At 39.7% G+C, this 72,089-nt stretch overlaps 1 protein-coding gene across 1 annotated transcript; it reads left to right on the top strand.

Moving 5' to 3' along the window:
• The first annotated feature begins 12,896 nt into the window (after positions 1 to 12,896).
• LOC139661972 (uncharacterized protein C14orf132-like) lies at positions 12,897 to 59,212 on the top strand. Its single transcript, XM_071540562.1, has 3 exons — positions 12,897 to 12,933; positions 13,850 to 13,953; positions 58,982 to 59,212. The coding sequence occupies exons 1-3, from the start codon at positions 12,897 to 12,899 to the stop codon at positions 59,210 to 59,212; spliced, it is 372 nt and encodes a 123-aa protein (XP_071396663.1).
• The last annotated feature ends 12,877 nt before the right edge of the window (positions 59,213 to 72,089 follow it).

The raw sequence follows: 72,089 nt of genomic DNA, 5'->3' as shown, positions 1-72,089 counted from the left end.
TTGGGGAATAGAAAAGGGAGGAGGATTATACACATTCATACCTGCTCAGTGGCCAACAGGTTGTTGAAGGGTTTAGTACAGAGCTACAAGATATAGATCTACATCTCTGTTCATTTGTAAGAAATTAAGAAATTATTTTTACATTTGGAAATACATGCACTCTGTTTATCACCTATTTTGGTCTTGGACAGGACTTGATTTGCTCTGGTGTCGGTCCTGACTTGATCTCGACCCCCTGTGGACCTGGACCAAACTCGGCTCGGCCTGGTTTTGGAATTGACTTGGACTCGACTAAGGTGGCCTTGATTACAGTCCTGATGTCAATACCACACTCAGCTTCACTTATTCAAGAGCTCACAGCTGGTTTCCTGAGAAACGGATATGCTGCTCTGCCGCCCCCATCCTCCCCCACCTCCCCCCCCACCCCCTGCCCCATGTCTGTGCTCAACACAAACCCTTTTATCCTTGACGTCACATAAACCAAGGTAACCCACTCCATTCGTCTCCGCTCTGACGCGGTTGCCCTTTTTTGGATGCGTGCGTCAATGAATGGAGTAGAGTGTTTAAAAAAATCACCACATGGCCACGCTGCTGAGATCAGACCGTCACTGTTAAAAAACCAGAAACGTGGAGAGAAGCATGTTAAATTCTGCTTTATGGCATTTTTAAGCTGAGCGTGATCTTTTGGGGGAAGAGTCCAGACAGTGACGTGCCCGAGCAAATTGAGCTGAAGCCTTCCTGATTAGATTAACTTGTCTTTGAGTATCTACAGGGCTGATTTCAGACTGTTGGAAGAAGCAGTCTATTAAGTACTGCTATACTGTACTGTAAATACTTTTCCTTTACTACTTTTACTTCATAAAGGGCAGAGGAGACACTTTGTTCATGTAGGCCGAACCCTGTCATGTTTTTGTAGACCTACCAGTGATTCGGTTGAGAGTTTCCTTCTTCTGACGACATCAGCTGCACTTTTCTCTTCCTGCAAGAGCCATGCATCAGGACCAAGCTGAGGAGGATTCCCCTAATTCTTCCTTTTGGGCCGCCTCAAAACCAGAGGTATTTCATCTCATCTCACATAATGATCAAATAACAACAACACAAGGTTTTATGTTTTTCATTCAAAGATATTAGCAAAACTGAAGGAACTGATCCGCTGAAGGAATTGTGATGCATTTTGGCTGCTCAGTAACTCCAATAGTAGACCAATAGTGCTGCATGGGAAAGAGCAACAACTTCATTAAGTTTGCTGCAGAAATTTGAATTGTACCTTTATCTATTGTCAAAAGTTCTCAAATCTCTTTGAAAGTTGCTATAATGCATTTATATAAGTCTTAAATTGAGTCTTAAATTGATTTAGGATTGTTTAGTTTTTTTGTTCTTTTAAGTCATGGGTGAATAAAAGATGTATAGATAGGCTTTTTAAGGTAAGAAATTACTTTACTTACTGTTGGATATGATAACTTACATTTGTGAGATTTAATGGATAAAATTAATGGGCTTAAATGTATGAACTTAATTTTAAAATATAATATGAAGTAATGAGTGAGCAGAGATTGAATTTTTTCAGTTAGTAGCAAGAACCCTATTGGCTTCCTCCTTTCTTACCTCTTGCCTTTTTCACTGGGCTTCAGTCTAACGTTACTTAGCCAAAAAAAAAAAAATAATAATAACCCCCCATCTCCCTTCTTTCTGTGTCAAGGGTCAGGACAAAGTCGGGTCGTCCAAAAGTCCCTTTGTCCCCACCATCAATGCCATCACATCGAGCCAGGAGCTGCAGTGGATGGTCCAGCCGACGATCCTGACATCCAAGTCAGGCGCCTGCCTTCCCTGCCTTCCCTGCCATCCCTATGATGTCCTGGACATGAGCAGCCGGAGAACCATGAGCCACACCGGCCTCGGGGTCATACGGACGGTGGGCAGCACACACGGACACAGCAGACATCACCCAGTAAGGCAGAAAGGAACACACTTCTAATAAGACAACAGACGTCTGAGTTGTTGTACACATTCAACTCGATTCAGTTAAGCAAAACACCCAGCAAACCACTATGAACCGCTAACCCCTTAAAATAATTACATTTACATTCATACATAGATTAATGGAGGAGATCCCATTGAGTTCCCCTTAAACATCCCCTTCACTTTTTACTTTATAATATAATGAAAAATTCAGGGAGACATGAACTTTCCCTTAATAATTCTGTAAACCATGAACAAAAGGCAGAAAAAAAAAAACTCTAAATAGTGCCTACTAGTGCCATCAAGACATGAATAGATCCTTTAAAAACCCATGATAGTAACCCTTACTTTTTTAAAAGCTATGTTATTTTTAATGGATAATTAATGTTTATGTAATGGAGAAACTGAGGACATTTCAGGGATACAATTAAGGGTTTGATTTTCCCGTTGAGATACAAAGACCTCTTTTTCAAGGGAAGCCTGGCCAAGATAGCAGCATAAAAAGAGATAAAAGTTGCAACAACATTAAAACAGACAAACATTAAGACACAAAACATGCAATAAAATAAATAAAAACAATTACAACGTTCATAAAAAACTTGCAACTATGAAAGGAAACTGCTTCTAAGTCTCTCAAGTGAGCTACAGGGTCAGAAATCTTTCTTGGCAACTTTCTGAGGCAACTTGTACTTGCTAATTAAAGTTGCTGACAAAGTTGTGTATCAAATACTGCGTTGTGTTCCTCATCCTACTGTTTTGATCATCTCCAGCTGAACCAAGACGAGGAGAAGAGGAGGCTGAGGAGAGAGAGGAACAAGCTGGCTGCTGCTAAATGTCGCAACCGAAGGAGAGAGCTGACTGACCATCTGCAAGGAGTGTGTGCTTTTTATGTATTATGTACTATGTGCAGCAAATAGACTTATTTTGAGGATTACTCATGATTAAGATTACTTCATCTCCCAGTTTAAAAGGATAAATTGGAATATGTCTTTCTACATATCAGTTTTAGATTAATCTTGGGCCTAGATACACACACACACAATCACACACTTGCTCAAGGGCACTTGGGCAGCGTGGGTGAGCTCAGTAGATGTAATGCCAGTCACCCTTCAGTCACAAGCTCACAGCTGGAATATATTCTGCTGTCAGTGCCAAAGATCTAATCAGTTACTATAGTCAGCCTCTCTACCTCCAGGCCAACCCGCCACCCCCGTCAAAATGCATTATTCTCACTGTGCTTTTTATTAAATAAATCCAGGGAGGGTTTGTCTAGCGCACATGCTCCTTTTCAGCAACGCTCTGCCTCACTTTCATACAGTTACACACACAATCACACCTGGGAGCCACTGGCTGCCGGTGGCGATCGCTCAGAGGTTAGAGAAGTGGGCTTATGGTCGAAAGGTCATCGCTGCAAATCCCTTGACCTGCTGGGAGAATGTGGGTGGAGGAAGGGAAGGAGTCAGGCTCTCTCCTCCCTCAACAACTAGCATCGATGTGCCCTTGAGCAAGGCACGTGATCCCCACCTGCTCCAGTGCGGCTACTCAGAGGCCAACAGTGGAAGACCGTGGTTGCACTGGGCAGCTCCCAGGTGTGAATATGGCTAACTGTGTGAATATGAAGCAGGGTGTTGCTGAAAAAGAGTAAGCATGCTTTCCCAGGATGAAGAAAGGTTAAAAAACAAGCTGCTGGTGACATTATTAATCTATAATATCTATAATAGGTCAAGTGAATTAAATTAAAGGGGTATTAAGGTTGCCTGTAATTGACCCAAACAATAAAATTGCATTTTCAAAATAGAGGTGAGTAGGCTTGCTAATTAGAGCAGAGAGACATCTAGTAAAGATATAATACACCACAATGCAAAATACTGTAATAATAATACTGCTTTGACTTTTTTGGCCTTAGAGCTAGGCTTTTAAGTTTAGTCTTCATTGTCGAAATGTGTTGCTACACTGGTCGCTCGCTCGTAGCACCATCCACCATCATTGAGCAATTAAAAATTCCAGTTGGTGGGGAGTTTTGTTCCAAAACAGAGTATGGGTCAGAAATCACGAATCTCAGCAGCTGCCGAACTAATCGTTGAGTCTCTGGTATTGATGAACAACCCTATCAACCTGCCACAGATATATTATGGTAATTTTGTGCTATGGGGTGGTAAAAACATTACTTATTCCCCCTAAGTATCAATTTATTTGCTTCTGCACTCTTTTCATATGTTCCCTCTGTCCTTAGGAGACCGAGGAGCTGGAGAGGGAGCAGGCCAGCCTACAGACCCGGGTCAAGCAGCTCCAGGAGGAGAGACAGAGGCTGGAGCTGCTGTTAGAGTCCCATGCCTCTGTGTGCACACTGGCCTGTGGTGCTGACCAGCCCTGGCCTGCAGCGGCCCCTCACCTCCTCACAGCGCACCCCACAGAGGCGTCCCAGCACCATCACTGATCACATACGGTGAAGCCGGAGCCCATTCTCCCTAACAACCTGAACTGTCCACCTTGGAATGGATCTGCCACGAAACCGAGCCATACTGCAGCGGAGAGGAACGTTCCAGTGCATCTTGGGTAGGCTATAGCCCATCCCGTGTCCCGGCCCAGCCTGGGGTTAAAGGACAGAGCCTCAGCCAGAGGCTCTCCAACCCTCCTTCAACCAGCAGAGGCAGAGCCATGAATCTGGAGGAAGGACCCCTACCATCGCCGAAGTCCCTCACCTTGCTCACGTTTTAGAGCTAACAGACACCAAGCTAATTGGACTTAGAGTTACAGTACATGACCTAAGCCAATTGGTGCCTGCTTTTACCCAAAGCGCCTTGCAGTACCATGAGTGCAAACGATCCTGCCTGTGTTAGTACCACGCTTGTTTTTCATCACATTATTTCTTCTTCTGCAGAGTAGAAGCTGGTTCCAACAACAGTATACTCGGTGCAAAAATGCTTTTATGAAAGATCTTGCTGTGATAAATAAAGTGAACATACTGTTACACTGCAGTGGTACGATAATGTTTTGACTACAGTGGAATGCTTCAGGCTTTTCTTTGTGCAGAGTAGAACAGTATAGGCAACAAACCTCACATCGTTTCAGTGTTTGAACCTGCCCCAAAGTGCACCAAAGGGTTTAAGTTCATACAAACGTTGATGTAAGCAGAGCTACTAACTTTTATTGGCTTTTAATCTAAGTTGAAATCCCTTGGGCTGTCTGGTGGATCAGTCCACAGATGTGTAGATCACATGCAGCTGCTTGATCCAGAGCCATGGCTCATGCTGTGCTGACATGAGTATGATGATTGCAACACTAGATGGTGCTGCAATACATCGGCTTACCCACAGAAATTGACTAGGGAATATTAGAAAATATCATAATTTCTATGAATGTAATTCAACACTCGCAGCTGTTTTTTTTTGTTTTTGTTTTGTTTGTTTTTTGATTGTGTTAAAGACCTGTATAGTATTATACTATTTATTTCTTATGGTTAATTTATCTGATTTAGACTTAATTCCCCAGATAAATGCCTTATGAGATTATGAGGAATGTAAATATTTCTGGAAAAACAGATTGCAATAGCAAAAACAGATTGCAATAGCAATATCTTGACGAGCACAAATCTGGTCACCTAATTTGTGTAAAGTAACACTCATACTGTTAAATAAATGTTCTCCCTCTAGGTCATGAACGTGATGAGACATGAGCTTGAGCCAATGTGCTAACACTTTATTTGAACTGTCCAATGTTGAAACTCAACTATCAGGTAAAAGAAAGTAGTTGTTCAGTAACTTGCATCTCTACAGACTATGTAACCCTAACTTTGACCTTGGCCTAAACCTAAACCTACGATTAACACAAACCCACACACTGAATATCTATAGACTACTTTTCACACTCTTGTGAAGATCACCTGGCCAACTGATAGTAAGTATCAGTGTGACCGGCTATATATCAGTGTGTCAAGGCAGTATAGGAAGATGATTTTCACCAAGATTTGTGACAACTGTCTGGAAACAGCATTCTTCTTGTTTTTGTCTTTGGTTTTCATTACCAAACCCTTGAAACCCAAGAATTCCTGAATAAAGTGGAAAAAATAGTTTTTATGTTTTTGCTCTGTGTGATGCTATTTGTTTTACAATGACTTGGGCTAGTTAGCCCAATGATTCCTTACTCTAAACTTTTGTCTATCATATATGCATCATGCAATGAAACTTCAGAGTTACTGATGATTCTTATGTGTGCATTATTTTTACATATATATTTTTAAAACAACTTCAAAATCCAAAATTGCATGTCTTCAATATTTAGCCTTCTTTCAGCAGACGTACTGCTCTAGTTCAGAGGCTCTCACCCACGTGTCATCGAGGCCCAAGAGTATGCAAGTTTTCATTTCAACCAATCACAACACCTGCTGATTTCACTGATTAGCACCTTCAAACAGAGAGGGAGGAACTCATTAGTGAAATCAGCAGGTGTAATGATTGGTTGAAATGAGAACTTGCACTCAAGTCTCAATCGCATGTGGTTGAGAACCACAGAACTAGAGCAATATACAGTATCTTCCAAAGGAGAATTACATATTGAAGACATGCAATTTTAGATCTCAAACTTCTAACATATATGTATATAGAAAACACATACATGACCATCATCACTGACACCTTCAAGCAGAGTGGGAGGAACAAATTAGTGAAATGAGCTGGTGCAATGTTTGGTTGGAATGAAAACCTGCAGACTCTTGGGCTTCGATGGGAAATGGTTGAGAACCGATGCTCTACTTACTATCTTCTTTTGTGAATTTGTGAAAACCAGTGAAATACTTTGGAAACACTTTTCAGCACTTTGCAGATCCCTGGAGCTGGTTGCTAGGTAACGGCATGTTTTTGTATTATTCCTGTCAGAGTCGGGCGTGTTATGCCTCTGCACAAAGATTCAGCACACACTGTAGAATCAGGTCAGTCAGCACAGGCAGTAGAAAGTGGTCTAATTGTAGCAGGCGAAAAGCAATGACTGAAGGTCCGTGGAGCCCATCGACTCCTCTGTGGAAACACAAAACATTGTTTTCTACCCCAAAGCTCCTCATTATAGCTAAAAAAGGGCAGTTTGGGTTTGATTTTTGAAGTGAAAATGCACAAATCATAGGAGAGAATTCTTGGGCTTCATTATTCCACTGAGCAACTGAGGAAAACTAGATGTATCATAAGGATGCTGAAAACAAAAAGCAAACTATTCATCTTCTCCACTCACATTCAGCTCATCTCAGTCTTTGGTTTGTGACAACAACTATAGAGCAAGGCCGCCCAACCTCTGTGGTACACTCTTAATTAATGAAGACTCATTTTCAACACACATTTTTCTACACTTTTCAATAACAACATGCTGTGCCAATGCTGTTTATTTTAACATATTTTGTGTTGAGAATGAAATCATGTCATGTTTGCCTGATAAAGGTCCGAAACATCACAATAAAGTGTAGACAGTGTGCAGGATTATATTTCTCTCTCAGTATCTACCTTTTTAGTTTTTGTCCTGTTTTTTAGGTGTGCAAAATATTTTTTTTCTTTAACATATGTTGTGTTGAAAAGTAACACAAATGTGTGTTGTCCCAAACTAACGGGGTGAGATGAGGCTCACATTCACAGCTCACAGACTCAGGAGCCCCTTAAAGCTGTTCTGTGTAGATTTAAGATTCTGAAAAGTAAAAAAAAAACATTTAGGATATAATTTTATTACTGATGAATACTGAAAGATTCTGTAAAAGGAATATCTGATCCTTTGAACACAGTTTAAAGCAATAAAGTAACAGTTTGACTGCCTTTCCGGCTCATATAGAATGAAAAGAAGAAGCATCTAAGCACAGTGTGTGATTTGCCTCAGAGGGTTATTTTTTTGCATATGTAGTAAGTTTCTAAATAAGTTAAAAAGCATTTGCAAATGATTATTAAATTACTCAATACTGGCCAAAAATACATAGTACAGTTTCAAAGAACCTGACTTCCCAGCTCTCCTTGCTTCCCCATAATTTCTCTCTCATCCTCCTCCTCACTCTTCATCCTCTCACCTCCTCTCGCCTGCCTTGAACTCTCCTCTTTAATCTCCTCTTTCACATCCGCCCCTCCTCTCCTCTTCTGTCCTTTTGCCTTTTGTAACGCAACATCCCATCTTCTTTGGTAGCCTCACCTCGATCTTCATCTCTCCTCTCTCATTTTTTTTTTTTTTTTTATGCTGCACTGACCTTGAGCTTGCACTTTATCTCTCCTCTTTTCCTCTTCATCCCTCCTCATATTTCCTCATCTAATATCAGAATCCTTGGGTTTGAAAAACTGTGAAGTTAAAGCAGAATCCTTCACAGGGTCAACACCGCTCTCCTCAAGGTATTGCACAAGGTTTTTTCTGTTAACTTTTACTATCATTGTGAAGTTTTACAGAGCTAAGAGACTGAATTTCTATCATATGGTGCCCCCTGTTGAAACACTGTCACTTTACTACTTGCTTTGTCTACACAGAAAATTGGATCAAGATGGGGTTTTTTTCTCTCTGAAATTTCTACATTTTAACTTTTGATAAGAAAACTGACATGAAGTGACTGCTAAAGATATTTTGCTTGCATTTTGACGCTGTAAATGTTTATTTTTACATGTGTAATATGTGTGAACACTGGAGTGAACCAGTACATTTTGATTTATTATAAGTTAAGAAAATTCTAAAATGCTGACTTTCCACTGGCAGGTCAAATACTTTAAGAATGTATGTAAATGTACCCAAAATGTATACACTCCAATAAATTATTGATTGTATCATTAAAGCTGCACTAAGCGTTTTATGTAAAAATACACCTGTCTTCAGTCAAAAAACAAAGTGGGGCTGCAACAGAGAAGAGCGTCCCATCCCCTCTAATTGAGACCCGATAGATTTGTTCTATTATGGTCACTGGTGGGAAAACTTCTCATCATACAGAAATTGACAAATCAAATCTTAAGATTCAAATACAAAACTTTCTCCTAAACAGCTATATAAACAGCAGCGAGCAGGCGCTCTGTCCAGAGAAAGCTGCACTCACCAATAATGACTGAACTTGCTGACAAAACATTTTTCCCACCATCTCCACTCCTACTAGCTGTTAAGAGGAAGACATTTTGGGTCTGAGGAGCACCCACTTTACTGATGTGACGTTAGATGATTTCTGGGTAATGAAGTCCTTTTAAAACTTTTAAAAAATCCAAACAGTTTTCTCCTGCTGCCACTTGGGGCCGCCAAAGTGCAGCTACAGTGCAGCTTTAAAGAGCGAATCAGCACTAAATCACATTTTTTTTGAGCTGTAAATAAGTTCATGTGCTTCTACATAGTGAATAGCATTGATCCTGTACTTAAATTCAACATATTTTGTAGTAAGTCCTGTATCTGCTTCTAGAGGCATGAAAATTGTTGTTGCACTGTTTTGTATGGGCTGAAACTTTCAACCGTGTTGCACTTCTGGCCAAACCTCAATCAGTGATGTCAAGGCAGGGATTTCACCTTTGGCAGCATCAAATACTTTGCGATCAGAGAAGTAGACAGTAGAGAGGGGTGATACATTACCACACACACACACACACACACACACACACACAAACACACACACACACACACACACACACACACACACACACACACACTCTTATTCTCTCTACCTTCCCACCCCACTGTTTCACATCTTTCAAAATTGTGTATTAGGCGAAGACTGGCTGACAACAGTGTGTTCACACACTCTTTAAACAATCAACCATTTACAGTACAGTACAGTACAGGTACAGTACAGTACAGTTTTTACAAAAGTTAAGCAACTCCTGCTCTCTGTTAAGATTATTTTTTGGGGGGTCTCTGTGAAACAGAAGCTCTTTCTATAGAGGTGAGAGACGAGTCCTGCAGAGAGCCACAATGGATGCACTTCCTCTTGATTAGGTACCAAGCAGACCGTCCAATTGAACTAAAACCCTCACAGTCCACACAGCCGAGCTGACGACTCCTCACATGCCTGTTATGGATCTTGACAACAAAACGTGTTGCTGTGCTCTGTGCTGAGGCAGAGCTGGTTAGACAGGACACCTGGGGCTGCTGGTGCAATTCCTGCTACCAACAGTACTCAATACTGTGACACAAAGCGACATCCAACTGCTTGCAGTAAGTCGATCTGTCCTCTTGAAAATAAGCCATGCATATACAGTACATAGTACATATAGACAGGATGCTGACCTCCCTGAGGGTGGGTAAGCAAAAAGATAATTTTCCTACGGGAATCAATAAAGTATCACATGCCTACCTTTACCTGCTATAACTGCACTACCAGTCAAAAGTTTGGACACACCTGATTAAATGTACTATGTTTTTCATTATCTTAAAGCCTTTTTGATCTAAAGGCTTCTGCTTAAATGCTTGAAATGTGTTTCATAGACAAATGTAAATAGTGAAGTTGATGTCTATGTATGAATTTATTTCCAAAGCCTTTGCCTTTTCATCGAGGCAAAGGGCGGCTACTTTAAAGAATCTAAAATATAAGATGGTTTTAACACTTTTTTGGTCACTGCATAATTCCATTTGTGTTATTTCATAGTTTTGATGTCTTTACTGTTATTCTAAAATGTGGAAAATAGTAAAAATAAGGAAAAATATGTGTGTCCAAACTTTTGACTGGTAGTGTATTTATCCATATTTAAGTAAGCAACTGTGACTGCTATTAACATCCGTAAGTAGCAACTGTTTGTAATGGGTAATGGTAGTAACCACTGTAAATTAATCCATATACCATATGTAACTAGTTCATATTCTTTCCAAATATTTGCCACCCATACATGTTGAAAGTATCAACAGCATGTCTTTATATAACCCCACAATTGTGTATATTCTATTTTATTGTGTTATTTTGTTTTAGTGTTTACTATTTCTACGGTTTCTAGTGCTTATTTTATATCATTTGCGGTGCTTATGTTCCAGTTGTCTCTTTATCCTGCTGAATCCTATTACTATCATATTTTTTCTATCATCACTTCCCCACGGGATCAATAAAGCTTCATCTTATCTTATCCTATTTATCTTATCTTATACACATACATGTACTGTACATATATTCATGTACTGCATCACAATCCTCCCCTCTGGTTCTTTTCATGGCAGGATGCTGCTGAACTCTCCCTCTGTTTCTTCGACTGAGGCTGAAGACACCAGCCTGGTTCCTCTTCCACCCAGGGCAGTTTGGATCTGTCACAGCTGCAGCATAGTCTCTTGACACAGTTTCAGGCCCAAGGTGTCTACAGTGGTGTGAATTGTGTTTTTCTGTATTTTTCTCCTCTGCTTTTTCACTCCCCCTTTGATGTATTTGAGTTATTTTGTGATGCAATGGATAAAAAAAAATATATCCTTTATGTCTGCTTTTCATAAATGATTATTCTCGTTACACAGTGAACCATAGTGTTGTGCAGTTTCTGCCATGAAAAAATAACCAGTGTATACAGTATGACAGTGAGAAACATTCATGAGATCTGTTCCTGCAAGAAAACAGGCCCTCTCTTTCTTCCCTGCATCAATATTGAGCGGATCCTGAGACAGAGCAATCACATTAGAACAAAGGCTTCTTCCTCATTATTGATAAATTTGCTCCGCTCTTCCTCAAGAGTGCTTTCTTGTTGTTGGACTAAAAATGAAACGCGTTTCCCACGGTACGCCAGCATGGGAATCCCCTGGTGGTTTCAGAGTATCTCACAGTGGCAAGAACACAACCGTCAAACGGAAAAAACAGGGGGAAGCCGACATGTCAAACATGACAGCGTTGCTCCGGGCCAGCCTGAATTCCTTTTTAATATTAGAAAACCTGAATGTAGAAAAAGTGTCCCGACTTACGCAACAAAAACGTGTGCTAAGCACTTGAGGTTTGTCACAGTAGTCTCTCTGCAAGATGGAGGAATTTATCCACATAGGGCATTTCACAGCATGATGCTTTTTAATGAGGAAGAGGAAATATGTCGCCAAGCTGTGTACTGCACAGTCCCAGCAAAACAACATCTGCCATGATTACCCCCACATTGTACGTCAAACTACAAATATGCCATTTACATTGCACAAAACATAGCAAAACGTTGTTCAAAGCAACGCCTATGAGCAATTCAAGGCGGAGGAGAGACGTGTTTGTGTTTGTGTATCAGCACATATAGTCTGGTTGATGATGACAGAAAACCTGTGTCTGTGTCTTTTTATGTGGTAATCAGACAGCTGCAACCATACTGTGTGCCATGCTGTGGCTGTGCATATACTTTAAATAATGAATGTTAAATATGTGTATGTAGAGTGATATGTATAGTCCACTGTCTATCAGCTATCATGCACTTTGACTCCTGTATGTAAGATCTTGTTATCCATGTACCATGTGTGTACTGCATGTACTGTGAAAGTCTTTAAAGCTGCACTAGCATGATGTCAGAAAAACTGCACAGAACACGCTTATATTTATGAACCTGGCCAGTCTGTGATGAGAGGCAAAAATGTAACGTTGGTGAGACCAGCTTTCTCTGGACGGAGAGCTCGCTCGCTGCTGTTTAGGCACTTTTGTTTTGCTCTTAAATTTCTATTCATCACTTTGTGTGGAGTGGAGAAGTGTTCAATTAAACACCAGAATTTAATTTGGGTAAATACGATAAATCGACAGGGTCTCAATTAGGGGGGATGGGACGCTTCTCTTTGATTTAGGCTGCATTTTTACATAAAAGTCTTCCATAGTGCAGCTTTAATTTGTTAATATGTTTTGGTGCCAGTGTCACCGAGACAAATTGATGGTATGTTTTACTAAACTTGGCGATTAGAGTGATTCTGATTGGCAGTTATTCAGCCTGAGAGTAGTCTATGAAGAAGTGAAACTTGAATGTAAGTTCACCTACCAGCTAATCTGTGACATCAGAACATGACATGTTATCTGATGTTATCAGCAGCTGAAAAGGATGTCAAAGTGCCACATCATTTGCAACCTAAAGTGTGGTGAGCCTTAAAAGCCATAGTAGGCCTATCTCTCTGTTGTCTGTTTGAATAATTGTAATGCAGGCAAAGATAAAGGGATTCAATCTTATTCTCTGAGTGCACAAAATATCAGGGTCGCCTTACTAACACTGACCCACTTTGACACAGTCTGTGTCTCAGTTGTCTCGAGGCTTTTAAAAATCCTTCGTTAGATTGTTTACTCCCCTACGATGGTCATAAAACCGCCTCCAAATCAGTGTCATCTTGTGGGAAACAATCACACCAAACACAGAAAACTATGGATCTAATTTTTTAGCACATGAGATCAAATACCTGGGACAATTTGTAAGAAAGACCACAATGCAAAGGAGGTTTTAAAGGGTATTTAGATCCAGTTTAGTGTACCTGCTTATGGATGCTCATCTGTCCTCTTTCCTACAGGACTACCAGTAACCTTCAGGCCTTCAGATATCTTGGTGTTACTGTCCTTCACTTTCCACTCGTTAAATTCGAGCATAAAATAATTTTATATCCTTGTTGCCTTCCAACTAAAGGACAAACGGTAATGGTGGTGCTGTGTGCATACATCATCACCAAATGTGTGAATGTGTGTATCTGTGTAAATGTGTAGCAGGCAGATTGGAGTTTTAGTTATACAAATATTTCAGGCAGAAATAATCTCATTGGTCGAGTTAAACCTTTATTCAGTTAGACCGAGGCCCAGTGAAAAAGCCAATAGCTGTGTAGGTAAGCTAGGACTTAGGGGTTTCTTCTTTTTCATTTAAATCTTTGTTTATTCGGAACAAGAATCATCAAATGATTGTAAGAAAATTGTTGTCATTTTTATACTAAACTGGCCTATATCCTCAGGTATAAGCCTTAGCTGAATTATTATGTTTTCAACTTGAACTGTGGAGGGCACCAATACACCTTGCAGCATCCAGTCTGAATGAAAATTCACTAAAAAAGAAGAAGAGGCTGAAGAAGAAGAAGAAGAAGAAGAAGCAGAAGAAGGATGAGGAGGAGAGGGAGGACGAGGAGGTTGACCTTCCAAGTTCAAACATCCATACTGGCCTGTAGTCTAGATAATTAGCTAGCCTGCTGAATGCCATGGTCATGAATTAATGAAAAAATAAGTCATTGCGATTTTCTATTTTTTAGTTTACCAAGTTTACCAGTTAACCAAATAAAACTCCAATCTGCATTTTTTTTTCCGGCACGCACTTTTATGTAAAGTTCGATCTGTTTTTAATTGTATCTCTGTTTGTTTATGTGTTTTTCGTTGTACCTGTTTATCTCATATATTACCTTTTATTCCTATTTTCTATTATATGTATTTTTTTTTTTTTTTTTTTTATTCTATCATTCATTGTGGTAGTTTCACATCACTGCTTTTGGGTTTTATTGTATGTAAAGCACTTTCAAACATTGTTTTTAGAAAAGTGCTATACAAATAAAGCTATTATTATTATTATATAGCAAAGATTTGCTGAAAAAATAGAATGCACAGAGCAAACCTTCCCTGGATAAAGGAAAAATTTAAAAATTGTCGACAATATCAGAATGCTTTCTCTTCTCTTTCTTGTCGTACGGAGAATGCATCTCACCACAAACTGACTGCTGTGACTCAAGAGTGTAAGACAGAGTTTAGTTCCCTGGGTGACTCATGCAGAGCAGGTCGGGGGACTGTTGGGTAATTTAATAAAGAAATATGCTATCAACATGTAACAGGAGGACCATGGGGAGAGCTGGCACCACCTTGTCCACCTCTTTATTGATTAGCACATTAATTAGTCCTCAGGTTATTGATCGCAGACCAGCAGACTCCAGGAAATCTGAAGGGGAGTGAATGAACTGTGTCAAGAGTTTCTTGGAAAGACGATAAGGGCAAAAAAGACAAAGGGCAAAAGGGAATATAGTTGAACAGACAGATATGCATAAATACAGATGTACATACAACAGTACACACATACACACATGATAAAGACATATATACATTTATGGATGTAAATGCCTCACTATCTGCCACTTCTTATTCAGTGTGTTTAGCTCAAATGACCTTTACTGCAGTATAACAAACTGTTTGTAAAGGCAAACAAACACTATATGTCAGAGATGACACATACTGATCGCCTATGGTAAATACAGTATGTTGATATGCTCATCACATAGAGAAATGTTTGTTTCCCTAGCCTGTACGCTCTCTGCCCCTGCAGTTATTACCCCAGGCTGTTGCTGTAAATAAGAGTGTGTTCTTCATCAAGGGATTAAAAAAGCATATGATGTCAGCATAGGGATCTACAGCCTCTCATAGCTCAGTAACTGAAAAAAACAACTAGAAGAATTGCTATACCGATTTGAAAAAGACACATTTTTGATTTAGGTCAGTTAAAGCAATTCACCAAGTTTTAGTTTTAACTTCCCTGTTAAGAACATAGACACCAAAATCATCCAAGTGTCCCCGGTAGATCATTAGTGGCAGTGCTGCAGATAGGAGTTTGCTTATTGAAACATCTTCAGGTGACCAATCAAAAAAGAGAGGAGGCGGGCCAATTGGAAACGTCAAGCAGGACCGTGACGGGCAGAGCTGGCATTGTCAATGACAGAGGTTAGTTAGCTAACACAAATGCTTTTTATTTGTAGGTATTTCAGTCACAATTTATTAACTTTCCTGTTAAATAGAAAGAGACAGGTAAGTCTAAACATTCTGGCACTCAGTGTATTGACCTATGTGACGAACCCCGCCTACCTAATTCTCCAATCAAGTTCAAAACAAACACTGAGACAAGAACTTTTTGAACCAGGTTTCGCCTCAACAGCACACACACCACCCTCTGCAGGCAATCCACCCCACAGATTCATTTAGAGTGCCTCATCATCTCTCTGGATGAAGCTAGCTTTGTCTAAATACCCCTTCTGTCCCCTAGGAGACCTGCATCTGATAGTATCCATTATCTCCCATTGTTTTGGAATAGCTGATCCTGTCGAGATGAGCAGCCTAATTGTAACATTTGCATAAAACAGAATAAATGGAGAACCGAACCAGAAAGCCTCTCGGCACATTTGCATCCAAATTAGATCAGGCCCACGCAGACTAAAACAATTGTTTGTCCCCATTTTTCTCCCCCTCCTCCTCGTTGTCATCAAAGTCCCTCAGCTGTTTATTGTCGTGTAAAAGTTTGCCATTAAAAGCAATGCATGGCACCATACTGGGAAGTGTAATAAATCATATGCAGATTACTTAGAGACTGGCAGCAACCGCAGAGAGAGAAGAGAGACAGAGAGAGATTTCCCTTTAGGTGTGTTCAAGCCGTTTATGGGTGGTGACCTCTGCTTTTTATACATTACTGATCAGCAGTAAATCATTTATGTGGACAGCGAGGCTTTATTTACTGGGATTGGTGTTTCACCTTAGGAGAACGCTTCCAACCATTCCCTAGTCTCTCTCTGATACTAAATCAACTTCGGGCCTCGTCTCCGCCGCCTCTTTGAAACACCGTCGCCCTTCAAGTCTCAGGCAGTATGATGATTCATCGGGTCCTAGTCGGAGCGGTTTACCTGTTAAAACATCATAAATTAGTCTTAAATTTCCCATTCGTCCACGGAGAGTATATTTGTTCACTATGCTAAATTCTCCCCTAATAAAACCCTGATTGGTCGGTTGTAGTGTGCAGGCTGGGGCTTAATTGATTGGCTCCCCATTTTATTTGTTGTCGGGGCAACAGGAACATTCCCTTAAGAGAAAGTCAGTTGTTGTGAGTCTTGTTGTTCTCACTTTCAGATTTTTAGTGTAAATAGCCATTTCATGTTTAGGCTCATTGTATTTCAGATCAACCGTGGAGCCTAGATCCAGTCCATGCTGGATCCATGGCCGATCCAATTAAAGACTTCTGTTTCCTGTCATCTTCTTGGCAGGGCCGCATAGTGGATTGTCATGCTTGCTAGTGTTTAATATTACACACAGGCAATGCACATGTCCCAAATAGGTTACATAGAACAATTAGATGAGGAAACACACTTGTCTAGGAATATAGAAACTTGACTGGACGTGTTCTTAAAGATTACATGACACAGAAACCTCTCAGCTTTTATTTTTTTGTTTTTTCCCTGCACCTCTAACATGATAACTTTATAGTCATAGGAATAGTATCAGGGCACTTTGGCTCTGACCCCTTGCACTCTTTACCAGTGGTTGCTTGTAATTATTTAATTATTTAACCTTGATTTAACCAGGAAGTACACTTGAGATTCAGAATCTCTTTTGCGAGGGAGACCTGGCCGAGACAGTAAAAGAGCAGTTAAACATTATAAAAGACAATAAAACAAAACAAAACAGTTGAATACATTATAAACAGTGAGTTAAAACACATAACACATCTGACCTAGCAGAGAGACAGTCACAGAGACATGGAGCAGTGAGGAAACAACCTATAATGTTGGTGAACTAGGAATTACAGCTTTTTCATTGTCACTCTGTGACAACTAAATAAGTAAAATGTACATTTAATATGGATAGAACTGTTTCATGACCCAGATTGAGTATCACTGCTTGTATCTGTCTCTATAGTCACTATATACAGTGTGGGTTTGCATATCAGTGATAGTGCACAGTGGGAGTGTAGGCAGCTGCATGGCCCAGTTCCTTTTGATTTCCTTGTTTATCAGATTAATAAGCCTCACCAGCCTGGGGGACATAACTGCAATACCACGCACACTCAGGTCACCTCACAGAAATAGCTATAATGAAGCACCGTAGATGAATGTTACCTTCACTATACGGTCTTATTGCACTATACAGCTCTGATATTGCATGGGAGAAGGTCATTGATTATCTGGCCGTGTGACATTCATGCAGTGACGCTGATGTAAAGTGGATTTAATTGACCAGCCTGCCTTTGAGGTTTATGTTTGCGCCAAACCTCTTATGATGCACCACAGACCCATAGAGAAACAGCAGCCTGCTGCAGGCTAAGACTGAAATAGAAGAAAAAGTTTTACAGGAAACCGAGCGAGTGTATTTCCTCCTCAGCATATGATGAAACCGAGCACTAATGATATCAAATGGAAAATCGTAATGAGCACAGAGACAAGTAAAACCCTGATCAGATCATTATACGGCAGCAGCTCTGCCCTCTGGATCAGAGTCAGAGAAATTAGTATCACTTTATACGGCAAGTATAACAAATGCACAGGAATTTGTCGTGGTGACACTGATGTAGAGACGTATCGACAACTTACAGAGTTTCACATATGGATCTGAGGGGAAGAAATGGATGCAGGAATGGTTGTGTTACATCATTGATTTCCATCTCCAGACGGAGTATGAATGTTCTTGGCAAGCAATGCCGCAGTTGTTTTGGCCTCCGTTCCCCCGTCTCTATATTCAACTCTATTCCAAAGCAAATTATCTCAGATTAGTATTCATGTGCTGTCCATCGTATCCCTAAGCTTTATGAGAACCGAAAAAGGTAAAGAGATTTTGTTGCATGTCGAATTTTAGGACATTTTCTGTTGTATTGGAACCATAATGCTATGCTGCTTGAATGTTGATCAATGATCAATGTTGTACACATGTAGAATCAGAAGTAGAGACTGTCTCTGCACCAATGTCACAACAAAATCCAGTATATTTATTGTACTAGGTGATTTAAGTCATTCTGATTCTGATCATGTTCTGGAAAGCAGCAGTACAGCTACAGGCACAAAATAAAGGAAGCACCACATGAAAAAGGACTTTAACTTTGAAGTAACTAAATCACAATTACAAAGGCAGCTAAACAGGCAAATCATATTAACTTGAATGCCAATTAGCAGTATGTGTTGGCTTCAAAATAAGTCTGACAATCACCACTTTTTTAATGTGAGTTTTCAAAGCGACATGAGGCAACTAACAGAGCTCCACAGAAGCCAGAAAGTCTGTGCCTGAAAGTCACAAAAACTACAAAACTTTTGCAAAACTAAACCGCATCGACCAAGAGGAACAGTGACAGTCGAAGTTCACCAACAGGGATGCATGGACACTTAACAGGATAACTGTTAAAACCCACAAAACTATGGCCACAAAAATAACCACAGAATCGAATCAACACCTCTCACACTGCAGTCACAGCCTCTTGGCCATTTGGAAACAACTTGTATACAAGGCAGATGCATAACATGGTGTAAGGAGCACAAAACCTGGACGCCTGCGCAATGGAAACAGGTCATGTGGTCTTATGTGTGGACGAGTTTATGTTTAGAGAATATTAAAGATGCCTTCAAACCAAAGTGCCACCTGTGAAACATGGTGGTAGATCTGTAATGGTGTGGGCAGCCATCTACTGGGGATCATTAGGTCCAATGATTGCTCTGCATGGTTGTATAACAGCCAAGAAATATGAGGTCATTTTACAGCAGCAGGTGCACTCTGTCGTGCAAACGTACTCAAAGACGATAATGCCTCCTAAAGAAATTCAAGAGTGGTTTCATACACACCAGGATGGGAGGGTCAAATGCCTTCCATGGCCTCCCCAAGCACCAGATCTTATCAATTGAACCTTTTATGGAAAGTAGATTTCCACCCCCTTCTTCCCTCAAAGATCTGGAGGCTTTCCGTCTTGAAGGAAGGTCCAATATCCCACTACACAATACTGTAATTCAGGATTTGTATGACAGCATCCAAGGAGGATTGAAACTGTTATGAAGGCGAAAGTTGGCCCTATACTCCTTATTAGGTACTCAATTACGGAAGAGTATTAGGGCCATTGTACGTGACATTTTTTTTTCACCACAGCTGGGGGGGAGGGGGGTAATATTCTGAGAAAAAAAACTCAGAAATTTGGAGATTAAAGTCTGAAATTGGCAAGAAAAAAGATCTGAAATTTGCAAGAAAAAACTCTGAAATATTCTGAGATTAAAGTCAGAGATTTGCAAGACAAAAAAACTCTGACATTTGTGAGAAAAAACTCAGTTTCTGACTTTAATCTCAGAAATTCAGCGTTTTTTCTCGCAAATTTCTGATTGTTTTTTTTTTTCTCGCAAATGGCTACAGTGGCCCTAATACTCTTCTGTACTCGATAATCATATATATTGTTTGGTGTTTAATCTTAATTGATTTCTTCCCCAAAGTAAATGTGCATGAGGTCCCACTCCCATGCTTGTGTTTAGGTTCATTTGCCACTGACTGGGGTTCTATTTAAGCTAATGCCTCCGACTTGACATAATTTAAAACTACATTAACCCCCTGCCTCCGAAGCCTCACCAAAGAAGACATTAGCATCGATTTATCATGCGGTGTTACTAATAGCTGCTGTTGGATGGACTGTCTCCAAAAAGTCAACTTTGTAGGAAATGACTCCAATCCAATTTTCAAACAGTCAGTCATGTAAATTATACAGTGGGTTTTGAAAGCATTTTGTAAGTTTATGTTTTAAGATTGTATGAATGTGAAGCACATAAGGGACCATATAAAAGTTCACTTCAGGTAAAACAATCACATGAATTGTGGTTACAAAGTTTGGGCATCCTCAGAACTGTGGCATCTCTCTCTCTCTCTCTCTCGTCTCTCTGTCTCTCTCTCTCTCTCTCTCTCCCTCTCTCTCTCCCCACCATGCATTCATTACAGGGTGGCAGCGCCTGTCCATGGTGTTTAGTTGGAGTTATTTGATACGCCAAAGCCCATTACTTTGTTGACTTTAAAGAGAGGCTGAGAGCTAAAGTTGGCAAAAGAAAGCCGACTGCCCAGCCAATGTTTATATTGTTCACCACAGAGGATTGTCTGAGAGCAAATGGATGAGATGACGGATTCTTTCAAATAAAGTAGATAGAGATAATCATATTAAGTTATGTACTATAGCCTCGCCAAAGGAAAACAATGAATAAGTAAAGTGTCAGAATCAGAGTCACTTTATTCGCCAAGTATAATTTGTCTTGGCAACAGTGTTGGAGTAACATATCAACAACTGGCAGACATGGAGCAGGGACAACAGGACCTCACACTCAGTGAAGGGAACGGAGCATTACATACAATAGACTGCAGACTCTTCATGCCACTAAATACACTCAGAGTTCTATCACTATGTGCTATAGGGTGGCGTACAATTTATTGCAGCTGTTGGTGAAAGTTGGTGCATTTGCATGGGTTTTTTAAGACTGATACCTAATATTTTGTGCCAATAGTCAATGTCTTTGAATTTGGCCATTTTCCTTTTGGCCAAAATATTACAAATATTCATTGTTTATTCTTATCAAAAGCCTCTGAATCTGCATTGAGACCATCATGGGACACTAAAACTCTCCACTGAAACCCAGACTAATTATTTTAGGCAGGTTGACGCATTGCACCTGTTCAGTGGTAGGAGAAACTCCTGGATGCATTAGGGCTTTAAATGAAGAATTCATTTACAGAAACACATAGTTGAATAATTAATAAAGAAATTAAATTTGCAAAGAAAATCAAAACTCATTGCAGGTTTTGCAGACTGTTTTATGTAGCTGTGGTCAGGGAGGAAACTCCATCAGCAGTGAGCAGCATGACTGGCTTTAATGAAAGGCCAATATATCGGCAAACCAATATATTGAGCTACACTTCAAAAAACGTCCATAACAAGTAATTTAGTCTCATATTCAACCTTCAAATCTTATTTTTCTTAAACCAAGAGAAAAATCCTGCCAATGAGGTGAGATAACTCCACTTTCCAACTTTTCGTTTCCAATGCAGTTTCACTTGTTTCAGGAATTTTCTAGAAATGAGTGTCTTATCTTGAAACAAGTCAGAATAAGGCAGATCACTGCACTGCTATCAAGAAAATGAAACTTGATTCTAAATTATTGAAACAAGATGATTTACATTGGATTTACATTTGAAATTGTCGAACCTCAATGGCAGATTATTTTAAGAAAATTAGGATTTTAGGATTCCATAATAGACTAAATGAGATGGAGATTTTTTGAAGTGTAACACTAATTTGAATAGCAAAACATGAGAAAGTTGTATTGATGAGGATTGAAATGCATGAAATAAGTTCTGATGGATGGACAAAAATATGTCCAGTGCCTAAAGTGACAAATATTATGAATTTTGTTTTCATTTCACACACCACTGTTCTCTCATCATCATCAAGTGTGTGTGTCTGTGTGTGTGTGTGTGTGTGTGTGTGTGTGTGCAGTGTATCACACCCAGAGATACTACAGTACATCATCTAAAGGTTGGGTTGACCTACATAAAGGGAGGAGCTATCTGTCGTCAAGATGGACAGCGACAGTAGAGGGAGGAGGGGAGGACTTTTACACTGTTGCTCATCCTAGCATGCACACACACACACACACACACACACACACACAGAGCTGTGATCTGCTCATTCTTTCTTGTTTCATTTTCTCTTGTTTTCATCTGTATTCTATTTGTGTCTTTTGCTCTCTGTAGAACACTTTGTGACAAACCTATTTCTTAAAAGCCCTTAAATAAATACATTTGACAGCAAGGTGTGCAATCACTATTCCATAGCAATTTGGTGATGGTTTTGTCACTCTGTTGTTTCCCTTATTCTCCTCTTATAACCTTTATTTAAACAGGGAGGGCCATTGAGAGCAAGCTCTCTTTTACAAAGACGCCCTGATTACAGTACATATAAAAACAATAAAAGCACACGAAAGTTACAGCATATATCAACAACAAATCATATATAAGAACAATAAAAACAATAAAAGCACATGAATAAAAGCACATGAAAGTTACAGTACAACAGATTATACAACAAACAGGACAAAGACATCAACATAAGGGACAACATCGATTCAACGAAAACACATGCATTCACACTGCTCTATGTCAGTCAAAAGAGATTTAAATTGATTAAAAGGGATTATCTTGTCTAATTTTGCAAGTTCCTGCAGGTTGTTCCACTTGTGAGGAGCAAAAAAGTGTTAAACAAACCCAAACTATCTTATATTTTAGATTCTTTAAAGTAGCCACCCTTTGCCTTTATGGAAAGGCAAAGGCTTTGGAAATAAATTCATACATAGGCATCAACTTCACTATTTATATTTGTCTAAGAAACAAATTTCAAGCATTTAAGCATAAGCCCTTAGATCAAAATGGCTTTGAGATAATGGAAAAATTCATAATACAAATACATTCAATCAGGTGGGTCCAAACTTTTGACTGGTAGTGTCAGTACACAAAAACTTATCTGAAGTGGCACAGTGCAGTGTCTTGTAGCTGTTTGTGTACTATATGTATTATGTTGAATATCTCCTCTTTTTTGTAAGCCTGTTTTTCCTGGTCTACCTATAAATAAACTTCTTCTTCCTTCCCCTCTTCCTATTCTCTGATAACTTTCTCTGTTGGAGAATCCGGAGTTTCATTATTTGGGCGCAGATTTATCTGACGCCGTCTATTTCTGCTTATCATCACAATAAATGGTTATCATGACCAAAAAATGGAGCCAGCCTTTGATTTCCATCTACAGTGAGGATCGACGTTTCCTCTCTAACCAATTTCATCTCAAACTAGCTCCGACAAAGAAACCTATATCTCTCCACCCTCCCCCGCCTCCCCACAATGATTGTTATCTCGGTTTGAGTTATTGACTCAGGAGATGCACAATTGTGTCAAGGTCATTTCTGTAAACTAATCTGATGGGCTTCTTCCTGCAGCGGTGGAAACTGGAGTCACCATGCTGAAGGTCTGGCTCATTCACCCGGGGACACGCTGACCCTGACTCCTCTCCACTTCCAGTGACAGTGAACGCTCAGTATGTAATCAAATACAGACGACCTCTATGGGAATAAAGTCCTTTTGAAAAAAAACAAACAAATGAGTTTAGTTCCCAAAATGAGACCGTCATCATTTGAACAGAAGAAGATACATACTCAAATGATTGCTGACATTAAAACTCAATTTGTTCAGTTATTAGCTTGGATGAGGAGAGACAGGCTTCTTTGTTGGAGCTAGTTTGAGATGAAATTGGTGAAAGAAGAAATCGATCTTCACTGTAGATGGAAATCAAAGGCTGGCTCAATTTTTTGGTCATGATAACCATTTATTGTGATGATAAACAGAAATAGATGGAACCAAATAAATCTGTGAAAGATGGATAATGGTTTGAAAATGGGCAGTTGAGACTGGAAATATAGTAAACACAGAGTCATTTTAAAATGCTCAGTCAATGAATATAAAACATGGCCACTTAATTGGTATAATGACAATGAAAATTTGTCTGTATTCATTCCATATTATTCCATATTATGTGCGAGGTAATTGAAGGACACAGTTTCAAAATGCAGTATGTCTATTTTTTTTAATTTAATAACCAGAACACTTTTACATAAAATACCATTCAATATTTCAAAAATGCAGATGATAACATTCTTGCAAATGTTGATATTTTGAAGCTAAAGTCCTCATGGTAATAGATATTCTATAGCAACTAAGATATAAAGATTTCATCTTCTCAGTTGGATTGAAACCTCACCTCTAAATGAGGTGTTCAGTGTTCAGTGTTCAGTGTTCAGCCAGGCTCTGCAGCAGCCAGTCTGTGGTTAGGTGTTTTCTGCAGACAGGATCCACACAGCCATGAAGTCTGGGAATCTGCTTCTCTGGGAGCAGCTGAGTTCAGAGAGCGCAGGTCAGCCTCACACAAGACACCGACAGAGCAACCGGGGCAGAAAATCAAAACCCACAGAGTCCTTTACACACACACACACACACACACACACACACACACACAGACACAGACACACATATGCAGACACATATGCATATAAGTGCATGCATGCACACACATGCATGCATGCATAGAAACACACACACATAAACACATCCAGGCACATACGTATGTGTATGCATGCATCCACACACACACAAACAAACACAAAGGCATGTGCGCGCAGACACACACACACTCACACGCATGCACACACACACACACACACACACAGACAGGGGCTGCACAATAAAAAAAAACGTTTGTGTTTAGACTTGTGCCCTCCCAAGAGAAACACATATATTTTCCTCTGCTTAAAGCGGAGCAGCAGTAAAGGCTGAGTGTGTCTTTAACAGTGTGAAGCGCTGCAGGGAGGAGGCCATGGAAACAGGTTGTGCCTCAGCACAAGGACAACACACGAGGAAAGCTTAATTTACCATCAGGAGCCATGATCTCAAGCCCCATCATGAGTTATGAGTCAATCAAATGAGAAGCTTCTGTCCTTGAGAACCACGCCTACGGGTAATGTCATGTATATCTGCTGTATATGCTGGATATGTCCTGTTTGGATCAAATGTATGGGCTGATGACAGAAGCTTTTTAACATGATGTAGGTCTGGGACTCAGCCTTTTACCTGTAAGGATTAAAGAAAACCTAATGCCTCTCAGCCTAAACTGTAAATCAAAGTGCTTGCTTTCTTGGGTAATCCCTCCAAACTCTTGCTCCTCCTGTATGAAATGAGGGGGATTCAGCCCATTCACCCTGCTCCTCCCCTCCCCTGCTCCTCCCCTTAAATGTGAATGATACATTTGATATGAGAGTTCACATGTTGACTCAAGCCCATGGGCGTGGAAGTGGACATGAGGGGATGAGAAATGCCAAGTCCTCCCTAAACCCAAACTTGTGCGTTTCAGCAAGGCTCATCACACGGCTGCCTTCGCCCTCAGCCAGTGAGTCACACGCTGCTCTCCCCAGTGTGAGATTCTCCATCCTGAGCTGGCTGAGCGCTCACATCAAACTTTAAAGCTAAGTGCTAAGATGCCATAAAATAACTGAAGGGCCACATACCGGCGTGACCTGTGTACCAATCTGTTTTTCAAATAACTTTTAGTATTTATTTCAACTTGTTTTTGGCAATAACAGGAAAATATTCAAATGCTTTTCTGCAATTGACAACTAATGGTGCGATCACACTTACAGTTTGTTTTCTTTGGTCTGAACCACGCTGGAAATGTTTACTTTGTCGCATTTTTGTATTTGTTTCCTTTTTGGTTCACTCTTCACAATTACAAGCAAACCAGGACTTATAAACAAAAGTCACATGATTCACTAGCAGCTTGTTTATTGGACAGAGTTTTGTTGACCTGTCATCCTGCAGGTTAGAGATTTTGGCACCGGGAGGGAGTCAAAACAAATCGGATTCCAGTCCCTGTAACTTTAGTTAAGCATGATGGACTTGTTTGCTCTCTTTGCTGTAATTTACCTTCTCTGATGTTCAAACCAGTTAATAAGAAGCCATGACAAAACAGCTGAATATGAGCATCAGTCCAGACTGTGGGTTGTTATGCTAGGATTTCCAAGCATTTTAGGGTTGTTTCCTTTAGTTGGTTGGATTTCATTCTCACTCATAACAAACTTCTGGAAGAGGACCAAGACTCGCATTTTCAGGCGTTATTTTCAGGTTATTTCATGCCACCTTCGAATGGCATTGTTCTCACCTGCCCAAATGAACACACTAAAGTAGAGTTTGAATATACCACTCCAAACATGCTTGGTATGAACCATAGACTATAAAAAAAGATGGACGTAGTGAGTGTGATGTCACCCATTGGTTTCTGAAGGGCCGTTTTGAAGCCAAAAGTTTGGGTTTATGATCGCCGCCATGTTGAATTTTTTTGGAGCAAGCGCAGCCAGAGCGAAGCCGGGGGTCGTCTGCAGAGACGCAGCTCCGCCTGCTATTGGCCCATAATAGGCGACCTGTCAATCACTGGACAGGCGACCCTTCAATTACTAGAAAAACAACCCCCTTTTATATCTGTTATATCAAGGTAATGACTAAATTATTTTGAAAATCGCCATAAGGAGACACATTAGAAGAAGTGAAATTAGCTACTGAGACCATAACCTCTTCTCGAAAAAATGTATTGACTTTATATTTTGAGTGAGAAGTTGGGTTGTGGTCCCATTGACTTGCATGGAGTTGGGCTGGATTTGGAGTCTTTGTGGAGCCAGCATCTAGCGGATGTTAGAGGAATCGCCGCCTGCCGACACTTCCTTATTGGCTTCAAAATTCACCCGTGGTTTTGGCTGCTTGATATGAACGTATCCTTAGGTGACACGATCTGAATTGTCCTCATGTAAACCCCTCTGGTACTCCACGCAGGTTAGAACAAAATCAAATAGTTAACTGTAGATAGTATATGACCCAGGTCTGGTAGCTACACTGTCGGAGCTGTAACAGGCAACAGAGTTTTGTTTCTGTTTGAAAACCCAGTGGGGATATTTGTATCGCTCAACAGTTTTAATTGCGGCCCAAGCGACTGCCTTTTCAGATGCTGGAGCAACTTCTTTTGTAAACACTGAATAGGCAGTGCGACTGTGGGGAGAATGAGATTCAATTAAGTTTTACTTTCAACTTTAGAGTTGATATGGTTTCGATACAAAGTCTGTGACATTTGGTCGAAAAATCACTTGACCAAAAATAACCTTCTGTCTACTATTTTAAACATTTTGGGACATGGGACTTGTTCAACTGGTTGAGACCTCGACCTACAAAAAGTATGAAAAAAGATGCTGCAGCAGGAGTCGAAGAGAGTGTGTGTCGAAAAAACAACGAAAAGTCCTCCAGACCAAGTGAGGTGAACCATGTGATACAATATTCAGCTACAGCTTGGTTTTATTCTTAGTTAGTTTATGGTGATGGCCACAGTAAGCACAAACCAAGGATGACAAAATTAAACATAAAATTTATCAAAATCAAAAGATGGACAAATAATGTCATTAGAGATACAAAAACACTTATATCACTAACTACAGTTTAACAGTTAATTTCCAAAACGCCATATATCCATTTTGGCAATCAAGCAAGCAAACAAACAAATGTAAGTAAAGTGTAAGCAAATAAGCAATTATATACAATCCGGTCTTTAGAAGTGCAGGCCAAATAATGTTGTCAACCAGGGTCCTACAGTACTTACTACCTTTTAAAATATCAGAATTACTTTTAATTTTGTATTATTTATATTAAAAGAATAGGTGTTACATGTTTTTAAATGGTGAATATCTCATTTTAGAACAAATGTCTTCAACTTCAACAAGCAATGATTACCATTTTTAAGACTACCACAGTAATGAGGGACTCGCTCCCAGTAGCTTCCAGTGCTTCACTCTTTTTCCTGCATCTGGCATCTGTAGGAAAAAACTAGATTGTGAGTAGGCAGTGATACAGAGGGCAACTTTTTTGGGCAACTCTGATGGCTTCTGTAGGAAAAAACTAGATTGTGAGTAGGCAGTGATACAGAGGGCAACTTTTTTTGGGCAACTCTGATGGGCAGCACTGTGTCCAAGCAGATGTGGCATTGATGCTTTCATCACACAGGAATATTTTCTTGCCAGGAAAGATTTCAATAGGTTTTTAATCTTGTTTCTTACTTTGATGCTGGGATCAACCCCCTGAGTATTTGATGACTGTAATAGGAGCTGATCTGCAACTCTCCAACTGTTGCTTTGACTAACAATAAGCTGCCTTGTGGTTAGAGAGAGACCGTCCCGCACCTGCAAGGTCACAGGTTAGATCCCCACAGCAGCCAGTGTGACCCTCCACAGCCTCATGTCCTGTCAAAGTGTCACTGAGCCAGAGACTGAACCCCTGCTTGTGTACTGGAGCAGAGCACCAGCTACAGTAACAGCCTAAAATGTAAATGTGAAATGCTTGGGCTCCCTCCCACACAGCCTCCACAAGACCAGCACAGCTACTGCCAAACATTAGCTCTGTTTATACAAGGGACTGTTGCTAAGGTGCCAGTAGTGCAGAGAAGACAAGATACAGGCTACTGCAACCTGAATGCAACAGATGAGATTCAGAGGCCAATTCTTATTGCCTTTTACATTTTAGTTATTTAGCTAACATAAAGAGTATTGAGATGAGAGCCATGGCGTCATGACAATATTCCAGACTTTAAAGTAAGCATGTTCCTAAGCTTAAGTTCCTAGATTGCCAAAACAAGAAACCAATAGTAAGAAGTGAAAGGAAAACCACACCGACCAGATAATAGATGTAAATACTTGTTTTACAAATACGACTGTTTTTTACTGTTTTACCACTGCTTTACAATGCTCATTTATGATAAAGAAGCACTAAGTTAAGACACAGTCTAAGAGCCAGGTAGAAAAAGCACCTTTTTTTTTTTTAGATAGCAGTGATATTACACTGCTCAAAGAAACGCCAGGGAGGAAAGATCCATCAGACATAAATGACAGAAGTATCTGCAGGACAAAGTTAAATTGCATTTTCCTCCAAAGCACCAACAGTCTTGTCCGGATCACAGGTGGTGCCAGGAGCTTTGGAGCTCAAGCAACACAATTAGCCAAGTTACATAACTAATGTAACTTTAGACTGAAGCCCAGTGAAAAAGGTAAGAGGTAAGAGAGGAGGAGGCTAATATTATGAAGCCTGAAAGGTCTTCAATGAAAAAAATAAGTCATTGCCATTTATATTTTTTTTACTTCTATGTTGAGTTCCTGCTTTGCCGTTCAAGTTTGCCAGTTAGCTAGCTAAAAGGCAAGGCCAGTTTATTTACACAGCACATTTCGTACATAAAGGCAATTCAAAGTGCTTTACACAAGGTATATAAGACATTAGATAAGAAATACAGGATAAGATAACTAAAAAAACAAATAAAAAGAGATAAAGTGTATAAGAAGAGAGAATCAAAAAGAAGTAAAATGCATTAAAGAGAGGATAAAGTAAACAAAGAATAATAAAGCTGTGGTTCTTTGGCTCCGCTCATTGAGGTTTAACTCAACCAATGAAATTATTTCTGACTTCAGCTCTTCCTGCAAGAAATGACTGTATAACTAAAACTCCAATCTGCCATTTTTATATATTTTTTTTAATTTCCCCTTAAGGTTGTCTCTCTGTCAAAGCTCCCTCTCTGCCGGCAGGTTGTTTGCACTCAGCAGGGTGTTTTCTCAAAGCCCTGACGGCTCCTGAGCCTGGGAAGGAAGCTGGAGATGAAATATTGATGAGCTTAAGAGATTCTGTGTCACTGCAATTGTTGTGGCAAATTAATATCCTCACACAACAACAAATCCAGCGGGCAATTTGTGTCGGGGTCCTCCAGAGGATACATCATTGCAATTTATCATTAAACTATCATGGCAAACAGTGTAGTGAGATGTATAGAGATACAGTAGGCTACTTATAGATCCATATCATGTAGTTGATTTGGAGTGGTGAAGCATCGCTCAAAAACCAATGATGTAATACCTCTTTCTTCAATAGTAAACTTGAGAATGAGAATGCACTATTTCTCGGAGAGGATGTGTATAGTGTTGTGAGAAAAGCCGCTAAGGTTAAAGGCCTGGGGAACCCTGCTGTATTGCAGAATCACTGTTCAATACCTGGCTCTTTGTGGAAGGGTGAGCAGTGTTCAAATCCCCAAGAGGAGAATGAGGCTGGAGCGGCTCAAATCTAATTTATTGGGAGAACACAGGTAAGATCTGTCAAAATAAGATCTGTCAAAATTAGGGATGGGACAATAGTTCAAAATTAAATATATCGCGATACAAAAATGTGACAATACGTATCGTGGGGCAGAAAAACTGAATCACGATATTAGCTCCATTTTATTCTGCTGTAGTAATCAGTCTCGCATTTGTGATTACTCTGCTGTAGTGATGAAATGGCTTGACCATGACAATTTTACAAGCTCTCCATGGAAATTATATTATTTGCACTTTGTATTGACATTTTCTAAATTGTTGTTTACATTCTAGCAAGCCAATGCCATCGCTAGAAAGATTTGTGTCTCAGAAATAAATATAATTCTGCACAGTCAGACTTTGTTGGCACTGAACTTTTATTACATCGTATCATGTTTGTATCAAATCGTGAACCCCATATCGCGTATCGAATCGTATTGTGAGATAAGCATATTGACCCATCTTGGTCAAAATAATAAAAATAAAATCTGTAAAAAAAAAAAAAAAAAGGTATGAGATATTAGTCACTTTAAGCCTAAAAAGTCCATGAAACGAATTTCAAAAGGTTTTAAGAGTCTTATAAAAAGAAAATTAAGGCTTATAGGCTACTCCTCAGTCACCGAGCAACAAAACTGAACAGTCCCACTTGCACTTGAACGCAGCGTGAGTGGCTCTCCCCTCTCCCCAATTACAGTAACTGTAACTTATTTGTATAACAATGGACTTAAGAGTTAATAAAAGTTTGATTGTTATGAAAACCCTGCAGTATCCCCTATAGTGCAAGCTAATGTTGGACTGTATAAAAGCTCTGATTGGAAAATGGAAATATTTTTAGTGTAGAGGGAAGCGTGTGTGTGTGTGCGCGCGCGCGCGCGCGTGTGTGTATGTGTGTGTGTGTATAGACATCCATATGGACTTCACCATCCATACAGAAGCGGCAAAGTAAAGCCCTGGGAATCTGGAAATAGGCTGGGATACATTAAAGATTTACCAATTCATCAAACAATCATTAATCACACAGACTTCCATGCATTTAACACCGGAGCTGCAGCCTGCTCAGCGGCGTGATGAATTGCTGTGAGAGATAGCCTACACGCCTTCATTAAATATAGCAAGACATGATCCAAAAGCAAGTCTCGCTCGTCTCGCATTTCAATATACACGCGCCAGATATGGGTCATTAGAAGAAAATCCACTTAGGGTGTCATAACTGCAGCTGGTAAACAGATTCCTCACTCTAACATTCCTATAATATTCCTATAGTGACTTATAGTGTCCGTGTGTGCGTGTGGTGAGATTTTCGCCGTTTATGGTATGTTTTGTATCTTCTATAGTAAATTTCTGTTATAAGTGGCTGATAGAAGTTTTGCTATGATTTGTATGGCATCCACGATGTATTATAGGAATTACTGTTGTTTTTCCTCGTAAGGGATTTCAGTCAGTTATGCTCTCTCTCTCTCTCTCTCTCTCTCTCTCTCTCTCTCTCTCTCTCTCTATTCAATTCAATTCAATTAAAATAAGCTCTATTGGCATGACTGTTATGATACAATGTTGCCAAGTGTGGACTCTGTATAGAGAAGAAACAGAGAAAAGGAAACTTAAGATGCAATATTATAGATTAACAAAATGGCAAACACCAATAAGAAAATGGTAGCCTAATATCTATAATATAATATAAACACTGCTATATAATAGTAATCTCTCAAATTCTAATTCAAATGACCTTTATTGGCATTAAATAGGCTACTTCAGTATCTGTTGCCAAAGCGAAACTGTGATAATCAATAAAAGTAGCAATAATAACAATTAAAATAATTGAACAGTAGAAAATTGCAATTACTGAATCACGCACAAAGCAAAATAGAAAGTATTAGTATTACTCTCTCCTCATAGGCTGCTGCGTTCTCTCTCTCTCTCTCTCTCTCTCTCTCTCTCTCTCTCTCTCTCTCTCTCTCTCTCTCTTTCTCGCTCTTGTCTGTCCTCATAGGCTGTTGCGCGCGCGCTCTCTCTCTCTGTCTCTCTCTCTGTCTCTCTCTCTCTCCCCTTCCCAGTTCCCAGTAAAAAAAAAGATAATCTCGACTTGACTTGGGTTGCCAGATCTCTCCTCACCACATTGTGCAGTTTGGTCTATCGCATTACATGAAGATGCGATGATCTGCGCTCGCACGTGAGGAGGATGACACAGACTTTCCTCCCTGCCTCCCCAGTCTCCTGTCCTTCCCGGGAGGAGTAGGACGACTCGAGTCTGTTTCAGGAGACACCAGACGCCAGCCGCTGTCCTCAAAACCCCGAAGCCACCATGGATCTCTCCTTTATGGCAGCGCAGGTAAACACCTTGCAAATTACTGTTTTGCATCAATGAAACTACGTCAGTGCACTTAAAATTTCCTAAACAAAAAAATCACTATAATATATCGTATAGTGACTTATAGTGTTTCTGTGGTGACCATATGGTACTTTTTGGTATTTTTTACCCCGGATAGGGAGATATTTGTTGGTATCATATTGCTTCTAAAATGCATCATTGGATGTTTTCTGTCAGAGTTTCAAGATCATGTCAGGTTAAGTTGTTAGTATTTACCAAGTGAGATATTTTTAAGTCGACATATCTTTACTGTATAGCGCGAGGCTGGCAAAGTTTTTCCCTGTCGAACTTATAGGCTACTGCGTTTACCATGAACCCAAAGCAGCCTGCATGATATTGACGCATGCGTAATTAAAATAAATAATTAATTTATTTTTTTGAATATGAGTTGTTTGACGATCACGCTGTATAAATTACACTCGGTGATCATTACAAAAAGTTTGCACTTTTTTTCCTACAGCCTTATCGACACTATGTGATATTATGACAGTCAATGAAATTGCCATGGGCTTTGTGAATAATCAGCATGGTCTTTCATGTTTAATTAGATTCACCTCGTCTGTATGCAGTTTGAAAGTTGATCAATAACTATTGATTAATGGCTATTGAGGTTTTCTAATAATGACAAACCTATATGCCTATATTGTATTTGATGCTGTCAAAACATGATCATTTCATTTGTTGCCTGTTTCTTAGTGTTGGGTTTCCTGTTATCAAGTCTTTCTGGTATTCAGTGTTTTTACTTCATTATTATTATTAGTAGTAGACTAATAGTTGTAGTTGTAGTAGTAGTACTCATAGTCAAAGTAGTAGTAATAGTAGTCATAGTATAGCAGCAGTCCCTTTAAAACACTTTTGCCTCTTATCTAACTGTGACCAAAAACAAACAAATAATTCAGTAAATAAGCAAGTAAGTACATTTCTTGGCTGATCCACCTAGTTACATAAAAGTACAAGAAATAGCCTAAATAACATCATATCTACAGTTTATCTGTGATTTCATAGTCTTTAGTCAAGTAGTTGTTGTTGTTGTTGTTGTTGTTGTTGTTGTTGTTGTTGTTGTTGTTAATGGTTTATGCATATGAATGAGGGGCGGCTGTGGCTCAGGAGGTAGAATGGGTCGTCCACTAATCAGAAGGTTGGTGGTTCGATCCCCGGCTCCTCCAGTCCGCATGTCGAAGTGTCCTTGGGCAAGATACTGAACCCCAAATTGCTCCCGATGGTTGTGCCAGCATCCTGCGTGGTAGCTTGCCACCATCGGTGTATGAATGTGTGTGTGAATGGGTGAATGGGTGAATGTAGCTATATAAATGCAGTCCATTTACGAATGAGGTTGGCTGCGTCTTTCAGGAACCGTCACTACAAAGTGAAGAGACCGCTTCATCTCTGTATTGATGTCAGCGTGTTGTGAAGGAGACTCACAGATGAGCTCAGCGTTCAGAATGCTTTATCAGCAATGACATTATTATAATCTCATGTAGACGCCACAGCTTACAAGCATCAGTGCCATGCTGATATATCAGTAGTACATAGATATAATTTGCCAGTATATCAGGGCGATACTGTGTTTTTTTTAAGTATCAGATATCGGCCGGTCAACACCGCCCTCCTCCAATATGGAGGTTCCTCCCCGATCACATACATCTCTGTAAAACCTGCAATGAAATTTTATTTTTCATTCAATTGTTCAACAGTGAAAGTTAATTCTTTATTTAAAGGCCTGATGTAACGCAGAGTTATTAAATATCAGTAAATAAGTGCGGTGGGTCAGTCTGCCTTAAATGATAAGGCTGGTGTTTTTTAATGCGTTGCTTACCGACAACAAATCCTATGAAAATAACAAAATCAACAATGCGTTTGCTCTACTCCCGTTACTTTCTGACTTCCCACGTACCGTTTTTAGCCGTCAACCCGGAAGTCATTGGCTCCAATTGTAAGCTAACAACCTTGAAAGACAGCTCACAAAGACATAGTTTCAATTTTAAAAATCGCTAACTGTTACCACGAAAAGTCAGGCTGTTGTAGTTATTACCAAATCAAATTCAAATGGGAACAAATTCTTCATTACGCCGGGGGACTATTTTCGGTGCTACGGAACTACTTTCCTGAGATCGCAAACATGTTTACAGTCGGCTTATTAAGTTGTTTGAGGAAAAAGTCGGCCGGCCCGGTGCATCGTGATGATGAAATATGTTGCCCAGAGCAGCAGCATGGCTCTTTGACATGTTTTTAATCGTTTTTTTAATACAATGGAGTTCTATGGCTGCTGGGACATGGCTGCATTGGGCACCGGCTACATGGACGAGACTTGTTGGCAAAACAAAATCATTGCTGATTTTGTTATTTTCATAGGATTTGTTGACGGTAAGCAATGCATTAAAAAACACCGGCCTTATCCTTTAAAGAGCCGCTAACACTAAAAAAATGTCATTGGTCTGGGTTTCAATGGAGAGTTTTAGTGGCCCATGATGGTCTAAATGCTGTTTCAGAGGCTTTTCCACCCTGAGAAGAAGAAAATTCTGGGATAAAACACTGAATACATGAAAATTTAAATTTTTATTCATACTTTATTTTATCAGCTATGGGTGACTTTAATGTAAAACCCATATTGGTCGAGCTGTTAGGATGAGAAGGAGAGAGAGGGAGAGAGAGAGAGAGAGAGAGAGAGAGAGAGAAATGGTCCCTGCCTTGACTCTGACAGTAAGATCAGCGCTCTGGGACCTGAAAGCCACTCATGCAAGCGTTGACCTTTGACTCTGTCACTTTTCATCAGGCTCTGTGAAAGGAGAAGTTCCACACTGTCTTCTAAAGGAAGTGGTCATTTTGCAGGTGACTGTGGTGAAGGGCAACAGCAGGGATCTGTGCTGCTTTACAGTAAAGATTTCCTATCCAAAGCCCAGGCTGGATGAATTCCCATTCCCTTATACTGAAGGGACCATGTTGTTTGGCAAGGAGTTGACTTGTGGTTTGCTTAAAGTGATGTTGAACTTTGGTAGTACCTTGGGTTGTGCAGCCATGATATAACCCCAAAATCGATGATTGTCTGTTAGCTGTTGCTCCGGTAGAGGAGATTCACTGCCGTTGTATGGAGGAACAGGTCTGAAAATCACACTTCTAGCACATAAACAAACGCGAACAAAGCAGATTCTGACAACACATAAAAAGCCGAGAACTGTCGCTCATGTGAGGTTAAGTGAATTGCTTTCTTTATGTTTATTAAACCTTTCAGTTTGAACAAGTATAACACCGAACTCTGGTCGGAACTCTGGTATGTCGAACTCTGGTATGCCGATTTCGGTGTCACACATGTTCATACTGAAAGGTTTAATAAACATAAAGAAAATGATAAACTAGGACACAGTAGCCAAAACATAATCATTTCCATGACAATTCTCCTGTCTCACGGCCAAATCTGCATTTACATATCAATATGATATCAAGATAGATAGATCATTTATTAATCCCTGGGAGGAATTAGGGTATTCTGTAAAATAGAGATTAAAGCTTCACTACAGGCAAGATTTTATGTAAAAATATGTCAGTTTTATCAGCCTAAATCACAAAGTGGGGCAGCAATGGACAAAAATGTCCCATTCCCACTGGTTGAGACCCCATAGATTCACCGTGTTTTTCCAAATTCAATTCTGGTGTCGGGTTTGGTCTCTTCTCCACCCACAGAAAGTGACAAATCCAAACTTAAGAGTGAAATCCAAACTCTATAACGTTGGACTCACCAATGTTTACATTAGCCTACGTGATTTCTTGGTACTAAAATAAAAAAAATGTCAAACAATTATGCTGCCATTAGGAGCTGCCAACATGCAAAGTTACTTAGTGCAGCTTTAACAAATAAAGATAGTAAAAAAATAAAAAGGAATTTGGCTAATTCACACTTTAAGGTACTGGCATATTTCAAAGTGATATTTAACAAATTTGCAGATTAGTTGTGGACAAACAGTGCTCAGCTGCTCTTCGCTGGCAAAGGCTGTGCAGAGGCGAGGAGAGAGAGAGAGAGAGAGAGAGAGAGAGAGAGAGAGAGAGAGAGAGAGAGAGAGAGAAAGCTCAGATGACACAACATTTCTCAACACCATCCCAGCTGGCTAAGCCTTAACGCTGTTACTGATGCAAAAGGGGGGATCTTCCCCTTCTCCTCTTCCTCTCTGATCCTGAAGCACACGAGGCGGGACAGTTTCCACCCCGACCTCAGTCACCTGTGTGCCGGCGATGTGAGCTGATCTCTGGACAGGCAGAGGACAGGTGCTTCACATGCTACCACAACACCAGTCTCCATTAGAGCAGCAGCAGCAGCAGCAGCAGTAGTGCCCACTCTCGCCACACTCCCTGCCCACCGTCTCCCCGCTCTGACAGGCTGGAGGTGGTCTGTTCAATATTAATGCTGGGAAAGCTGTCTCTCTCTCTCTCTCTCTCTCTCTCCCCCGTCCCATCATGGTAGACCAGAAACAACATGGCAAAAAATGTGTCTAAAAGATGTTAAGAATAGATCCGTCGTCTCTTGAGGCGAGTATCGGCCGGGAGCGGGGACGAGGCGCGCGGCAGGAATAATAATGGGTTATCAACTTTGCTAGACTTGGCTGTCCTTCAGCGGTACGAATGGGCCGGACGTTTAATGTGCTTTTGTTCGAGGATTTTCCTCTGTTAGTCCTCATTTCTTCTGGAGCCAAGCTATTATGAGTTCTAATCCTTGGCCAAATGACTCCTCCCTTAATTGTATCCTTCATTTTGGAACTTGCATTGAAATTAATGTCTGGCCAGATCACTTTTGACAGAAGATGAAGGATGCTGTAAGTTTATGTTTTTCTGCTCATAATGGGCACGATTGCAATAGAGATTTCCCTTATTGCTTTGCAGGTTTTTCCATTTATCTCATGTCAGGGATTCCTCAGCAGCTTATTATATTTTCTTCTTTTTTTTGACCACTGTCATTTATCTATCTGCAGTGAGAAGAATTGTAGCTTTTAACAGCAGCAAGAGGCCTTGCATAATTTGAATTGCATTCTCTATAAAAAAAACAAAAACATTTATCTCAACAAGTCATTTAATCGAGTATTGAGTCATACATTTTATTTTTTCTCATGAGTGAAAAAATCTGCCAATGGGATGAAATAAATTCACTTGTTTCCAATGCAAATCAACTTGTAGAGTTTGTTTTTTTAATCAAGTGCCATTTTCAAGGCAGTGATCTGCCTTGTTTCCAGATATTGACACTTGTTTCTGGAAGATTCCTAAAACAAGTGAAACTACATTGGGGAAAAAAGTAAAATCATCACACCCCACTGGCAGAATTTTTTACTCATTTAAAAAAAAACAACACGATTTTATGACTGAATGTGTGAGTAAATCACTTGTTTTTGAAAGAAGATAATTTGTTTGCCTCCTAATGCTGCTGATCAGTATCAAGGTAGATTCAGGATTCAGGATTTTTTTACCAGAACTTTGAAATTGTTTTTAATTCAGTCAGATTTTGTGCATCTCAGATGTTGAACCTGCTCGTCAACTATCTCAAAGCTGCTTTAACCTGTTTCCTCCCCTTGATCCACATCTCCCCCCATTAGTCACGTCAAGCTTTTGAGGTGAAATCAATAAGTGCTCATAACTTTCACATGGATTCACCTGGTCATGTACTTTACTACAGTAATAATGACACCTTCTACTCAGAGATGTGAAGAAGAAGAAGTGCAGTGGGTGCTGAAATCAGGCATGATGTGAAATGAGGTGATAGTCAAGTGGTTCATCAATCAGGTAGCCAGTTAGCCCCGATGGTTGCCAACAAGCAAGACAGCATGCAGATGTGAAGTTAATGAGATGTTCTCTTCCACAGTAGTGGAAAAAAGAGAATGGCTCTACTGGGGCCTGTAGACAGCCAGCCAGCATTTAAGGGGATTACAGTAATCTGATTACAGCATATGATAACTGTAACCTGTTACAGTTGCTGTCTGAAATGCAGTTTAAAGGTGCTTTTGAAGAAATGTATTACTTGTTTGATTACTCAGAAAATCTAATGCTTGTAGATGATGCAATATTATTGTAATTACAGTCTGTAAAGGAGAATAAATGGTTTGTTTAACTGCTTGTTTTATGTATTTTGGAGATGGAGTGATCCAGATGTAATCAGATTACAGTGCAGTTTGTGTACTCACATGGATGGCTTTACTGATTTCATTTTTAAACAGGTAACAGTAATTTATACCAGATGACATTTTGAATGCAACCTTCTCAACCCCAGAAAAGACAGAGGTGTGGAGAGTAGAGAAGTTGGTTTATGACCGGAAGTTTGTCGGATCTGGGAAAATCTTGGTGGGGAAAGTGAACACTGAAGTCAAAAAGTCAAAGTCAAAGTCAACTTTATTGTCAATTCTGCCATACGTACAGGACATACAGAGGATCGAAATGCCGTTTCTCTCAAGTCACGGTGCAGGCAAATACAAGTACAAAACAAAACAACAAGGGTTACTAGGATAAAAAGATACAAAAAAAGGACTAAGAATTTAAATAATTATAAGTTAAGCTGGGGGTCTGGGAGGACAATAACAAGGCACAGATCAAGAACAAAAAAACTGCAATAATAACAGAGTAGTGCAAGTAGTCATCCACAGGATGAGTAGTAGCAGCAATTTTTGTAGTATTTTGTACAAAGTGGCTGGTTCTGAGTGTAGGCGTGTGTGCGTCTACATACATATATGTTTGTATAAAAGTTCCTTATGGTTGGTGCTCTTTGACGTGTAAGGGGGGGTGGGGTGGGTAGGTTACAGTCCAGACTTTTTGAAAGCAGAGGAGAGAGTGTTCAGCTTCCTGACAGCCTGATGGATGAAGCTGTTACCCAGTCTGGTGGAGCAGGCTCTGAGGCTCCGGTACTGAAGTGTTCTTGGGCAAGGCACTTCACCCCGAGTCCCTGCAGCAGTAGAAGCCTGTGGTTCCGCAGGTATATTAAAAACTCATCCACACTTTGGAGGAAAGAGGTAGCGGAAAAATTACTCACTTCTCTCCCAAAGGACCGAGTCCATCTCTTCAGCTTAAAAGCTCCTAGACCTCCGCACGATCCTCTTGATAATTATCTCCCACTTTGCGCCCCCAGGCACCCAAATCCAAGCTGCAAATTGCTGTAATTATTTTCCACAAGCTTATTTCCATTGCTGGGAGTATGTCAGAGAGCAAGTGTAATTAGATAGGGATGCTGAGAGTGCTGGCCGGGTTGACTGTGATATATTTGGTTCTGTCCCTTCCCACTTGACCTCTACAGTCCTGCATTAAAGCTGCAATGTGCAACTTTTTGCCTTGAGGCGGTAAGTGTACCATTCCTCCCATCCTCCTCCCACTCAGTTGGTCAAGTTCGTGCTTCAACACTTGTCACTTGCCTCATCTTGATGAGCTGCCTACGTAAAATGGTATCTAGCCTGGCTGAGGTAACCGACATTGCAAAGCCACCACAGTCGTTGAAGAAGCAGACGGTGAAAGCAGCCAATCTGCAATTAAATAAAAAAGTAACGCTGATGTTCACTGTGTTTTTGAACAGGTTTTGTCTGCCACACGCTTCGCATCACTGTTCTTTTGTTTCTCACTGCTTTCCCTTCTTGTTGATGTTATTACTTCCCTGTGTGGTGGCCACTAGCTGCACTTTGATAGCCACAACCCAGCTCACCATAACAAATGGTTTATGCCCGAAAAACATCATTGGAAAGTGAATTTCAGCCAAATAGCCATAAATCAATGTGTCCCATTGGTTTATGGCTATTTTAAAGTCTAAAAAGTTGCATATTATAGCTTTAGATATGGAATAGATTATTTCCTCCTCAATTTGAATGTACCAGAAAATTTCAAATTTGATTCAGTGTGATTATTTCATATGTAACAACAAAAAAATCTGAAGAAAAATCTTTTTAGGATCCACAACACCACCGAGAGAATTTGGATGATCTTAAATTGAAATCTTTTTGTTAAGCGAGTCTTTGGGAGCGCAGTGATAACAGTTCTATACCTTAACAGATAAATGGGAATATTTCTCTGCCATCATTGCTTTTTATCATTGTATTTTAGCACTGCTCGTTGTATTCTATCACTGTATTTTATCACAGAATCATCATCATCTTCTTCTTTTTCTTGAGGAACCCCACCCCCCCATAGCCTATGCTCAGTGCTATTCCTAACGCGCACCTCCACTTCTAACTTAGCCTGCCGTAGCAGCAGGGCATGGCTGGAGGTGTGTGTGTGTACAGACGAGCTGAACGCTGCCAGCTGTCAACACCTCTCCTGTGTGTTGAGGTTATAACACACAGCACGAGGACAAAAGGCCCGCAGAGAAACTCTAACCTTCCCATGGTGATTTTTATATTTATTTAGTGAACAACTCCTCATAAGGAAACTCTTTACAAACAGGCCAATGTGGCAGCTGATATTAGATCAGATGAGCATTATTGACCCAGTGAGACTGGAGCCACTCCAAGAGGCAATGATATACAGTGCAGTCTGAAAGCCACACTTTATATTGCCTCGGTGAAAAACACAAGATCTAGCACAGTATGGTGGTAGGATGGTTATAGGCTTTCTTGACTTAAAAAGAATGGAAATGGGAGAGGGAATGAAAATGGCAGCGCATTGCAAGAAATGCCACAAAGTGAATGAGTCATGCAGGTAGCCAGGGGGCCGAGCCGCTCAAAGAGACCGGGCAGCCTATCCAACAACTTAATGGATACACTGTAAAAGTGCCTTAAAAGACATTTTGGCCTTTTATTCAGACATGGTCAAGTGAACAAATGAGACAATGGTTCCAAATTACGTAACAGAGTTTCATTACACAAACCCAAAAAGACTTTTGTTTTTTAACTTTAAATCCATTACTTTAACTTTCAAATAACAGTGTTGACGCTGGTGGGCAAGTTCTTAGACTTAGTGTTGTATTAAGTTAGGGAGAAGTTCTTTACTCTGGAATGACTTGAAGACACAAATTAAGTTTCTTTTGGAACTTTAGTTGGTTGATTTTGGGGGTCTGAGAGAAGCCTTCAACTGAAGGGGGTAAATGTGTCGATGACTAATATTTCCTTGTGATTTTGAAAATCTTGCAACTCTGGTTTATAGTCTTGGAACAGTCATGCAGGGACATTGAGAAAACAAGTTTTTACAGCCTCAAAATACCTGTAAAACTCAATTTACAGGTTAGTCAATCTTGTAAAAGGTCCGAATGACATTTCAGAGAGACAAAATATATTACTACGTAAACAAGAGATGTTTTAAAGGATTATTCCTGTTATTTTCAACTTGGCCCTTATTTTCCTAGTGTTGCTATCTTTACGAAAGTTCAAAAGTCACTTAATTCAAGCTTGTTCCAGAGACTTGTTCCTCAAATGCTCCACAGAAAATGCTCCATAAACTCCAAGCTGAATTGTAGCAATTGATAATGTAATAACTTCAAATATAATATATGTAATAACGTCAAAATATAACAAAACGTCCCTCATATTTCCGAGATAATGTACAATAACACCATCACATTATTACATTAGTCAGCCATTATAACTTCATAAGGGTGTAACATATTTTTTAACTGATAATGCAACAATCATATTGACTAATAATGTAATAACTTGGATGCATAATAAGAATGTTAAAAATAAGTTACGCCCTTATCCCCAGACAATGTAATAATGATGTTATTACATTATCCAGCAAATTATTGCATTAAAACGTTTTATTACACTTTTGACTCATTTAGAGGGACATATTTTATTCCATTTTGACTAGTTATTACATTATTAATCAGTTATTACATTATCAGTTGGTACAGGGATCCCTGCAAAAAAGCAACTAATTGAACCAGTCCAATTTTCAAGACAACTGCATTTCACAGCCAGTGCACACAAAGTGTCACAAATAATACATGAAATTGATTTATAGTTTGACGTGCATCTTGTTTTTGTTTTTGTTAGTTTGTTTTACATAAAGATACATTCTCTATGTGTACTATTTCTTTGTAGAGATCCAATCAGGCATTACTCAAGTTGTATTAAGGGACACTGGTTCACGTTAGTGCTTAATTAAATGGAACATCACACACTGACCATTCTTTCAGAGGGACATGGTCATTATATGGCTGGGATATGATCAATTCTTCCTGCAGTGTGTGATATCTGAGCCGCCCTGTGGTCTACTGAGTGTGTAATCTCTGTAAGGAGTGTGTTGTATGGAAATTTATAATGCTCATTAGTATGCAGATTAAATATTGCTCGTTCAAGTGCCCTCTAATGATGAGAAATTTAAACATGAAAAATGTAGTTCATTATCTCTATGCATAGATTGATGTAAAAGAATATTTAAAGAAAGCACTGTCCTGTATTCTTCATTCATTGGTTTTCTTTATGCTTTCATGCATATTACTGAATGGCACAGTTATGACTCATTCATCTTACTCCCTCAATGATTTGAGTTTTATGTTAATTTCTGAGGAATGTATTATGAGACATTTTAATGTGTTTTCTACCATTTATCAAAAACATTTGAACGTAGACCTAATGAAGCAGGAGAGAAGTTCATCTTTGTTTTGCGGACAGTTCACATTTTAGATCATTATCTAACTAACTGAATTATGAATGATTGTGCTTCTCTACTGGATCTCACATTGTAACTGATGGCCCAGATTGTGGGAACTCTTGGCATCTATCCCGCATTTCTACTGAAGACAATTCTTTATCGAACATTACACAGCAGAGACAAATGAGTGTATGGTCCATTTCTTGTAACTTCCAGCTGAAAAGAGAGCAAAACTTATTTTTTCTGTAACCAATTATTGTTGCTAACAGATCCATAGTGAAGTGGTAATTCATCAAGCATACAGTAAAATGGGATTTCTTCAATAGCTGCATCTGAATTTTTACTCAATCATTCACATGATGTCCAGTAGAGAGGCTTGCTGATTGAGAATGGAGTGGCAGGTCGGTTAAAACCTCCAAGTAGTGGAATGGTTGCTGGTTCAATCCCCGCTACTGACAATGCCCTGCTCCAAAGATAGATGAAAACAATCAAAACAAGTTAACAGTAGTAAAAATACTAGGGATGCAGCGATGTTTTTTTATATCCAATATTTTCCCATCCATATCTACGGAAGCCTAGAACGGCCGTGCTTGCAGTTATTATTTTTAATGCCGTTATCTCGAGATCACGAGTTCATTATCTCGTGAACTCGAGATAACAAAGCTTGTTTTCTCGAGATAACGGGTTAATTTATCTCGTTATCTCGAGAAAACAGAAGTCGTTTTCTTGAGATAACGAGATTATTTATCACGAGAAAACGACTTTTGTTTTCTCGAGATCACGGGATAATTATGGAGAACTCAAAAGAGTGTCTGGTTCATTTGATCACACCTGATTTCAGCCTTCAAGATCACTGTCATGACTGTCGGGGAGGATTCATAACTGAACAGGAAGCATAAATGTGTAGTTTTGTTTGCTGCAGTTACGATTTCCAGCTTAAAAATCAGTTGCTACAGTTTCCAAGACGCCCTATGCATGCTGGCATGGCATTATAAGTAATAGGAGGAAACGACATTTTGTTTTCTTGTGATAACGGGTTGATTATCTCGTTCTCTCGAGATAACGAGATAATTAACTCGTGATCTCGAGATCACGGCATTAAAAAAAATAATTGTAAGCACGGCCGTTCTCGGCTTCCGTACATATCGGCCGATATGGATATACATTTTTGTAAGAATCTTAGCACAAATGCAAAACAGGTGAAGCTTTTCAGACATGCCTATCTTAAGATAATTAAGTGGTTTTCAAACAAAAGACCATGTTAATTTTATTCTGTTGCTAATTTGTCAGGTGTATTGACACACTCCTAAAAAAATTCCACAATTCCACAAATATAGGAAAAAATCGGCAGTAGAAATAATATACTGATACAATATTGCTGATATTGGCCGATACTGATAGTCCTAAAAAATAGATATTCCAAAAAAATACTGCATAAGACTAAAATAGGCAGTTGGTTGCACTATATCACTGTTTCTGTCCTTGCTAAAATACAATAAGCCATACACACATGTGTTCACACTGCAGAGAACATGTTAGCACTAGAACGTATGACTACTCAGCCACAGGCAGGCGTTTCACCACAGTAAGGGCTTTTCCTGTCCCAGTGACATGCAGGGAGTCAGAGGCCTCTTCGCCACCCTGATTATGTCACATTACAGCAGGCGTCATCCTGTGATGCAACCTCCACCAGAGGACCTGCAGCGCTCGCTGTGTAGCGGGTCATCATCGTCACCATGGCGATGTCTTACCAAGACTCTGTCAGCGCCTGAATCAAAAAGGGGAAAAGTGCAGATGTAGCAGATGTAGAAATCCCACATTTTGCTGCATGCTGCACTGCACTCTTAATCTATTGTTTGTCTATGTATTTAACCTTGACTGCCCACATTTTATTGGGATAATAAAGATTTCCTTACCTGTACTGCACTTCCACTGCACTGTTACTCCAACTCTGCGAGGAATTATTCAGAAAATTCAAATTTTATTCCCTTCTCAGCTATCAGAAAGTGTACAGAAAGCTCTGGCAAGTAGTTTGACAATTGAGAGTTTGTGTACAATATGCCTAGTCAGTTCTATCTATGGCGTTTGAGAGTAGGCAGAAAGAATAGTCTGCAGTGAAGAGAATAGATGCAGGTTAGATGCAGGATGGGGGAGTTTCTAATGGCAGCCCACGGGCAGAAAACTTTTCTGCCTGGCTCTTATTCTTTACCTAGCGTGTCTCTATTATATGTGAACCTACTGGGGACATCTGTTGCCTTTGGCTTTTTCACCCTTGGACTTCTTGTTGCTTGTTATGTTAGCAATGAAGGATTTATTCTATTGTTCCAGCATATTGTACTGTTGTATTAATTGTAAACGACTGTGGATATGAGCTCTAGCTGAATGCCCAAAATGTAAATGTGACAGTGAGGCTTGATGTGATCTTAACAAGTCATTTAGTGTATTATTGAGTCCTAAAATCATAATTGTCTTAAAATAAGTGAAAAAAATCTACCAGTGGGGTTAGATAATTTCACTTGTTTCCAATGCAAATCAATTTGTTTCAAGAATTTTGTAGAATCAAGTGTCATTTTCTTGATAGTAGTGCAGTGATCTGCCTTATTCTGACTTGTTTCAAGATATTGACACTCATTTCTAGAAAATTCCTGAAAGACGTGAAACTGCATTGCAAACAAGTGGAGTTGTATCACTTCATTGGCAGAATTTTTTTCTTGGTTTAACAAAAATAAGATTTTCAGGCTGAATATGAGACTAAATGATTAAGATGGACATATTTTGCAGTGTGAATGCATCTGCTCTTGAAAAACAAACCATACATACAGTAGACGACATGCAGGGTGCAGATATCAGTACTGCCACTGGCCTGCTAAGCTGGCGGGACATACGGCCCCTCAAACAAACACTAAGAAAAATACGCCTATTATCACTTTGTTAGTGCTGGGCTAAGGAAATCTCATAGAAAAAGGAAAAGCCTGCACATTTCTGCACTCAAACACAACTTTAATGGACGGACGACATCTGACAAAGAGCCTTTGTGCTCGAAACATTGTCCGTCCATTAAAGTTGTGCACAGAGGCGTAAAAGACTCGTTCTTTTTCCCTCAAACAAACACTTACATTTCCTTTCACTTCCACTGAAGTGACACTCTTCTCCAGAGCAGCATCTTTAAAATGAGTGAGCAAGGCAGGGCTGAATCATCTTGCTCAAGGACACTTCAGCAGGACACATGGCTGTTGGATGGACACGTTCTTGCGGATACCAAACCTGTGACCTTCCCATTACAGGACAGTCTCTCTCACCACTAGGCTGCCCTTCCTTCTGTCTGTCCTCGTGGAAAAATAAACAAATTGAGCAAGAGAGTCAGTCTTGCCGCTGGCCTGTTGAACCGGTGGAACGTATGGCCCTCTCAATCAAACGCAGACTGTAGCCACGACTCGTCAGAGGACATTTGTCTAATCAGCTGTGTGTGTGTGTGTGTGGCAAAAGGAGGCCAAGGGCAGCGGGAGAGGAAACGGGAAGTTCTCTGGGTCATCCTCACTGCTGTCTGCCCTCCAGCACAGCAGCAGCAGCAGCAGCTCTTCACTACAGCAGCAGGCAGGAGAATCCAACCAGATGATGCAACTGTTTTAAAACCTTCATTTGTCCAGGAAAGGGCTTTACTCAACATCGGTGCATCTTCCTCTTTCACCTTTTAGACAGGGTTCGATCACGCCAAGCATGTTTGGAGCGGTTTATTCAAACTTTTACTTTTACGTTTACAACTTAATTCCGGTTCATTTGGTTTGGGCAGGTGAGAATAATGCCATTCAAAGCGGAAAAAACGTCCATCTCAACAAGTCATTTAGTCTCATATTCAGCCTTCTTAATCTTCTCAAAACAAGAATTCGACAACAAGAACAATTCTGCGAATGGGATGAGATAGCCAATGCAGTTTCACTTGTTTCAGGAATTTTCTAGAAATTAGTGTCACTATGTTGAAACAAGTCAGAATAAAGCAGATCACTGCACTGGAAACAAGTAAAATTATCTAACCCCATTGGCAGATTTCCTCACTTGTTTTAAGAAAATTACCATTTTAGGACTCAATAATAGACTGAATGACTTGTTAAGAGTTTGCAGTGTTCCAATTTTGGTGGCACCAAATAACGGCACTGAGACATTTGAAAATGCGAGTCTCGGTCCTTTTCCAAGCAAACTGCACTGCGGCTCATAAGGAGTAAGGATGCAATCTGAACCGCTATAGGAAATGACCTCAAAGCGCAAGGCTTTATGGGTATTGGGAGATGGATGTTGATATCAGATAGCCAGCAGTTACTCATGCTTGGAAAGCCTAGCATGACAAAATGAACCGAGGGTAAACTAAACACCAGAGAAGGAAATGTTACAGCAAAGAGTGTAAACAAGTCCATCATGCTTAGCTAAAGTTACAGGGACTGGAATCGGATTTGTTTTGGGTTTTACAGTAAGTGGCTCCCTTAAGGACGGAGTCGATGGTGTTTGTTGACGGAGGGGAAAGCTGCACTCACTCATTTCCCCCTGCTGGCCGAGGGATTCGGCCTGGAAACAAGCTTGCTTCACTAACTGTTAACTGGTCCCAACCCTCTTCTCCAGGCAAACGTACAACAGATTTTTTGAACATTATTATGCTAACTATGAGACATTGACCTGTGTTTTGTTTTGCATTCATTGTGCTTTGGGTTTATTCAATATATCAAAATTATATTCCAAGTGAAAAAACTGCTCAAGTGTGATTTGTGTACTTCACACATCCCCAACCCCCTGCTTCCACTCATAGACATATTCCTTTGTGCCCTGTTGTTTATAAAGCAATTTTAGATCTGCTTTCTCCTTATGTATGAAAAAATTGCTGAAGGTAATTTTGTGTTCAGTCCCTCATAGAATGTTTAGGAGATAGCTGACCTGCTCATTGGTCCAGACACTTGAATTTCCCTGACTCTCCATGTTTGTTCTTGGTTAGACATGTTGCTGTTTATTTATGTTGCTTATACCGCTCAAGTTGCAGCATATGAAGCCAAACAACTGTCGTGCGGGGAAAATAAAATAATGCTTTGTAGTGTTTACAGTGTATGCTGCCATGTTGACATGATGTCAGACAAATGTTTTCATTGCAGGAAGCCATAATTTGTAATGTAAGAACCAATTGAAACTAGAATTCATGGTTAACTGCAGTTCTCTGGCAATTAGTAGTCAGAAAGTCATAGGAGCAAAAGAAATGTTGCTGGTTCCATTATTTAAGGTGATTTAACTACAAATTATGCAAAATGCCAGAGTTCTCTGTGTGACTCTTATTAAATAACCATTAGCAGTAGTTAAAATTGACTTGTCTTTGGCAATTACCAGAACCAAGCCATGCTTTCCGGTTTCACCTGCTCCATAAATTACACACAGGCCAAAGAGCCATCTGAATTTCATGTAAAATAGAGGAATAATCCTTCCTAAAGTGACACTTAATCTCAAGAGGTAAAGACGAGGTCAAAAAGATCCCTGAATCAAAATTCTGACCGTCCTGTTTAATATTCAACAACAATTTGCAACAAAGAGTCCCAGCACTAGGTTTATATCTTCAGGGATTCGCAGGCTGCTATCAGGCTGTTGCAGTGTCACATCAGTCAAAACATTGAATCTGCAGGGAAGTGGAAGGATATCGCTCAATGAGGTTATCTGTTCCCGATGTATTATATGTGGCCGCCTGGGCTCCTCAGTGCCAACCCTATTCCATCTCCAATCCATTATCTGTCCGCTCTTGTCAAAGAACAAATGAAAGGTGAATGAGGTGTCATCCGCCCTGTCGATGTCGGCTTCCCAAAATAATCCCCCGGTGGTTAATCTGTCAAAACAGCACCATGTCAACACCCTGCTTGGCACAAGAGCTAAACTGAGCAGATGAGATGTTGTTCTTCTGTTGCACGCACTGTTGCTTTGGATAGGAGCGTCACCTAAATGTCTGAAATGCAAAATGTCAGTGTTACTACAGATTACAGGTGACTATGCTACAGGTTGTTACACAGGCTACAGCACATTTTAACCCAAGTAAGCCTCACAGACAGGCCAGGCAGATTTTGTGCAATGCATGATTAGCCCATTCAACCTGGTTTCCCTTTAAATTTCCCCTCAAGTAACTAAGTAACTAAAAAAAACATTTTTTTCCATATTGTATGACAATGTCACATACAGGTATATTCTACACCTAGTTGTTACAGTGCTTAATTGAAGCTATAGCTGTTTATATTGAGTGAAATATTCAAACCCAAGACACCATTTTTTTATGTCTGCATCATTACATCAAATAGAAAGAAAACTAGATGTTTTGTGCATCATTTTATACACATTTGATATCTTTGGAAACCTTGGTATCTTCACTAGAATTTGAAATAAAATTCTGTGGGTTTGAACAAACCTCGGCCATGCAAAATGCATTTGTAATGATGGAAAGGAGCTTGCATGTTTGCTGAGCACATTCACATTTTAGCCATATAACTAGTGCTGTTATCCAATTACAAATGACAGAGCAGGTAGAGGTTTGTCGTATTACTCAAGATCACTTTAGCAGAATAAATGGCTGTTGATAGACAGATTGTTGGGATTGAACTTGTGGCTTTTCAGTTGTAGGACAGCATCTATAACAACTAACCTGGAGGTTCCTTTACATTTTCATGTTAATAATATTAATATTAGAATCATATTTATTTATACAGCACTTCAAAACAAAACAAAGTAACAATGTGCTTCACATCCAAGGGGGAAAAAAAAGAGTCAAAGATCAATAAAACACAACAATGAAGTAAGAAATTTCTAGCCATCGGGATCAAACAAATAGAATAAATAAATAAATCATTGAATAAATGAATAACAGACAAGACAACAAGTATACAATGAATAAAAGCCAAAGATTATAGAAAGGCCTTACAATAAAAGTAAGTTTGTACAAGTAAGTAAAAGTTTTTATACTGTAGAGATAATGGTGGGGAGAATGACATCTCTGATCCGATTTCATGGTAATTCTCATGTTCTGCTCTCTCATTTAGGTAAATTAAATAATAATAAAATTGACCTATTCCTAATTCTACTTGCACACGCCCTGAAACCCTCTTAAGGCTCAAACCTTGAGAGCCACTGCACTCAGCTCCCCATCCGCCCTGAGCACTGTTACTAACCCAGTTACCTCCTGCACACATGGGACATATTCATTTGATTATCATGCAAAGAAAAAAATTCAGGTGCTGCTGAAAGTGCGGGTGTTCTCTTCTGTTTTCCCCTTTGGTTCAGAAGCCTGTGGCTGAATGGATTGTGAGTGCACATGCACATTAAATATCCTGTTTCCCCGGGATGCGGCTCAGCATGAAATGAGTGGCGGCCGCTGCTTTCGCTCTGGGCTTGTTTACAGTCTGGTAGATGGGTTTCACCCGGATTAACTCTTCAGGGAAGGTCCAAGCAGCAAGAGTAGAATCAATCTGAGATGGGAAAGAGCAATGTATTATTTGCAAGATATATCTTGATCTTGTTCTTCTTGATCTTCTTGTTCTTGTTCTTTTTCTTGTTCTTCTTCCTCTTCTTCTTTGCTGTAGTAGTGGTTGTTGTTGTTGTAAGGATTGTAATAATAGTAGCAGTATTAATATCCCTGTCTATTCTCTCGTGGATGTCTGATGGATGACTTGTGCTTTGTGATTTGAAGGATCACCTTTATAGTAATTAGGGCGTGCTTAGACTTAATCTCAGCTCCATTCAATTCACCAACAGCCTCTTTCATCTTTACTGTAGCTGCTCGTGCCTAGTGTCAGGGAAAGAAATATTAAAGTCAAAAGCACAGAGATAAACTTTATTGTTTTTTTTAAGAGGAAGAAGCCACAATGATAGGCCTGTAATTAGTAAAGGTGTGTGACATTTCCAAGGCACAGGGAGGATCTGAACTCCAGGCATGAACAGGAGTGAGAAGGGAGGGGAAAAAATAGCTGACTGACTTTGCTGTGACACAGGCGCTCCATCTTCAATAATGTGATAACGCTCATAACAGGCATGAGGAATTTCCAAACGACCAAATTCTGCAGAAATGAAATGAAACTTGGCAATATCAATGTGATTGTAGACTCCTCCTCTTCATTCACCTTCTCGATATTCGCACGACAAATGACAGTGGCTCGTTAAGTGCGAGGCGCTCATCTTATGACCTGGGAAAAGGCCATCACTATAGATCGTCAGGGTAGAAATCCAATAATTGCACCACATTTTCAAAATGAATCCTTGGAAGCTGAAGATGATTAAATGCTCTATGCTTGCTTGGCATAGTGTGTATTAGAGTATTGATAAGGAAATAGGAGCTGCACTGAGAAACTTGAGATGAGCCATTCGGTGTAAACGCACACAGGAGGATAATGCCGTTATAAATGCCTGCGTACCTCAGGAGAGATTTCTTTTCATGTGAAGCGTGCCTGAGAATACAGATCAGGCTGGAGGACACAGAAGCAGCATGTTGCTCCTTCACAGTAATCCTGAGCGATTAACTTTAGCACATTGTTAAAGAAGAAGAGCATCTGGTTGCTGGGCAGACCGTCCTGTAAAAGGTCACAGGTTCAATACCCGCAACAGCCAGTGTGTCAATCGCTGTTAAAGTGTCCTTATGCAAGAAGCCCTTATGAAATGTATACATGTATGTGTGTGTCAGGGGGATACGCAGATAGAAATTCCTTATAAATTCCTTGTAAAACTCTTAAAAATAATAGAAATCAATACGCTCATGAAGCTACAGACACCTGTAAACTTCCTGCGAAGAGAATAGAAACTACCTCATTTGAAAATAGGCTATTGCAGTTGGATAGTTAGATTCAAGAAGTCATTGTGATATGTGATAATTAACATTTTTGGTGCTCAGCGTTCATTTCTGTGGTGTTTCTGCACTGCACTTCCCACAGATCACCTGTCAATCAAACAGTGTGGGCAGAGCTTGGATTTTCTGTTGATGCAGTTTGAGTTCCTCTTTTCTTTGTCTGTTCAGCCATGGTGGCTATCGCTGCTCATGCTAACTACCCAGTTCTTCTTCTTCTGTTTATTCCAAACAAACCTGAAATGTAAAACCAGGGGATTTTTCCCAGGAAAGATCTGCCGGGTGTTTAGAACAGCAAATGGAAAAGCTTTCATGAACTGGATATAGGTTGAATCATATTGTGTTATATCAGTCGGCATAAGAGAGTAACAAAAAGGACATTTATTTATATGATGTTAGTGCTAGTGATCTTAAATCAAATCAAATCAAACTCTATTTATATAGCACCATTCAGGCAAGCAAATGCAATTCAAAGTGCTTTTCAGAACATAAAAAGACAAATCAAATGTAAAAAAAAAAAAACAGAATAAAACAGAACAGAATAAAAGAAACAAGATGAAAAACCAACAAATAAAATGCAATAAAACAGCAATAATAATAATAGTAAGAAGAAATGGAAAATCCTTATGCAAAGGCTAGGCTAAAAAGGTAGGTTTTAAGATTCCTTTTAAACGTGCTCAATGATGGTAAGTTCCTCAGATCCTCTGGCAGGCTATTCCAAAGACGGGGACCATAGACACTAAAGGCTGTCTCCCCATAGCTCTTGGTCCTCGTCCTTGGAACAACAAGAAGTCCGGTACCAGAGAACCTGAGAGATCGACTAGGCTCATACCTTAAGAGCATATCAGACATGTACTGGGGGCCTAGGCCACTAAGAGATTTAAACACTAATAAAAGAACCTTAAAATCCACTCTAGAACGTACCGGTAACCAATGAGTCTCAGTGAGCAAACAGCTGCTCTGGGCTCTAAAATACAGTGCATCATTTCCTTATGTGTTACAACCACAGGCTAGAGGACAGAGGATCATTTAGTGCACAGAGAGCACTTAAACCCCCAGTGACTGACATCCGACTGGAGGCTTAATTGTGGAGCAGCCGATAGCAACGGGAAGACGTTCACCGTTTGTGACAGTTGCTTTGCAAAGTGCTCTCCGGGCCTGTGTGCATCGGGCCACAGGGACGGAGACAGTGATACGCAGACAAGAGACATACTAAGACTCTACTGAAAGGCACTCTCTCTCTATCTGCACTGAGCATAGAAAATATCAGGAATACCTTTCAGTGATGCAGTGTGACCGTGTAAATCCAGGTGATAGATTCATTTTAGATGTCCCCCTAAATGCAGAGGACACAGGTTTAAGAGAGATTATTAAACCCTGAGAGAGCTGAGGCATGAATTGTGCAAAATACGTTAGGACTCGATATTTGGAATCTGGTCCTAATACTGTAGACTGACCAAGTGAATCCAGATGAGCCTGTTTCACCTGTTAAACCCACTGGGAGAAGACAGGAGGAGAGAGGATATTTAAGCCTTTTGCGATATTGAGACCAAGAGAACCAGACTGTGCACAGTTCAAGTTTAGTCTGTACCAAAGTGCTTTATAGAATCGGTTATAAAAGACAAGAATAAAAAATGCAAAGAATATACCAAGACAAGAATAAAAATGCAGAGAATAAAACAAGACAAGAATAAAAATGCAAGAAGAATAAAAACGCATAACAACACATAAGAGCAGAAAAATAAAATAAGTAGACATACATACCGACATAGGAGGTGCAACTGAATAAGAAGAAGATGTTACTTATACTTTGCACACTCAGTTTAGTTCTATGCTTAAGAGATGAATGGATACTTGGAAAACAGCTGAAAGGGAGAAGATTATTTTTCAATCTTGAAATGAGATGTACAGTAGATGAATTGTTTGATGCATGGATTTTTGCAAAAGAGAGCCTATGAGGCAGGAATATGAAACAGCACACTAATGTCTTTCTTTAACCTAATCTACATCTGCCTTTCATGATTGAAGTGGATTTAATGGACGAAATTAAAAAGGAATCATAGCTCTCACCTGGATTCACCTCGTCCGTGTATTTCAAGGAGAGAGCAGGTGCTTCTATCATTTTGTACTCTAGAAGAATTGATTAGCAATTGAAAAGGCAGGAACGTCTCGGTCTGGATAAGATGGAACCGGGGAAATCAGCCCTCTATTCGCCCGATAAAATGTTATATCAGATGTTAGACGCTATAATCCCCATTCACCGATTCAGGATGGAAATATAATTGCCAATCACAAGCACATGCACCTGTTGTCCTGTTGATCATATGTCTTGTTTATGTTCTATTTTGTTTGAATGCTGAGGAATCTTCGCTTTTACCTGGATTCACCTTCAGCAGGTGTTCGTAAAATGTTGCGCACTCTTTCAAAGCAGTTGGTGGAATCAAGGTTTGACAAAAATATCTCTGCATGCATTTTCATACATGAGGATGCTGTTGCTTCCAAAAGCAACATTTCAGGGAGCCGACATCATAACTGAACAGAGTAACTATTTACAACAGCATCTGCATGGGGGGGGGGGGGGGGGCCGCGGCAGTGATAAAGTGGGAAATTGTGCGGGGGCAGAAAATCAACAGAAATTAGTTCATAAATCCAGGTCGTCTGGCCAGGTTTGTGTGAATCCCCCCCGCCTCGCTATCTTGTTGATGCCTCTTAATTATTGCCTCAGCTGTGAGTTAGCTGGCTGGCCACTGGGGAGCCAATATGTGAGATTCATTTGTTCTGCCCAGAAAGCCATTTCAAAAAGCCGTTATGGCTGTGACAGACACGTCTATTACCCAGAACAGAACACAGCACTTAAATGGCCGGTTGGAGCAAAAAGCATGTACTGTGGCACAAGCGAATGAGCGTGCATGCACCTCATCTCTCACCCAGACAGGAGTGTTTGTTTTCCTCTGGCGTATAGGGTTGTGGCCATGCTGTGTGGCAACTCTATGCTTTCACTTAATCTTTATTTTAATAGGGGGTCTTAAAAACATACATGTGTAATGTACAGTACATAAAAGCCCTTTGTAGACAGCAGAAAAACAAATCATGAGTTTTATTCCAGTAAGAGATATTCTCCATAAAAAAATAATAACACCTACTCTGACAGAACGAATGCACTCATGAGAGTAAACTCACTGTTGAATATTATTGGAGATATCAGCAACCGGAAGACCTTTGATCACAAAATAGTGGCATTTTAGAAGATATAATCATGTTTTGAAATAATGAGAAATGTGCTTCAGGTTGATGTAGCATTTTGGAAGGAAACTCTCCATACAGTAAAATAATGTGATTTTCTTGCTGTTAGTGCAGTTGTCATAGACATCAAACTTAATTTCAGAATCAAAATGAAAATAAATGTGCAAGAATTTGTCTTGGTGGAGACACATATAGGCAGCTTATAGAGTTACACAGCACATATTGACATGCATGGTTAGGTAAACAGGATCTCACATGCAGTGTAAAGATACAGAGGAAACATGGAAAGGACAGCAGATTATACATATATCCCATATAATACCATATATAACTCTTTATACCACTAATTATAACATACAAGCACTATAAAACAAGATAAGCAGACATGTAATCTGTTAAAATAGATGCATGTTCTTGCCATTGTCAATTACATTTCCATCCTGAATGGGTGAACAGGGATTATAGAGTCTAATATTACCAGTATAAAAATTCATTCCATTTAGGAGGAGATTTGAAGGCTAAATGCTGATTTCCCTAGCTCCATCTTAACAGACACACGATGAGAACAAGCCAGTTTTGTGTTCTCATCCGGTAATCAGTGCAAAATATGAGAAACAGCTGCTCTTTCCATGAAAATAGTCTGACTCAGTGGATCGAGGTGAAAGCTAGGATTAGATTTTGATTTGTCTCGTTAAATTCAATCATGAAGGGGGAGAGACAGGTTAAGGAGGATTTTTAAATCATGAAACATTGAGACAGAAATCGTGCAAAACACCTACCTTCCTAAAGAAGTTTGTACACTACCAGTCAAAAGTTTATACCCACTTGACTGAATGTACTAAGTTTTTCATTCTCTTCAAGCCATTTTGATCTAAAGGCTTCTGTTTAAATACTTAAAATTAGTTTCTTAGACAAATATAAATAGTGAATTTCTTTCCAGAGCCTTTGCCTTTCCATCAAGGCAAAGGGCGGCTACTTTAAAGAATCTAAAATATAAGATAGTTTTGATTTGTTTAACACTTTTTTGGTCACTGCATAATTCCATTTGTATTATTTAATAGTTTTGATGTCTTTACTATTATTCTAAAATGTGGAAAAATAACTATGGATAAAGGCTACATTTTTAGGAGACGTAGGCTATTCATTCCCTTCTCACAGAGAATGTTACCAGTAGATGTGAATATGCATTTTTCTGTTTTTTTCGACACTGTGGTAGACTGGTAGTGTCTATTCTGTATGCAACTCTGTCTTTGCTTTGTGTTAAAGAAAACAACAGTGTTTGTTTGGATTTACGTAATGGTTTAATCGTGTAGCGGTGATGTGTGTGTTCATCATGAATCCTAATGGCATCTCAGTGAAACTAATCTAGCTCTGTTGATGAAGTAAATTAGTGACAGCATTAAAATTCATGCGGTTAGCGGACTTCAAGGTGACACCATCCAGCAACAGAGTGTGTGGTTCATTTAAAGTGAGTCTGGAACTTTCTTAATGGAAAATATAAAAAATTTATTAAACGTCAAAGGTTTTCTCAATATGACATACCTTGCTGAGTAATCATAAAGTTTGAGACATTTTAAGTGAGATTAGAAGCTGTTTTTCAGACGGCAGTGAAGTAATATTATACTAAATGATGGAGTAACTGTCTTAAGATTGGTTCTTTTTTCTTTAGACTGCAAAAAATCTCCATCCTATAGTCATTCAGTCCTAAAATTGTAATTTTCTTAAAATGAGTGAAGACATCTGCCAATAGGGTTAGATAATTTCACATTTCCAATGCAAATCAACTTGTTTCAAGAATTTTGTAGAATCAAGTGTCATTTTCTTGATAGTATTCTGACTTTTTTCAAGATACTGACACTCATCTATCTCTCCTCACTGGCAGACTTTTTCTCTTTAAGAAAAATAAGATTTGAAGGCTGAATGACTTGTTAAGATAGATGTTTTTTGCAGTGTAGAACTTGTGCAGAGAGTTATTCTGTGTAAATTGCATTGATATCCTGACATTTGGACAATCTTGTAAATTCCCTGCCATTTACAGTGTGTTACTTCAATACCATTGATTCTTTGTGAGGTGTGAATCTTCAAAATCAATCAACAGAAATGTGAAATCACACTCCCACTGATCCCATCACAGTGCTTTGCTTGATTAGGTCATCAAGAAATTCAATGTGTCAGTTGATTGTGCAGAAGAAAGCCCATAAACTCAGAGGTAAATTAATAAGCAGAGGTGCTTTGCAACAGGTCTTGTGAACAGACCACTTAATAAAAAACTCAGTCATCAACTATAACAATAAAACATGAAGAACTTCATTCCAAAATGAGATATCAGCCATTTGAAGTGACGCATACCCCCTACAAAAAGTTTGCTTACAAGAAAGTAACTCAACATTACTGTTGAAGCTACTCGTTATATTTGAGTTATATAAGGCCTGTACTCATAAAAAAAACAAAAGTGTAGATGATTTATTCAGTTTTATTTTTGAACTATTGAACAAAGCACATCTAGTCCTCAAAATGGATATCTAGATGGATATATACTGTAGAATAAAACCCTTCCTGTGTTTTTTCAAGACATCAAGACATGTTAGTTAAAGTTCAGTCTCCGTGACAGAAACTTTCAAATTCACCTCATGTTCTGACTGTTCCTATTTCCTATCTAATTTTTTTGTTCCGCTCCAGTGGCTCCATTGTAGATTAGATTCAGATGAGCCACAGAATCCTGAATGTGCCACAATGGTGATTTTAAAATAGCTCTGCTTTACAGATAACAGCTTCACCCTGGATGAATAACTGAATAACTGAGCCTTTTTCAGACAATTTATATTTTCCCAGATAATGTTGGAAAGGGAAAAAAACAGATAAATGAAAAAAATATATATTCACCGAATATCAGCCAGAGGAAAGACTGTGCCCTTTGACTTTAGTTAGAGGAATATTTTGGATGTGCTTCAGAGGCATGTGTAATTACACTGTTTGCACAGCATATTAACAATACCTTCCTCATATTCAAGTGCAAATCCTTTTATAGTCTGTCTCAGTTTTCTCCAGGATAAAAAAAACCCACCCCCTTTATGACCAAAGTTGATGTAATAGGTGAAATGAACAAGGGATCATAGCTTTCACCACAATTTACCTTGTTCAGTCTGTGTCATGGAAAGAGATGTTCCTAATATATTCAAGACTCAAATGGGAAGATGCAAAGTCATGATATTTCTACAGAAATCTGGCTTATTGCTTTCCTGTTTTCCCTTTTTCTCATTATGCTACAGTATAGTAGTTTTGTTAATTTGTTTGTTTGGAGTCCAATATGGTCTCTGAATTTTGCTGAGTGGGCCTCAGTGAGTTACATGGAGCTGGCAGTGCAAGTCTGGATTAGAGCTGATTGTCTGCTAATATGTTCACAGAACTTTGTAATTTTGAGAAGTGTTGGAAAGTTATATTGTTATTAGTACTACTAGTCGTAGTAGTGCAGTAGCAATTACAGTAGAAGCAGCAATAGGAGTGGTAGTAGCCTAGTAGTAGTAGTAGTGTTAGCAGTAGTAGTAGTAGTAGTAGTAGTAGTAGTATTTGTTGTTGTTGTTGTTGTTGTTGTAGTAGTAGTATGCTGTAGCAGTAGTAGTTGAAGCAGCAGTAGTTATAGTAGTAATGATTGCCTTCCCTTTGTTTATCTCTCTGTGTTGTTCTTCTGCCCTCAGATCCCGGTGATGACCGGAGCCTTCATGGACTCCTCGCCCAACGATGACTACAGCACTGACCACTCTCTGTTCAACTCCTCTGCCAGCGTCCACGCTGCCTCCATGGCCGCCCACGGCCCGCCGGAGGAGCCCCAGTCCATGTCCCGAGACGCCATCTGGCTCTGGATTGCCATCACTGCCACCATTGGGAACATAGTAGTCGTGGGTGTTGTGTATGCATTCACTTTCTGAAAGTAACGGCTATAAGCCGGGACATTTGCAGGGACTGGAATATACTGCATGACTAGGAATGAACAGTGACTGGCTGTTAGTGCAGTGTACAATGGCAGTTCTTTCTGCGGCGTGGATGACTCACAAAACAAATTTTCGCCTAGTCACTGAAGGACACATCAGCAAAATTACCCAGCAGTCATCATACTCAAAGTACTTGAGTCATAATGAACTTCTGCCAGTGAAGCATGGAAGAATGGAAATAGGGAATACACTGCACAAAAATTTTCTTTTTGTGGAAATAGAGTGGGAATAGGAAACATAATGTACAAAATGTTCTCTTTGTTGTACATAGAAGAATATCAATGTGTTTTTGTGCTTCAAAGTATGGGGTTTTCTCTAATGGCCTATAGAAACTTGTGAAAAAAGTCACTTTTTACATATGTCTCTGCAGAGGCAGGGTGTGTGTGTGTGTGTGTGTGTGCAGGTGAGTGGGGGTGAGTGGGGGTGGGTGTGGGGGTGTTTAAAGGGGGCCTAAGCTGGAGGGCGCTCTTCAGATAAATGAGGTAATACTGTACTAAGAGACATGAGGGTGGGGCAGTGTAACAGCTTGGCACAGTGCCCAGATGACAGAGAGTCTAGAGGAGTGAGAGATACTTTTTGTGCCATAATCTCATTGCAAATCTTCTTTAATTCCAAAACTACCACAGATGCAAGGACAAATTCTTTCCATTTACACTTTTCAGACTCCCAGTTATTTTTTCACCGGTGTAAATAGGCAGCTGCTGGTTTCAATACGATAATCATTCCTCCATTAAAGGATAATTTTCAATCTGGGCCTTATTTTCTGAGCTTTTGTTGTCATGACGATCATTACAACAGATGTAAAAAAGGTGGATGCCCCAAAGCTTACATTAGATTGTATGGCCCCTTTAAAATGTAAGCCTGCTCTATCTGACAAAATGGTTTAAAATCAAACAAATCAGCCTTTTCTCTGTTGAACAGACAATCTTTAGCCTACACACTTAAATTCACTGAACAAAGGTAGCATGCTTATTTCCCCTTAAATACGCTAATCCTCATCCAACTTGGATACCAAGAAATAAAGAAAGTGTAATATTCCTATTACAGTATATCAGTGCAACAGTTTGTATATATTTGTAAGCCCGGTGGTGAATGTATTTTTGATTTAAAGGCCCAACCAGTGTACAGCGCTCCATGTGTTTATACTCAGCCTGTGCCGGCTTGGTTATCATTCAACAGTTTCCCTCTCTAAAATTGAATCACTGAGCTCTTGAAGCTAAAGTAGTTCTAAATGTATTTTGACATTGTAATTTTTAGTTTTGTATTTTGCATTTACAATCTGATATTTACAAAATGACTGTTTTCCATCTGCAAGGCATACCCCTCAGAATTGTGTTTGAATATACCCATAATTGGTATAATAAAAAAAAAATCTGGATTGGGTCCTTAGCTTGGATTCTCCTCAATCTTTGTCCTTGTGAGGCACATTGGCACCCAAATTGCTTTCCATGCTGAATAGCTGTAATGAGCTCTGGGTGAAAGTTGCCTGTTGCCATAGCGATGCATCTCCCTGCTCCCATCCTCACGCTCCCCCGGCAGCGCACCTGCTTTATGTCTCCCAGCCCACCTGGCTAGCAACACACAGATGCCACACACGCCCAGCTAATGATGCCACAACACACACACAGCTGCCTCGAGGGCAACAACCCCCCCCCCCCCAGGTATTTTATTCCCAAAATGTTACATATCCATACTGGAGAGAAATTTGTAAGCTTAAATTCATCATCTCTAAAACACAGAGGACCCAGAGTGTAAAAGTGTTTTCTTAACCTCTATTGGTGCCCAGTAGGAATTGCAACAACATTGATAGCACTTCTCCCCCCCCCACCCCTCCTGTCCCCTTGAATTAGGGTGGCCTCTGATTGACACAAATAATAAAGTCACATTTTCACAACAGAGACGAGTAAACTAGCTAAAGCAGAGATCCAACGGAAACATCTAGAGAATAGCTAATACTGTATATCACTATGCTAAAAACTGGAATAATAATACCACTTTGTCATTTGCTTTTCTGGATTGAGAACGACACTTTTTGGACTTTCTAGCTGAAATGTCTTGTTTCTCTCACTCATAGCACTGTCTTCCAATGTATTCAGGGAGAGTAGGTGTGTGTGTGTGTGTGTGTGTGTGTGTATGTGTGTGTGTGTGTGCGAGGGTCGGGGTATGGGCCAGGAAGTGAGTTTTGAAAGCCAGAAATCTCATCGCCTGGCCAAGTAATCATTAGTATTATCAATTCCCCTGCAGATATATCATGGTCATTTTGTGCTATAGGGCAGTAAAAATCTTACTTCTTCCCTCTTTAAATTAGCCTACCTTCGTTTGTAATAATTTAAGTTTTTTGCCATCAATCATCTTGTAAGAGTAAGCATCCTGTTTTCAAATGGCGGATTTTGTAGCAAAACTCGTGATTCATCCAAACACAGAGAATCCTCCAGACAGCCCTAATGTGAATAACAGTCTGGATATTGACGAATATACTCCCTTTGGAGCACGATGACCCGTAGCGCACAGCTTTCCCCTGGCGAGCCGAGACGCTTTCCTTCCCCTGCAGCCTCGAGACGGGACACTCAAAGTCACTCCCCAAATGACAGCAGACAGTGAGCTCGCCTATTAGGTGTAATGTCGGGGCTGCGAGGCTAATGAAATGTCACGAAATCCCTGATGCATCAGTGGGACATGGCAGCAGAGCAGGACCCCGGAGGTCACAGACAGTGCATTAATAAAGTGACTGTTTTGTGAATGGCCGGCTAGTCTGCCTGTCACGGTCACAGACTGATGAAGTCATGGGATACAGTATCGTTTTTAAGGGGAAAGGATGGCGCTCGCTCTCTGCACACGCTACCATCAGTTTGTGTTATCAAGTAGTTCGATGCTGACTTTGATTAATAGGTCTTTAACCGGGAGATGGATGACTCATAAAAATTGGGTTAATGATATGCTGATTAGAGAATCTCCTTGCCCTCGCGGCACAGTTACAATATAGAGAAGCTCACCGTGAGTTGAACTGCAAAAGTATACAGGTAGTTTAGGCTACAAGTTGACTGAGGAGAGGCGGAGTCCTGTCAGGTTTTCGTTTTCAAAACCCCTGATGGACTTTTGCTTTGAAGTGGATTTGTCCAAACAAAATCTCCAGTGGAGTAATTATTCTTCCCCAAAGTGATGACTAAAGCTATCTGTACAGGACAGTTTGTATATACTGTAGCACTGTTGTTGGGTAAAAACCACATAACTGCAATTTTACTGTTTACACGATCATTTATGTTTTGAGTAAGTTTCATGACCATTTATCCCCTTGAGACCTGTTAAAACTCTATTGTATTTTTCCAATTACACATGGGTATCAGTGAGAAAATAAACATTCCTTCCGTCAATCCTGAAAAAGTTCCTTTTTTTTTTTTTTTTTGCAAATACGTGTTTTCTACCCGACTGCAGCGATAGGCTCTGCATATCCTGAGCTGTCAGTTATAAAGTTGTTGCAGTGTTTTTGGAGAGAGTTGGACACTTACTATATGTGTTCATCCATACTGTACATCACTAGCACTGTAATTTTGGTCTTTTGTATCAAAATGTAGCTATTATTAAACTGTCGTGAATAAATGTCAAATGTCAAGTGTTGTTATTCACAGAAAATGCTTTTTTTCCCACTAAAGATAATGGGATTTTCTTGAAAGGTAGTCAGGGATTTTAAAGAAGGCCCACTCCACCCTCACACCTGTCAAGCCAGCCAAACTCCACCCACTTGCAAGTGGTGACATCAGTATCGCAGTATTTATACCAAAGTTTGAATATGGCCTAAAAAGATATCTTGATTGAAAGAAAAGAAAAGACTGAAAACAAAAGTTAACATAGGCTTTGTCTCTTTTCTTGAGTTTGCTAAGCGGCATGTTTTTTAATTGAAAAAATAAATCAATCAAGATATCTTTTTGAGAGTGTGAATTTCCCTTTTCCCAGAGAAGGCTTATTTTATGTTCATTTTCGTACCCAGCATATGGACTTTCTTAGTCATTTGCTATTCTAAGAAAAGAAAATCTATTTTATCTAGAACAAAATCATCCGGTTAGACCTTCAAATATGTTACAGGAATACTTACATTTGAGTTTTTTGATTAACTTGGCCCTTTTAAGAAATCAAAGCTGATCATGAGTCATCATGACTTTTCATGATCCTCCAGGAATGACTGAGTGCAAAAATACAGAAATATCTGACTTGAGTTTGCTAGTGTGATCTGCTAATGTGATTTTTAGGTGTTACTTAGAAATGCCCAAACCATGAAATGCACCAATTTCTGCATTTTCCATCATGTCACAAATATCCCTTTTTATGTTAGCTACTTGATGCCTCAATGACTGACTCCTACGCTGTTTACCATGCTCATTATTCAGCTAGCACCTCACCAATCAACATAGAAAGGATCAATACTGCTGTGGTCGCTATTGCCAATGCAAGTGATTAACTTACATTGATTCAGACATCAGAGGCAGAAATAATAGGCTCTAAAGAATAACCTGGTGATGAGTAACGCATAGTTATCAGAATACATGGTATGAATTCCACACAATAAAATAAAGCAGGTAATATGCAACCTTGGAGTCGTGTAATATCAAAAGTAAGGCAGTTTACCATACTTTGAAGCTTTTGTTATATATATATTTTGCATTATATTTGGGTAAGAAAAGTGCAGACATTAAATGTAATTCACATTTAAATCATGTACACTAAACAAAGCACATCTTATCATTAGTTTGGCTTGCATCAGTGTGCATAACTAAGGAGTTTCCAGTCAGTTTAAAAACATTAGAATGTATCAACATTTATCTAACTTGTACAAAAACGTTTTCCACAAAGGGACATAGACATAAGTGTACCATATCACCACCAAGACATTGTTTCTGCATAGTAATTACCTTTTTGATAAGCTAAGCACATCCTTCAGCTGCATATTAAGTTGATTAAGCTAAATGAGTAGCATGGTGGTCATTTTGTAATGAATTGTGAGGAGGAGAGTCAAGAGGAGAGTAGACCGGAGCTCAAGTACGTGTCGTTTAGACAATTATATCACACATAGTTTTGAACCTCTACAGCCAAAAAGATACAACCCAGTCTCATAAAATTTTGTGAAACAAGTAGAAACTCTGAAATACAGATTGCATGTTGTGCGCACAAATTCTGTGAACATTATGTTGCGAATTGGACATTTTCTCTTGTGCATCACGTGAAAAGGTTAGCTAATAGTTAAGATTAAGCAAGTAAAGCAACTATGATTAGGTTTAGGATAACTAAAATGAGTCATGGTTAAATAAGAACTTTTGCTAAAAATGAAAACTTGACTCAAACTAGAAAAGTTTTTGCTGTAACCCTAACCCTTTCCTAACCCTAACCCTAACCCTTGAGTTGAAGGCAGATGTATATGCCCATCCAAAACTTTGTCCAATAAACAAGCTACTTGTGAGTCATGTGACTTTTGTTTACAACTCCTGGTTCACTTGTACTTGGGCAGCGTGAACCCTGAACAAACCAAATGCAACAAAGGAAACTTTTCCACTGTGGTTCGGACTAAAGAAAACTGTAAGTGTGCCGTGATGAGGTCTTTGTCTTCACCTCAGCGGTGCGTCTGTCTGCTGAGCATTCACATCACACAGCGCCCCGCCGTCCCGCATTTAGCACGGTCCTCACGTCCGTCCCCGCCCCGGTGCACCGCTCGCCTGGCTGGGCACGCACAGCGAGTCGTGACCAGCCAACCCTCCTCTCACAGTCACTCTGATGACACCGACATTCCCAGAGGCCGCTCCGTCAAAACCCCACAGCATGTCCGCCGGGGTTTAGGGTCAGTGTTTTTCTGACAGTGTGACAACCTGGGTTCACTGAAAATAGCTGACTCTCCAAGTTCATTCATTCAGTGTCTGTGTCTTCCATCTCTTTCAAGAAGTACAGTATATTAAACCTTGTATTTTTTGTGTTTTTGTGTTTTGACTTATGAAGATGATAATCGAGAGTAGCCAAGTTTTGTTTGCATTTCACGCCCAAAACTAGCCATGACTGATTCTCTTACCTGAGGGGATAAATGGTTTACTAGCTGCAGTAGCTGGGGAATATTATCTACAGTCAGCCCTCTTTTTTTTATTTGTCCTCATACTGAAGCATTCTGCATGTGAGTTCAACTCCAGCAAAGCCACAGGTAACACAGATGTATTGTCACATTATATTACACCCTGCTATATTTTACCCAAGTATATCTTTTTGGAATGCAATGAAAAATATATATTAAAAAAATGCATTACCTTTAAATATTATGGACTGTCATTATCAGTATATTAGCAAATATATTACTTAAACCTGTTTACATAAGCCAGAACTAATTTATTATCATTATGTATTATCATTCACTTATTATCATCATTCACCTATTATTTAATCTATCAGAAAGATCATCTTGGTGGAAAAAATATTAAGTTCACTCTCACAAATGTTACAGAAAAATATTCTTCCACATCCCATCGCAAGCTGCATTGATTTTAGCCTACTATTTTTTTTTCTAAGATGCAAACCGTTGCTTCTCATTGGTATGCTCTTACCTTCCAAGGTGATTGATGACAATCATTCTGTTGCTGCACTGCTTTACACATTCAAAGGGATTTTCCTAGCTAGCATGATTTTCTCACGTGTGTTATGGTGACATTTCATATCTAATCATGTCACGCAAAGTCTCTGGAATTGTTGGCAGGCACATACTGCATATCCAAATGTAAAACAGGAACTGTAGCCTTTGTTTAAAAAAACAAAAAATAATAGACTCTCCCCAGTAGCGTGTAAATCTGTTTGATGCATGCTAGATTCGTCCCCTCATCCATGATATATGTGGTTGTTTATCTTGCTAAGACAGGGAGCCGCGCTCATTGGCCATCAGCTGGGAGTCAACAGAAGGTTGTCACCTGGATTAAGCCAAATGCCAGGCCCAGAGCTGTGCATATTGATGATTACACAGGAGTGTCCTGATTCATTTGTCACCTTCTCTACTCATCCTTGAAATGGTTTCTCACAGAAGAGTAACATAGATCTCTAAGCCTATACCGCACACACTCATTGCAGAAGGCCATAATCTAGTCAGTGCAAAAAGAATGGGGACAGTTGAGGGAATTTTGTCTATATGTTCATAGCCAAAAGTCATTTTTTTTTACATGTAATTTATGAAGGGAAAGGTTTCCAGCCTTGCCCTGTTTCACATTCATACTCACTTTCATAAATGGGAGCTGCCTGAACCCCAATCTTCTACTGTTGGTCGCAGAGCAGCTACTATGGAGGAATTAAGGCTGATAAAAGGGCAATAAGTAAGGTTTTTACTCCCCATCGCACAAAATGGCCATAATATTTCTGCGGGGGGTTGATAGGGTTTTGCGATCAATACTAATGACTCAATGATTACTTGGCCAGGTGTTGAGATTTCTGGCTTTCAAACTCACTTTCCAGTCTGAACTTTAACAAGACACTCCACCCCCCTACCTACTTGCAGTTTCAGCTCTGCCAGGAACTTGTGTAAGAGGAAATACGTTGTTTCATTGTTCTTGCAATTCCAGTAGAGGTTGATACAGGTCATAGATTATTTAACGCCCCTTTCGTTAAGTGCCTTGCCCAAGGGCATCATATCTGTAGTTGTTTAGGGCAGAGCCTTATTTACTTTCCCTCGTCAGATTTTCTTAGTTGGTCCAGATATTGAGGCCACTGACCTTTTCTTCCCTAAACTACTGTTGTCCAAAAGGATTTTTATTCTGGGTATGGCTTTCACTTGCATGTTAAAACACTGAATGTCATCTGAACAAAGCCAGCTGTTGCAGAGAACACTTTAAACTATGATGACTTTATTTCAAACGTATGCTATTAGTCAAAATACCTCTTAACATGTAATTTGGGAAGTTGAACACAGAAAATGCTAACACCAAAATAAACAAGAAAAATGCCATTTTCACCTTGTACATATTTGTACGTGTACAAAATGATAGTGTTTGTGTATACTTGCATGTATTATGAATGAGTATTCTTGGTGTGTGTGTGTGTGTGTGTGTGTGTGTGTGTGTGTGTGTGTGTTATGACTATGACTAATTCTGTAATAGATGTGTGTTATGGGATGCATTGTTGTCAAGTACTATGCTGAACTATGTCTCCGTTTTTTACTATGTCTAAACTTGTTTTTAGATACATTCAAATTGTGTATATTACATTGCTGTAATTATTTTTTGTAATATGCTGCCTGGAGAATGCCACTTTTCAAGCCCCTGGAGGGTTTTTAGGCAATTCTCCTTCACATTCACTTACAAATTATATACTGTATCCTTTTCTTTAAAATTTATATATGTGTGAAATAAAGAAACGAAACGAAACGAAAATTGGCCCAGTACTTTCACAAATAACTCTGATTAGATCCCTGAAATCCAAACATTAACAGATGCTTCCAGTTTGTTTTTTGTTATTTTTTTCAGCCTCTGATCACCTTTTCCTGCACTGCTCAGACCGTTAATACACAAACAGTCTGTGCTCATTGCCAAAGAGATTTTATTCTTGCCTCATGTTATTCTGTCACACCTCTCATCTCTGTCCCGTGTCTCTTGTGTCTGTGGCAAATATTGCTACAATGCTTGAGGAGGGCAGACAGCCAATGCTCCATTAAAAAAAGGACAGGCTGCCCAATTCCGTGATGTTGTCGCCATGGTAACTGAAATTGAGACCATCCCTTGGCGTTACCTGGTTGTGGCAGTGACTGGCAAAAGGCTTCCACAATGAGACTGGCTGAAAGATCCTTGGAGAGCAGGAGCTGTCTGAAAAGCAATCAGGATGATTGAAATAACTTGAGTGCAAATGACACAAAGCGAGGTGTAAAAAAGTGGGCATGAAAGGATGCTCAAAGGTCAAGGGAATAAACACAATGAAACAAAGAGTGTGTCTTTGCAATGTCAACAGGACATTATTTACTGAAGTATCGGTGGAGACGATGACAAGATAATTTACGAAGCAAATTCAGGGGATCTCAGAAATTGAGAGCACAAATCTAATTTCAACTGATATAAAGAGAAGATATTAGCTCTAATGAAGCCAGAGGAGAGAGAAGATTGCCATTTGGCAGTCAACAAACCGTGCTGTTTGTCTCACATCACAATAGAATCAGCAGCTTTTTATCTGCCACTAAAACTATTTTGCAAACAAGAAATCTGGCCCCCTCGATTAGTAATTTACAGACAATTAAGATTAGGAAAAGAGGAGTTTTCTATGGCAGATGCTTGGCCATTACTCCGTCTTTGATTAATTTAAGCGTGGATCCCCTGTTAAACGAGTGGAGGAGATTGATAGCTCATTACTGGCTCCTGACGTGGAAGATGAAACTCGGCCGTCTCCAATTATCACACTTTCCCTACATGACGGCTCCTTGACGGCTACTTTCCGCTGGCCGCTCTCCGTTTGACGTGAGCTCCAGGTAAACTCATTTCCCACAAATACAAACCGTCCCGTGTGCTGGACTCGTGTGGTGATTTACCATCTGGGTGGGCCTGCTTCAGAAGAGAATAAGAGATGACAGAAATGGCCTTTAGCAAAAGTAAGCAGGTTTTACTAAGATGGATCTGCTTATAAATTTCAAGTGAAACCAGATCTATTTCCCCTTACATATTTTCGGTATAGGAATAACTTTTCAAGCCAGGCGGTGGCAGTGATTTGTTATTCAGAATGAGAAAAAATGAGAAATGGATGGGGAAAAAAAAAACCCAGTTTGGGGATTAAAACTCAATTTATTCCTAGTTTATTCCTCATTATCAAAACAATTTGAATGTACAGTCAGGGTAATCGTTTTATTTATTGGCACCTTCAGTATTGGCTCCATATTTAGATAGTATAGCGTGAAGAGAGGCAGGGGGAAGGGGGGAGAAAAAAAAGCGGGAGCAAAACATGACCCAGGACTGAACCCATGCAGTTGCAAGCGTATATACAGTGCTGCAGTTATTTCCAGGCAAGCGTAAAAGGTCACCCAATTAACAGGGCTCACGTGATTATATGCTCTTAAAAGTTCAAGTCCCCAGAGATGGTGTAGTGGTTAAGACCCCCACTCCTCCTGAACCATATGTACCCCTGTTGACCAAAATTTAAAAATTTTAAAAAACCCTCTCTAATGTCCTAATGTCACAGTAAAGATGTAATATTTAAGGGAGTGGACTGCCCAAAAGGCCATTCTAAAGTTCACGCTAATGTGCAGTGTCACTGTTAATGAAAGTGACAATAAGCACCGAAAAACAGTTTGACACTCCATTGCTAAAAATACTTCTTCTCATTATCATCAATGGGACAAGAAAACTGGCATCCAGCACTGACTGCACAATCTTTGTCCCATCTGTCTTAAGGTCTTCAAATCTTTCTTTTAAGTTCCCATATTATAGGAATTCAAATTTCCCTCTATATACATATACTGTATGATCAAAGATATTCAATAAATACATGTTTACCTCAGCCTGTTTTACAAGCAGTTTCAGACCAACTCTTGTAAATGCACGGCGACTTGGTTTTGATTGGCTTTCCTCACTAAAGAATTACAGAAATCCTTCATCAGGCCAGTTTGCACCATTGGAACTGGCAAGCCTCCACTCAGCACTTTTACCTCATTTGAATTAGAGGAGCTGGTGGTGTTGGCCAATCAGGATCCAGTATTTTAATTGTTCTGCCTGTCAGAATTTAGCCTTCAAATTTAGCCACACGCGCTTTATTCTATCATTCCAATTTTTCATGACTTAGTCAATCAATTTGTTCCTAATGACTTAATATCATTGTTTTTTTGTTTCTGTTTTAATTAGTGTTTTTTTTAAAAATACCAATGTATTGGGGTCCTGGGGGACCCCAGTCAAAAGCACCCAATTCCGCCTATGCAGTTTTAATAGATGGAACTATTTATTGAGTTCATGTTTGCCATGGGTCCTAATTTAAAGTATCACACACTATCAGGGGGGGTAGGGGCACTCTGTCAGTCATTTTGAAGGAGACAGACACAGATGCAGCAGATTTCCTCTTGTGCTCTGTCGAGGACTCTAAATACTGCTCTTCCTAAGGTAAGATGATGTTCAAAGTCAGAAATACAATATAATTAACTGTAACGTTCCTAAAATAATAATAATATTTTTTTTTTATATTTTTTTAGATGACATTAATTACATAATTAATAATGTTTTGAGAAGAAATAAGTTAACATTTTGCTATGATGGTTGTTTCTTACAGTAGTTTATTCTTGGTAGTCCTTGTATGTTAAATATGTTGGTAGGATGAGGGTTAAGTAAACTACATGCATTTGCAAAACATCATCAAAAACATTATTCTTATCCTGAGTCATGGTACATTTGAAAGTTAAATTATGAAAACGGAATATGGGTCCTAGGCAACTTTTAAACTGCGCACTCCTCAGACCTAAAGTTATTGGCTGGTGGGGGTGGAGATGGTGAAAAACAGATCTTTTGGCAGCTGGTTTAACTGTTGGTGATGAGTCCAGCTTTCTCCCTGCTGTTTATGGGAAAGTTTTCTATTTCACAAGTTTCAATTTATCACTTCTTGTGGGAGGAGAAGTGTACATACCTTACAAAAAAAACAAACATTTGGGAGTCTCAATTATGGGAAATGGCACACTCTTCTCTGTTGCACTTAGTAACTTATTAAGTTTCACTTTGATAAAATAGGTGTATTTTTAGCCTGTCTGCTTCCTTTCATCTACATCTTCTCATCATGACTGAGCTGGATTAATATGTAAAAAAAAACACCTGGAAACACCTGGTTTGTCTGTTTTGTGGAATGTTTCCTTATATTCGGTACACTCAGAGTTGAATCCAAAACAAAGTTGACTCAAACAGCTGTTTTAACATGTTCAGTCTTCACCTTTTTTGTTTATAACTTCCAAATCAAGTGTCACATCTGACCTCTGGGTGCTCCAGGCGGTTGTGTTTACCCTCAGAAACGCCCACGTCACCTCGGGCCCCGGCGGTTTGACGCTCAGCAAACCTGACATTGGTGAGTACACTTTCCCCGCAGATGAAACCGGGTGAAGTCGTCCATATCATTCACTTTCAGTACATCACTCCTCTAGAGAACGCGGACAGAAAATCCATCACTTCTTCCTCCTGACTGGATCCTCCTCTGATTTCTGAAGGGGGGGGGGGGGTGTAACGGAGCATCTCGACTCAACCTGTCCTGTAACCCTGTCAACTTAGAGACAAGCCGAGACTTTATTTCACCACTAGAGTTTGACGAGTTTGAAGCCTCTAAGTGCTGAAACGTTCTCGTGTTTCACAGAGGTGAACTCAGGGACGGTGCTACAGAAAAATAAAGGTGTGAACCGAAAATGGCTCCTCGGAGTGATGCCATAGAAGAACCATTTCTGGTTCCACAAAGAACCTTTCAAGAACCTTTTAATATCCATACCATATATGGCTCTTTGGGATATTAAAAGGTTCTTAATTCTTAGGTATTGGATGGTGGGTGATGGCATAAATATGGAAAATAACCAAACCCCTCCATAGTATATATTGTGCAATTGCAAACGAGGCTATACAAGGGCAGATAAACAAAAACACAATGCAGGAGTCTAAGCAAAAAAGTGCTGAAATGGTTCTTTAAAGAAAGGTTCTCTGAAGAATCACTCCGAAGAACCATTTTCAGTCCCAGTTCGCACCTTTATTTTTCTCTGTGTAGAAACTCTGGGCCCACTGACAAGATGTCACACTGCCCCCCACCACCCACCCACCCACCCCCATGCAATTTATGCTGCATTCACATCATATCAGAAGAAGTGGAAGAACAGGAT

The sequence above is a fragment of the Centroberyx affinis genome, unplaced genomic scaffold (assembly GCF_046629955.1).
Source record: "Centroberyx affinis isolate AG114_WGS23_722 - 3 ecotype Tasmania unplaced genomic scaffold, CSIRO-AGI_Caff_v1 ptg003686l_1, whole genome shotgun sequence".
In the NCBI taxonomy this organism is placed as follows: Eukaryota; Metazoa; Chordata; class Actinopteri; order Beryciformes; family Berycidae; genus Centroberyx; species Centroberyx affinis.
This window is presented reverse-complemented; position numbering and strand designations above follow the sequence as displayed.

What these genes read in the sequence shown, in the direction of transcription:
- LOC139661972 (XM_071540562.1), top strand. Translation starts at nt 12,897, where the DNA reads ATGTCAAAGTGCCACATCATTTGCAACCTAAAGTGTG. An exon ending in CATTTGCAACCTAAAGTGTG is followed by an intron (nt 12,934 to 13,849) that starts GTGAGCCTTAAA and finishes TACACCTTGCAG; the next exon opens with CATCCAGTCTGAATGAAAAT. An exon ending in AGGAGAGGGAGGACGAGGAG is followed by an intron (nt 13,954 to 58,981) that starts GTTGACCTTCCA and finishes TTCTGCCCTCAG; the next exon opens with ATCCCGGTGATGACCGGAGC.